This window comes from Phaethon lepturus, unplaced genomic scaffold (assembly GCF_000687285.1).
Source record: "Phaethon lepturus isolate BGI_N335 unplaced genomic scaffold, ASM68728v1 scaffold20438, whole genome shotgun sequence".
NCBI classification, from domain to species: domain Eukaryota; kingdom Metazoa; phylum Chordata; class Aves; order Phaethontiformes; family Phaethontidae; genus Phaethon; species Phaethon lepturus.
The window spans coordinates 1-61,574 of record NW_010560252.1 but is presented as its reverse complement, the minus strand read 5'-3'; the positions used below and the strand labels follow the sequence as shown (position 1 = coordinate 61,574).

At 40.6% G+C, this 61,574-nt stretch overlaps 1 protein-coding gene across 1 annotated transcript; it reads right to left on the bottom strand.

Annotated features, from left to right (window-relative positions):
- Positions 1-28,169: 28,169 nt before the first annotated feature.
- TMEM241 (transmembrane protein 241) lies at positions 28,170-59,484 on the bottom strand (the record flags this gene model as incomplete). Its single annotated transcript, XM_010293623.1, has 13 exons — positions 28,170-28,310; positions 29,398-29,491; positions 32,271-32,340; positions 33,617-33,651; positions 41,937-41,972; positions 42,958-43,003; positions 44,980-45,028; positions 46,110-46,161; positions 47,589-47,614; positions 49,015-49,092; positions 52,353-52,434; positions 56,742-56,819; positions 59,438-59,484. Coding segments are annotated over 13 exons (834 nt in total), but the record flags the coding sequence as incomplete, so codon positions are not given.
- Between the last annotated feature and the right edge of the window lie 2,090 nt (positions 59,485-61,574).

Here is a 61,574-nt window from a genome sequence, read left to right as displayed (position 1 = left end):
CCGCCAGTTTCTCCAGGAGAAGGCTGTGGGACACGCTGTCAAAGACAGGTAGACAACACCCACAGCCTTTTCCTCATCCACTAGGCAGGTCACCTGGTCATAGAAGGAGATCAGGTTGGTCAAGCAGGACCTGCCTTTCATGAACCCATGCTGGCTGGGCCTGATCCCTTGGTTGTCCTGCAGATGCCCTGTGAGCACTCTCAAGACCAACCGCTCCATTATCTTCGCCGGTATAGAGGTCAGGCTGACAGGCCTGTAGTTCCCAGGACCTCCCCTGTTAACCAGGACTGCTGATAAATGATGCAGAGTGGCTTGGCAAGCTCCTTCGCCAGCTCTCAGTACTCTCGGGTGGATCCCATCAGGCCCCCTAGACTTGTGGGTGTCCAGGTGGTTTAACTGCTTCCTCCTGGATTATGAGGAGTATATTGTGCTCTCCATCCCCATCTTCCAGCTCAGGGGGCTGAATACCCTGTGGATACCCTGTGGATTTGGCCACTGCCAATGGCTTTCCAAATGAGACTACCAGCAACAAGTAGATGTTCTTGATTTTGGTACATTGCTATGAACAGCACAGACAAGAGAGAGGAAGAAAAAAAAACCCGGACTGCAGCCTACCCTTCAAAGTTATGCAAGAAGAGAGGTACATGATGAGCTTTTCCCCCAGCAAAGATTCCAGCTATGATTGCAAAACCTCAGCTATCACACAGAGACTCTTTCATGAGGTCTCCCAGGGTCATTAGTCACTTCAAAATCAGCAGAAAGGTGGCATGGCAAGGATCCTACCATATTGCCACAACTGGCTGGTGAGCTAGTTGTCTGGGGAAAGTCAGCGTGCTGCAGCCATTACTTGCAACACTGTCTGAAATTACAGACTGGAAGGCCATGAGGGTCCATGGCTGGCTGTGTCTTGGTTCACTGGGCATGAGTAGGGGCTCAACTACCTGTGCCATGTGGCTCATGTTTCAGGACTAGTGCTCAAGTTCAAGCATGTTTCTTTTATGCTTGTCCCTCTCTCCCCCTTTCCTCTCAAACCTGAGTTTCACCACCTGGCAAGAAAACGGCTCACTCCCACCTCAAGCCGGAGCATGACCCAACATACATGAACAATGTACCAGTATATACAGACCCCTTGCGATTAACTGGGACAAGCTTAGGTACAATACAGGCCAGAGCAATTATCTGAATTATCTTTTTTAAACTACAGCATTTTTTTCTGAAAACCAATTAATCTTTACCTAAAACTCTCCAGTCATAGAAATTGACTGCAATCCTTTGTAAAATTTACCTTCTTTGTTAAACTATGGTGTTTTATTTGAAATTAAAATGTAGCCATACTTTAAAACCCAGCTGGTAGAATTTGTTAGATTAAAGCAGATACGCCTCAGCTAACTGTAGCCTCCTAAAAGCCAAGTGTCTTGTGTACACTAGTCACCTAATTTCCATCTACGGAGAGATAAGCACTTCCAGAGGGTCTTTCAGTCACATTAACACAGTAATCTGTTCATGAAGAATCATCTCTGCGAGGGCACCCCTCTCCTTCCACTAAGCATGAAGTAAACTTTGTCAACTTAGATTAAGGGACTACACTTTAGATATCTAATGTGTGAGACAAGTCCCTCCCCTCATTGAAAATTTGTTATCAAGCTTCTTTTACCATGTAGACCCTCCCCACAATATTACCAACTCATCATTAATATTACTTTCACATAGATTGCTTTCCCAGGCACTAATATATCAAAACTAATTTCTAACAGCCATTAAGCAACCAGAAATGAAATTATTTTAAGAACTCTTGAGATGAATTGCCTTACAGTCTTTATGACATTTATTTAAGGTTCATAATCTTTGTTGCCTCTTCCAATAACTTAAGAGACAAACCACTGCTGGGAACAGTATGAGTCCCTCCACCCCCTCCAGCTGACAAAAATTCGCAGAGTTCAAAAGAAATCTTGGAAGAATGGCAGAAGAAAAAATACACAAAGAGCAATCACTATAGATATTGAGATTTATTGCTGATTTGCCCATTCTGCAAAGCTCTCAACCTGCTGGAGTTCCAGAAGGGGATTATCTCCAGAAGCCCCATGGCCTCAGTCACCATGCCAGTTCAGATGACGTGACTAGAGAGCTGTGTGCAGCAGCTTGCTACTTACAGAACAGTTGGAGACAAAATCCACCTTTCCTGATCCTGAATTCATGGCAGGATCTGTGCTCTGACATTGGCTGGTACAACCTGCTGTCAGCTTCCAACAAAAAAACCTGGGGGCATGCAGTGGGGAACGCTGCTTTTCCTGAGTTCAGTTCCCTGTGCAAGAAGCTGCTACTGAGAGGTTCTCATACAGAGCCATCAGCATGAGACAGTGCAGTTTTTCCTTTACCACATCAGTCAGAAATAGTTTGTCTTGTGCTTTGAGGCAAAGGCTCCTAACCATCCCGCCAACTATGCTGCTCTCTTACCAGCACTATTAATAGCATAGTTTTTCTTTCTTAATAGAAAAACAATAGGTCTCTTTCCTTGTGTCGGTTGCACTTCTTCATCCCTGCTGCCGCATTTCATTCGTGATAGGGTCTCTAGGCTGCAAGTCAGCTCTTTTCCAGCTGATGAGATCTGGTTCCTCTTTATGTGCCTGTCCTTTCAGTGTAAACAAGCAAGGCTTCTCCAACTCCACTGATCACAAGGCTGTAAACAAAGTATACCACAAATTTAGCATCAGGCAAGTCCTTCTACTTGATACAATGCCAAACAGCACAACATTAAGAGAAAGGTATTATTTTGTCTAAACACATTTCGAACTTAGAGACAGTAATACAAGTGTTTTTTTCATTCATATTGCTAAGAAAAGACTGAAACCAGAAATGTCTTATGTAACTGATCTGATCAGAAACTACCCTTCCTATATTTTAGGGCTGGTGGTATTCACATGAAGATATACAGACAGAAATCTAGATAGAGAAGGCTGCACCTAGTTACAAGAACAGCTGCACACCCTACACTAGCAAGAATAAGAAAGGAAGGCAGGAGAGTTTGAACCTCATTAGGTTAATGATTCCCCCTTGCAATTTCTGTTTGCGTTCTGTCCTGAAAACTTGCGACTTGACAAAGTGAGGAGGAGATGTGAAGCCTAGGTTTTGGGGACTGAGGAAATAGGGAAAAAGAATTTTGTCCTGAGGAGAAACCACTGGCATAGCGAGGCCAGTAGAAATTCCCGTGTTTGCTTCTCTCTGTGCGGTGAAAGAACCTGCCCCAGCCGAAATGGCACATGTGCCCAAGTGCTTCCTTCCTGTGCTGCTTGCGGCACAGTGGTGGCACTAACGCTTCTCTCGAAGACTCGGGCTAGAAGCAGGGCTCCAGATCAGGATGAATGGTTTTACAAACAAAACCCATTCATTGAAATATCAACCCACTCAATCTGTGCAATAGTTAATAATCCCCAAATCTCTTCTGCTATCTATCATAGCTGACAGGAATATGGTAGGATATCGACTTGTCTCCTCTTTTATAACAATGCAAAGCGAAGTGTACTGACCTTTCATCTTAGCCTCATGGCTTAGTTAGCTTATGAAACAGAAAAGATCCTTAATGAACCGTATAAACAAAACAAAGTTCTGTTAAGTTCATTTGTAAGGGGGCTTTTTTTCTTTTCTCAGGGAAAAAAAGGCATGTAAAGCTGAAGGCTCTCTGGTCTTTAAGAGCATTACATTTGCTTCAATCTTAGCTTTGGTGAGCTGTTTTAAAAATCACATAATTGCCCTTGTTCTCGAGAGGAACAAACATTGTATAACAACAGTAAAAAATCTTACAATTACACAGTAAACAAACAGCCCTGGAAAGTAGGTGCTACAGACAATCTGTAGACAGTCCACTGTGGAGAGAGAATACCTTTGGGTGCAGAATTACTAACAAGGAGCAAAGGGCTGTGAGGGCTGCAAGCTTTTCAAAAAGATCTAAAACATGTGAGTCTGTTCACCTGTAATCGCTAACAACTTCTGAGCATTTCTGTCTGGAGAGGGTTAACCCCCATGTCTTGCCTGGATTTCAGCTCCAGTTATAAACATACCCTCTGTACCAATTCCTTCAGAAGCTAAGGTTGGATGCTATATTCTTCTTCTTTATCCTACGGAAAAAAACTCACTGAATATAGGAAGAACTAAACTCAACAGAGTTTTAGAAATGACTCAATTTTTTTTCATTTCTATGGATGCATTGTCTTCTACATAATTTTTAATGGAGACTTTAAAAAAGAAACCTATCATCTCTGCTGTAGCATTCTGGAAATTAGACTGGCAATTCTGTACAAAAATTAGTAAACTGTACAGCCCTGTTCTGTAAAAAGGTGCCTGCATCTAAACTGTTCTTTAATATCTTATTTCCTACATCAGAGAAGAAGAGTCCCTTTCTGAAGGATTTGAAATCTCAGGTATCCACGTGCCCATGCAATCCATACTCACCAGATTACTAGGCCAGTAGAAAGCATCACTACAACTTCAAGATGAAGCAGAGCAAAAAACATGGCTAAACAACAACCCTTGATTTACCTTCAGTTTACCATTTGGCACATCCTCTGGCTTCTGTTTATCATGGAGTGACAGCTAACTGCATTTGCCCATCACTCAGAAATTAACATATGATATTGCCCATGACAACACTGGAGCAACATTAAAAAACTCAGTGATTAATGATCTCATGAGTGCTTTGCAGCTGCTATCATCTAACAAACTATTTCCAGAGCTTTGCTGATAGCCAAGGCACTGCTGATGCACAAGCAATAACAGAACTCAAATAAATAAATACATAAAAGAAATGGTTATCCTTTTGAATTATGACAATCAAAGTGTAACAGTGGCCCAAGGGCCACAAAGCAAAGTTTCTTTTAAAGTTACAGATGTGCTCATAATTTATATTACTTTCAGTGCATATGGGGCATGTAGTATGTGTGCAACTATATGGGTCTGTGTGCTCATTAACAAAGGTACACATGATTTTTTTAGTATACATGTCAGTGAATACATACATATTATAAAAGCCTACCTCTAGCACGCACATGATAGACCTGCACAAACACATGTAAAACATGGTGAGGAACGGCAAGTTAATGGTCTGAGCGCTTTAGATACTCCTAAATTGATATTAGTTCAGCCTCTTACACACATAGGCCACATAAATGTATTCCAAGAGCTAAAAAAAATTACACATTACTTATTTTAGTATTTGGGATTTCATGCGCCTAACATACGTATAGGCATGCATATTCACACGTATGTGTATGGGGCTAGTTTAAACTGAGATTCTCCTTCCTGTAACTTCTTTATCACACCTGAAAAAAAGAATATGCGAATTCCATTCAGTGCAGAGCTGACTCTTTAGGATGGCAATCAAACTGTGAGGGGAAAAAAGGAAGCTTAAAGCTTTTCAAAAGTAAGCAGATTTTTACTTCCAACAACAAATCTGTCCTCAGAGATACATATCTCACCTCGTATTTAGTTGTTATTTGCATGGCAGAAGCATTTAGGAGCATCAGCCATGGGCTGGGATTCCCCTTCACCGGGTGCGCTGTACAAACACAGACCAAAGACATTGTCTTCGACCAAAGAAGTTTGCACCCCAGTCCTTTACATTACTGCCTAAAAAATTCAGGTTAGGTGATTCGTAATGTATGGCAACCCGTTACAAAATCCAGATACAGCTTTGGAAAAAGTTTATCATCATTATTTTCCTACTATTTTCATTTTATGTATTCACAGTACACACTCTGTTAGGGAAACCTGAATGCACTCTATTGGTTGAAAAGATGCTGTCACCAAACCGTGACTCCCATGTTTTATTTCCAATTCTGTCACTAATTTATAGCGTGACTTCGAATGGGTCATTTATTTGCCTATTGCATCCATTTTTCTAGCTGTAAAACATGCTGAGTGAATTGTGGTGAGGTTTAGTGTCCAAAATGTCCGTGTTCTCCCACAGAGGCAGAAGAAACACTCTTCTATTTGTATTGCTGTACTGCATCCATCATTGCACACCTGGTTCTCCTTACATGCAAAATATAACTGGCAGTAATAGAACTTGACATTTAAAAAGTATTTCCACATGAAGCACAGTGTGGAAATTAATTTTTACTGTTAAGTAAAAAGCTCGTGTAGGCACTTACCAAGAAATTGTTAGTACATTGGCAGTCATGACAAAGAAGAACGGTGATAAGCTGGCAGTGATAACCTGTAAAATTGAAAGGAAAAAAACAACCCCTTGTGTGATATCACAAATGAAAACTGAAATACTTTTGCTGAAGTAAATTTCTGCATGTGCAGTCACTTTTTTTTCTTTTCTTTTTTTTTCTTTGTTTTCTTAACCATTAGATTTGGTACCTAAAATAGATCATCAATGGACAGGAGGAACTCAATGACATTGCTAGTCGTGGAGCTTCCACTCCAGACCAGCTTCCCTCCCCTATGTAAGTACAGAGACTACATAAAGGCACCTCCTTTCCCCTGTGGTCAGTGACAGGCAGGCCAGAAACAGCAGAAAAAGTCCCAACAGACAGGGATACCAGAACTGCACAGCCAGCTTGGGGCAGGAACCTGACTGTGGGGTATTGCTGGAAAAGCACATGCAAAACATGCTGCTGATTAGGCTGGGAAATCAATGGGGAAAACAGTATGATGCTCACACATCGCAGTTCAGTTTTGGCTCCTACAGAACCCAGGACACAGCAGAAGCAGGACAGGGAATGAGAGCAGAGGGTTCCTTATCACACATCCCTGGAAACCTGCTAGCTTTTATTTGCTGACAGCAGACTGAGGAAAGCAGTCAGATCCCAGGCCTGAAAAGCCTTATATTTCTGAGGAGAACGAGAGCTTGAAATTTGTTTATGGATGTAGAAAAGCAAAAAAAAAAAAAAAAAAAAAAAAAAAGGAATAAGGTATGGGGTAAAGAAAAACAATGCAACTTAAGCGACTTAAATGGGTTTATATCACAAATCTATTGCACCAAGGTGTTCTGGGCAGAGAAGCCGGGAGCAAACAACTTTTGTCTTTTCACAGTGCTGATTCCAGAAACATCTAGTTCCCAACATAGAAGGCTTTGTAACAGATCCCTGCCTCAACAGCTACACAGCTACCACATCTGCAGCCTGTGCTCAGTTTTGGACATTTTGTTGCCAGATGGATAATGTAAAATGGAAAGAGTTCAGAGAACAGTGACAGAGCCATTAGATGGAGGGATTGATTTTCAGTCAACAGTTAGGATAAGCAATGCCTGTGGGAAAGGAAGACTTGGTAGTGATTTACAAATACTTGGTCAACACAAGCACTAAGGAATGAAAGGAACTATTTTGGATAATACAAAATTGCCCAAGGAAAAAGATGAAATTAAAAAAACAAAACATTTAAACAATTATCAGCTAAGATTTCCTAATCATTGTTTGTCTAGTTGACTCCCAGAGGAGACAGCAGAAACTTAATTCCGTAATCTATGACTTGTTAAAACACTACTACATATGCAGTAGGGCAGCAAATGCCATTTTAGAGTAGGCTCTGTGCACCAGACCTTGGACTGACAGTTTGTTAGTCAATACCCACTACATTTGTCATGGCTACATTTTAAAAGGCAGGGTTCTGAATCTGCCTTGAGTGTAATCGTTGCAGGATCACAAGCAACAGCAGATGAAGAAGAGATGGTTGTACAGCCCTTACCCAGCCCCACTCTAAGAGGTAGCTGGAGACAGGACAATAATCTCAAATTGGCAGCGAGACCGTGCAATGGCAGCTCTATGGGGACTATACAGTGAGTGTCTCCTCCAGCCTCTTTGGGGATTATCTCTACTTTAGGGAGACTGAATCTGAAGGATGCAGGAGATGGCTTTTTTCTTCCTAGAGATTACCATAAATAACACCTTGACTGTTCTTCATTTGCCTATAGCACAGGCACCTTGCAGAGAGAGCGAGGCAGGAGACGGACTTGATCCAGGTAGGATACTGCAAGACTGCAGGATCCACTCCGTTCCTGCACAGCAAGCAAATTGCTGGTATCAATACAATCACAGACATACCTCCTGATACGAACTATTCGTTCATCTGACTTACTTAAGTATCTGCACGCTGCCTATCACAGCAGTGTACATCATGGGCAATACTGTAAAGCTCCAAGCTAACAGAAAAAGTGAGCTCCCACTCCAGAGGAAAATCAAAGATATGTATCAGCTCTACCCCTACAGCCTTGTATGTATACGTACAAGCAAACATATGACTAAATAGATGCACCCAAAAGAGACTGACAGAGGAGAAGGAAAAGTCACAAACTCTCTGAGAGTTATTCTTCAAAACTCAAGAAGATATCGCAGATATTGCAACTGTCCATGTTCAGGTCACCCCTTGGCCTGTCTCATAGTCATCTGCAGCCAGAGAGAGCTGACACCTACTCCAAACAGTGGAAGTTAACCATTCAGGAGCTGAATCTTTCATGCACTTTACCTAAATACAGCTTCTAGTCTGGGAAACTGTCAGTTCAAATGCAGCACTCAAAAATACACCCACATCTTGCTCTAGCAGGCTGGATTCTCCCCTTACATACCTTGTAACCTGTGCTGACCTACAAGGAACTGTTTCTCATTTGCACCAGTGTGAACAATTGTTAGGTTATCTTAGGCTAATATTAATTTATTACATAAAAATATACAATATTCATTACCAAGCATGTAAACAGGAACTAATGAAGGATGGCAGCTGGGGTACCTACAAAGCATTCTTTTCTTTAAGCTGTTCTCCTGATAGAAACTGAAGTGCTGTATTTGAGAAGTGACACAAGTGTCACCCACTCCTTTCTAGAGTCCTGATTATTTGAAATTTGAGAAAAGGCCAGCAGCAGAGAAACAGGCATTTAAGAACCCTCCAAAAACAGGCCTTATCAAAAACAATACACTATTCTACTGTGATTGTCCCAAACCTCTGCAAAAATGCAGGCTGTAGCCTTTTGGACTATTACAGCAGAACACTGTTGTATTTTTGAAAAATTATATAAGAGTGTCTCAGTGCCAAAGAGAAACAAAATGTGGGTTGGAAGAGCACATGAAGTAAGCGTGTGGAAGAAAAAAAAACAAAACAAAAGGAAAACACATTGCTAAAATGACCACCTTTGATTTTTTATCTAAAAGAGGAACACATTTAAAAATGAAAAACAAGTTTTCAGGGAAGCTAACCATATAATTTGCTCCAGGGGAAGAATCTAAAGTCTAGGGACATAGTTCAGAAGGTAATTTTCTTTCAAGTACATTTCAGCATTTTCCAAAGTGTTTTAAGTGCACATTTAGTTTAAAAAAAACCACCTACACTGATGTTCTGAATGTCCTTTAAAAAAAACAAACCACAACACGCTAAGTGCAGTAATATCTTTCTTCACTTTAAAGGTCACAGTTGTCCTCCTAGCATTCAGATGCCTTAGGAAAAGGAATGAGCTTGCAAGACAAAAGAAAGCAAGTAAAAGGGCAAACTAAAGTTAATGATTTCCAAATGTATTTTGGTGCTGAATCTTTAAAACCAGGAGGTGGTAAGGAAAATTTTAATTAGCTATAACCAGCATATTTTTAAAAAAGGTCCCCAAGATTTTGACATACAGAAACAGAATACCATTCTACGAAACAGACTGGATGGTTGAACCCCAACAATTTTATAGGCAGGAATAGCTTCATGGACTCTTACTTGCTTAAAGGAACTGTGACCAGGCAGTACAGCAAAAGCTATTTTTAAAAATATTCATGCCGTGAACATTTCTGCAAAATTCTGACACAGCTTTCAGTGATTAGGAAAAAAATCCAAGCATAGCATAATTTAACAAAACATTTCCATGTGAGCTGAAATCATTCCTGAGAAATCATTTCAAACCTTTCCTTGCACACACACACAAAAAAAGGAAAAAAGATTGTTTCTTAAAATAAATCACTCTAAATTGAATGTGTCACTCCATTGTACCATGGAAACAAGACATTTAAAGGAACACTTTATTAACACCTATTTGCCTTGATCTCAACTATTTCCATAGTTCCAATCACTGAGTTATTTATGAGTAATTTTATAAATAAACAAAAATCTTGGCATTTCAGAGTGCGTTTGTTACCTCAGTCAAGAACAGTTCTAGCTCTCTACAATGTGTATCAGCACTGAATGAAATAAGTGTATCCGTGTGATGGGTACTTACCTGGGACGAGGACAGTGCGTAAGAGGAGAGTGGGCTGACCTCCTCCACCACTGGAGGACACAACTTGCAGAAATACATCAGCCAAGCCCAACTTACCCTAGACGAAACAACTTCTACGGTAATGCAGATAGTCTGCTTGAGCTAGGACTACAGATCCCACCATGAAGGAGAAGAAAGAAGATTACAACAGCATCACTTCAAGGACAGGGAGAATGCTACAGGACTGCTGGAACAACGGTTGGGCCTGAATAGTTAGATAACGAAACAGAACAGAAGGGACTTCTTTACATAGCTACTCTAGTACAGAGAGTGAACAAGAACCAGGAGAGGAAACAGAGGGCAACCCAGCGCTCTGGCTGGATTTTACCACAGAGAAGGGTCTTAAAACAGCAGCCCTTTTACAAGTTTGTACCATACGTGGGGTCAGACCCACTTAGAAAGAGTGGGACAGCAGAGAAATACAGACACATTTGTCACTTTTCAACCTGGTTCCTAAAGAGGGAAACAAAGCTTGTGAGATCCCTGCTCCAGTTTCTGAATGAGCACAGCATATTTCAAGGAGATTCAGTAACAGGAAAGACCTGCTCATTGTAAACACTGAAACAGAAACAGAAGCAGCTGAACCCACTGTACCTAAGGACAACAGACATGCAAAAGCTGTAGGGTTTGTGCATCAGAGAAATCATGGCCATCAAAGATAACTCATCAGAAGTTGGTGAGGCAGGCTATGATCCTTCCTTAAGCTTTAAGGAAGGATCATGAGGAATCACTTAGAAGGAAAAAAGTCAATGTTTCCTCGGTGGTGAAATGCTTATCTGAAAGGCTGAGCTTTGGAAACTGCTACACCACAGCCTAGCAAGCAGGGGCATGTGGGGCTCCAGAGTACTGATCCTCAAAAAGTGTGACAGTCGGAAGTTTCAAACTTCTTCTTGGTTAGAAAAGATTCTCAGATTCAGTTCCCCACAATAAAGGGTGAAAACTTCAGGCATTCCCATCATGCTGAGAGCCAAAGACAGGCCCAGATTCCATATAACATCCTGCACACTGCTTACATCATCATTTACATTTAATGAGCTGCTCTGAAGGACAACACAGTGCCCAACTTCAGGATCCAAAGAGAAGAAGGGAGTCTATTCCACATGTCCAGAGTTTGCTCCTTATCAGGCTAAATTATTGGGAGCAAAGAACAATGTCAGCATCATTGAAGTGCAAGGTAACAGACTAAGATTCATAAAACAGAAATATCCTAATCTATGGAAAAACTTGTTGCACAATAGGGATAAATCCAGCATGTAAAATGACCCTAGGAAAGAATGTGCTCTCATGCATCTGCATTTGTAAATTTGCTTTAGTGATTCATGAGTGGAGTGAGGCACTATTACCACTAGCTTTAAAGAGTTCCCAAGGAACTTTGATAGACAGACAACTACACAATTCATGACGTGAACAATCCTCTCCTTTCTCCTAATCACATTATGGTCACACAAGAAAAAATGTTCAGAAGAGAAAGCTAAATTTGTTTCATAAAAGTTGTTTTTAAGAAATTAGAAAAAAAAAAGAAATTAACTTAGCTTTATAGATAATGAAATAAAGACAGACTGTTTGGAGAATTCTTTGCTGAAGGACCTTAAGAGCAGGCAAGATCAATGCTGAGACAGCTTCCCTATTAGATCTATTTCTTGACCATGTAACATCTGGTAAGTCTGACATGTGGCTTGAAGACAGGAGGTGGCATCCTATGGGTTCCCGGTCCTTGACAAAGCAGAAATTTGGATCCTGGGAGATACAAAGATGCAGGACTCTGCATCCTTTGCTGCCTTGTCTCCTCCACCGACCAGCTGTAGTTATCCCATAGCCTCTAGTATGTCAATTCTCCATCAGTTCAAACCAGCCAGCACTGGCTAGAATGACCGGCATCATTCTTGACCAAGCTATCATTGATCTCTTCTATCCCTGAATTTACAATTACTTTAGAGAAAGATTTGCAAGCTGCAAAAGCTGGCTGTAGATTTTGAATAACTAGCATTTCTGAGGTGTTCAGGAACATGTTGTTTATATAGCCAAGAACACGGATGAGGACATTTTCAAAATTTAGATTCTGATTTAATCTTCCTATCTGGAATGGAAAGATATGGAGGATTTAGTCCAGACATGACTGTGTTTTGTTAATATTACAACTACAGTTGTACATATCATACAAAAAGTATGTTTCCTCTGATTCACTGTTAAACTGCTAGAAAGTTAAATGTCATCGTTCTTGCTGTAAGTGAACACAGAATACTTTACAAAAGTTTTCCTTAGTTTGTGTACACAGAGCCAATCCTTGTAACCTCACTTCCCCAAACTGTCAAAACCTCTGTCCTTTCAAAAACACGTATTTTTTCAGAAGTGTTTTGAAACGGCTCATCAAGTTCACTCAGTGTACAAAATAAATCATTCTATTTATCAACAGGTCATCTTCTCAAAACATCAGGAAAAAGCTTCTGATGTACGTAACCTTTGTTTTCATTGTACTGGTGGAATTAAAGCTATGTCAAGCTTTTTATAGACATAATATTTGTTTTGTCCCTCTTCTGCATGTTTTAACCAGCTGCTAAGATAATCATCAAAAATCACCAGGGAAATGGATCACTGTTAGTGCCACTGGACACAACTACATCAAGATAATCCAGTACTACCAAAAAGGCAAAAATTACAGCAGGCAAGCATCAGTAAAAACACATACTCTTTTGTTTCTTGAGGGAGGGCACTGAAATAATTTCCCAGATTTCAGAGCTACACCTTTGTCTATATGACTACTTGAGAATAAGCATACATACATATGTGCACACAAAATGTTATGTCACATATGGAGATCTAGCAAAAATGAAACAAAAGTCTTCAGAACAGGAAAAAAGGAACAGCTAATCTTTAAATACCATCTCCTGTATTCATTAATCCAGGGCTATGAACACCATTCCTCCTCGTGTACATATATTTTTCATCTCAGCTGGACTACAAAGCCATTTCTATCTAGCTCGTCTGCTTTGCTACAACCAAAGTTAAGGCAACCAAACATTGCCAGACAGGTAACTTGTCTGTTCACAAGACTGCTTTGATTCAGGGAGATCCATCAGCTACAGAAACAGATGAACAAGGCATTGACTGGGAGAGACAAATACACATGGAAGAACACCGAGGGACCTGGATCTCCCCTGTCTAAACCCTGACTAAAGTCATCCAGCGTGTACTGACTAGCCTTTTTGAAATAACCCAGACTTGAGGAGATCTTCATAGAGCAGGTGCTGACTGTCAAGTTTCACAAACTGCAGAAAGTCAGCAAAGAATAACAAGAGGCCCCAATGACCACCAGTAAGCTCACTGATTGTGGAAGACTGGTACAGTCACTGGAAACCTGCCATAAGACAGCAGCAAAAATCCCTGCTAAAGATGACAAAACATGGTACACATCCTCCCTCACAAGAAAGACAGGGTGAGACTAGACCCAAAGTAAAGTACAACTGGACTTCTTGTAAATAGGGCAGGGAAAAATTAAATACAGAGAACAAGTCGAGAAAAAAAAATATACTATTTTTCTCCCATGGTCATCAATTAAACTAAAGCACCATTAACAGCTGCAAATACTGTGCACAGGAGAGCTCCTCCATCCTGCACAGTATCTGAATGAATCCTGCACACAGAACCAGACCAAAATTAAACTAGCATTAACTGTTTAATTTGAGATCAGCTTTGGAGATGATCTACCACGGAAATAAAAGCTTCCTTGGAAGCTTTTGCGCATATTGTCTATTGCAATTAGAAGGCTTTCCATGCAATCTGGATCATTTCTAGAAGCTTGAAGGCTCCTTGTAAACCATCTTTAAAGTGCCACAGCCAATCTCTGGTTAAAAGAGAGAGCGCAAATGCGGGCAAAATTCTTCTGATCAACTCTCCTGTAAAGCCTGTTTCCCCTAGATACTGATTCAGCTGTATTAATCAAAACATTAAAATGAATTATGAGAGCTTTCAACTTTATTTTGAGGATCTGTTGTTACCAATCAAAAGGCAAGACAAAATATGCTGCTTAACCTAAAGGCTTCAGCTTGATAATACAGCCCCCTGAAGGAGCTGTACTAATAAATCCACCTACAAGGAAGGATTTTAAGCAGAGACACAGCTTTTTCCAAGGAAAAGTAATGAATCTTTAGCCTTGAACCACCAAAATGGCTGTTCCCAAAGGAAACAGCAATTCCATGAACCTGCCTGAAAAGTCGAGTAGCCCAAGCAAGGGAAAGAAGCAATCCAAAGTGAAATACATTGGAGAAAGGCGGGAAGCAAAACCAGGTTTTGCTCTCAATTCTGCTCATTAGTTTAAAGCTGACTTGAGGATGTCTACTGCATTACCCTCACAGCCTGACCAAAGTGCAGACATGCCCTAAGGGTTTTCGTTCCCTGACAGACTTAACTGGAGACTGTCAGCCTATGAAATCAGTAGACAGTGCGATGAGTTTGTGCATTACGGCATACTTAGGTGCACATTGCTCACAGGTGGACTCTGCTCAGCTCTCTGGAAGGAAGAAAACTCTTTAACCCTCCCTGACACACACCCTTGACCAAGAGGTGCATGGGTCTGGGCAACGCTGTTACTTAAATGATAAGTGATGCTGGCACCGTGGCAATGGTGGCACCATGGCAACGGTGACAGAGTCAGCAACTTCATGATCCACACAGCTTTCATCCAGCCACACAGAAGTTCTACCAGCAGCTGTAAATTTCTTTGAGATCCTTTATTTCGTATTTGTCTAAGTGCCTGCACAGATCTCCAGCTTCCCTAAAGCACATTTTTCTCAAAGGAGGTTTGGTCACTCTCTTCTGTCCTTTCCTTGTATTTTGAGCATTATTAAACAATAATGGTAAATTCCAGACATTCTTTAAGAACACCAGTAGTTCTGTGTATTGTGACTCAAAAGCAGCCAGTGCCTAAACATGCCCTAGCAGTCAAATGCCTAATGGTAATGATAAAACTTAGTTCTAGTGTAAAATGAATCTATCTGGTTTTCATAGCTTCTGACCCAGCTTAAAATCAGCTACATGTTGCATTTAAAATGTAAAACATACTAAAAAAAAAGAGGGTGAGGGTAGATCAAATGACAAACACAGTCAGCAACCTGCCCTCTAAAATGTTTTCAGAACAGAAGCAGTATAAATGCTCACCTCTAGCAAAATTATCAGGTATTTTTAAGGTGTTTTTTTTTTACCTTACCAATACCCAAACCAATAATCTCTGTATCACAGAGGAGTATTTCTATATATCAGCTTTTCAATTGCTGTAAGAAAGCAGATTTCTTGACCATCCTTAGTATGCATTTAGAGGGCAGATAATCCTCTGCACTTCTATGCCTAGGTACTCATATGCAGTCGCAGTACTTAGGGAATTAGGTATCCTACTTTCTATCGCATTTATGAGATTTTTCTCAGTGCTATTTTTCACAGAATCACAGAATCACTAAGGTTGGAACGGATCTTCAAGATCAAGTCCAACCATTAATCCAGTGCCACCATGTTCCCTAAACCATGTCCTGAAGCACCACGTCCACACATTTTTTGAACACTTCCAGAGATGGTGACTCCACCACCTCCCTGGGCAGCCTGTTCCAATGCTTGACCATCCCCTCGGTGAAGAAATTTTTCCTAATATCCAATCTAAACCTCCCCTGGTGCAACTTGAGGCCATTTCCTCTCGTCCTATCACTAGTTACCTGGGAGAAGAGACCAACACCCACATCACCACAACCCCCTTTCAGGTAGTTGTAGATAGTGATAAGGTCTGCCCTCAGCCTCCTCTTCTCCAGACTGAACAACCTCAGTTCCTTCAGCCGCTCCTCATAAGACTTGTGCTCCAGACCCCTCACCAGCTTCGTTGCCCTTCTCTGGACACGCTCCAGCAACTCAACGTCCTTCTTGTAGCGAGGGGCCCAAAACCGAACACAGTATTCAAGGTGCGGTTTTTGTACGTTCTTTTTGTTTGTAGGATATGATGACCAATACAACCAAGACATTGAGCCTGCAACTGCAAGATTGAAGCAACAGGTGGTTGTATCAGCTTCCTTAAAGTCATTCAGCATCCTGTTTTATCAGATTAATACATTGTCAAGGATTAATGTATAATCCTTTCAGATTATTATGCTACAGTAACTATTTTTAACCCTGAGCATCATGTCAATGGCAAAAGAACTGCTGAATTATTGTCTAACTTCATCATTCTTCTATTCCTCCGAAGACAAAGGTGGCCAAGCTATTGTTCTTGCGCTGTATGCATCTCATTAGCTGTTTGGCTGCAGGAGAAAATGAGCCATTAGGGGATACTGAAGCTGTGGTTACTAGGTCATTCTGGAACCCAGCTGTACGGCCAGCCCCATCCTACAATGCAGAAAGGGCTCAAAAAAACCCATCTGTCTCTTGCCTCTGAATCACTTCTAGAGAACTCCCTGCCTTCAGCTCTTTAAGGTACGTGGCATCTGTCTTACAGCTTTCAGCCATAAAGATTTTAGTGGATAGCTAAAGGATAGCCCTTCTGATTCCCGGTGATAGCTTAATTTCCTTGGTTCTGCACTGTCTCATTCATTTTTTAAACCTTACAAAAGCCACCACAAAGAAAGATACAGCAATTATTTTATGTTGCAGAGACACCTTACAATAGTTAAGTACAGAAAGTAAAGGATATGTTGGCTTCTGAATGTAATTGATTGATAGAGTTTGTGTAAGAAAAATTCTCTTAGGAGAAATAGGATATCATGGTCATATTCACAATGACCAGACATGAACAGGACAAGACTTTCTTTTCAGAAAGGTCTACATCTATCAATGTATAAACATATATCTATATACATGTTCATATATAAACACATACTGTATATAGCACAGAAATATATAAATATACATCACTGATGAGATGGGACTGAACCATACAAGCACAACAGAACTCATTTTGCTTTCCTACAAAAAGTGAAAGATATCCTGAGACTTAAAAAAAACCCAAACCAACCCCAAACTCTTTGCCCCTTGTAAAATACTATTTGAAAATTTGAAAATTATGGTAGCTATTTCTTTTTGGACATCAAGTAACCACTCCACCCCACCTTCACTCAAACACAAACATCAGAGTTTCTATTATAATAAAGAGAAAGCCAAAAAAAGAAGCATTTGCCCTCTCCTACTGGAGATAATGGCCAAAACACACATTTCCCCTTCCTGTGACTAGTAAGATAGCTGGTGAAGTGCCACCAATCTTCAGCCTATAAAGTGTAGAGTGGTTATAGTACAGAACTCAATTTTAACAGTGCCTCTGTTCATATTTAAATATTTCCCTTAAATGTGACTACTGAAAATGTGATACAGATACTGTTATTACTATCAGTGTTCCAGTTCTTGTATTAAGGAGACAAAGGGAAAACCCTGCACAATTCATATACGTTCCCCTTGACACATGCTTTGCTGATACGGAAACACTATCAATCATGATTCAAACAGCTACATGCACCAGACTGACAGCATCTGTTCAGGTCAGTTCTGCAAATGAGAGCCACAATCCATGCACCTGAAGCTTTGTCAAGCAAGGACAACACACGTCATTTAACAAGGGATACGAGAAGGCTTCTTCAGGCCAAATAACTTTGATTTTCTTTGACTTTGCCAAGAAGTGCTTTGTCCATTCTTGCTGTTACAAAATTGACTGTTGATGCACGTATATTTGACCAAAAGCTGAAAATATTTGTCTTTCCAGTCTTATACCAAACTTAAGACCCAAAGCCTCCTGTTTCCTGTAAATGCTCCATGCATTATAATGCTTAACAGTACTTTTCCTCTGTCATTTCAGCCTGTCAAGGAGTGTCTTTTCCTTATGTGCTGCCCCATTGATGCAAAGGCCTTAAACTGTTCCTGCCATTTAGTCTCTCTTCTGAAACCTCTGAGCTCAGAAGCTGACAAGGCAATATGATTCATCTTCTTGTTCTTATTTTATGAATTATTAAATATTTGTGTGATGGAGTAAGCATTGCAACAGCAACAACAACAGCAGTGAAGTGTTCTACCTATTAGGACCATGGACACCAACTGGAGTGGACCAAGGGTTTGTTTAATCAAGTATTGGTTGATGGTAGAGAATTCAGATCTTACAATCCTCCCCTAATGCAGCAAGTCTGCAGTCGATGTGCGTATCAGAGAAAAGGAGGGATCTGCTCCTTGACCTTAGCTGATACAAAACTTACATCCTGCGGCATGCAGTTTATTAATCTTTCCACTTCTGTCCTAGAAAGATTTCCACATGATGTCTGCTTCTGCTGAAATTACTAGTGACCCAGTCACTGAAACCTTTTGAGCAGAACTGAACCTGTAAAAAATATACATCTCTCTCTACTTTTACTTTGTCAATTGCCTCAGTATTTTCATCTGTTTGATGCCCTGAATTTTACTGGCCAGTAATATGGTATACTGGGTTAAAGAATTATTTCTTCTATCTGATTTGAAAAGTATTGCTTTTCAGTTTTGGGGAGTGGCCAGCTGTTGTAACACTCTGCCACTGTAAAATACCGCAATAAAATACACTTCATCCCACATTAAGCTCCGCAAGAGCTAGCCTTTTGGCATTACAAGTTATTCTTCACCTCATCTAACCCTTAGGAGATCATGAAATAGAGATTACCATAAAGAGACAGAGAAGGCTGATAACACAGATAAGACGACCATGCTTTTCAGTGTCCCACATAAGCGGTGAATTTAACAGGCAAACTGACAGTTTGCTATGTATATCTGGCGCAAAAGGAGTTGGCTCCTTGGGAAGGACCAAGCTCAGCATCTGCCTGTGTCTATCTTCCTCCCAAGTGCTAGATGCCAGTGGATGGGCCAGTATCCAGGTCAGGCAGGAACTGTTACTATAGCTACCTTGCAGTATCAGGACCTCTTGACTAAAAGCAGGAGGGGAGGCAACTCCAAACTCTTCACAGGTGGAACATGACCTCCCACAGCAGCAGCTCAGTGGTGGCTCATCTTGCAACCAGGACAAAAAAAAAGCTCGTTGAGCAGGCAGAGTGTAAAGTTCCTGGCAGTTGGGGTCCATGAAGAAAAGTCAATTTTGACTTCACTTTCCTGGAGGCAGAATACATTGGCACGGTGGTAGAAGACAATATTTTTAAGAATAGACAGCTTAGTGGCTGTGGTAATTCTTCAGCATTTAGCTACTTTATGTAGTATTCATAATTCTTACCAAAGTCCAAATTAACCAGGCTGATACTTTCAACCCCTCTCAGTTTGTTCTCTCTCAAAGTGCAAGAGAACCACAGTTCTCTTAGTTCTCATAGGCCATGACTTCTGAAACAGAACTTCAACAGTGAGGCGACTAAAGCAAAAAAATGTGGCCAAAGACAGATATGTTACAGGCTACATCAATGCATCACAAGAACTGAACGTCTTTTCAAAAGTCATCTGGACACTCGGTCCAAAGCCATGTGCCTCAGTGTTACCCTATACCAGATGATAATACCTTCACCAAGAAGACCAGAAGATTGACAGCAGAAAGTATCCCCTGAGCAACCTGGGAAGCCAACAGTGAACTTTTTTTTACACAGACATCAGGTAGGTGAACACCCACACAGCTGTGCACTCTGAAGCCACGTCCACAACTGGCTCAAATGACCCAGATGGGGACTGGCCCATTGTGCCAAGACTGATCACATTTGGAGTACCTTGCTCTAGAGGGAGGTGCTGCGTAGGATGCTGCACGCATTCTCAGTGAGTGCTCTTTCCATGCTAGATTGCCTGAAGTTCTCAGGCTGAACACTGCAGATTGAGGCCATTGTCATTTCAAGACCTGTGTGTTTTCTGAGCACATCTTCAAACCTCTTCTTGCCACCAGTATCACTGCTATAAGAGAATGGATTCTATGCATGCTGCTTTACTTGCACATGGAAAGCAGAAATGTTGCTGAAAGAGTTCAAGGATATTGTCAGAACCAATGAGGACATTTAGCTTAAGGGGAATATTTTAGCGAAAAGCAATATAGTGCATTTTTCCATTGTTAAAATCTATAGAAATACCTGAAGTGCTTATGTTCCTTGTCAACATTATCAGACATAGAACATTTTTCTGTCATGACTAACTCAGAACTCTGTAGAAGATATCACTAGTATCAAAAATAGCATAGGAAACTTTGGGATGCGTAATCAAGTATTTTTTAAAAATCTGTTAGCAAAAATAGCAAGTTTCCATCAATCTCTCTCCCGCATGACACTTATAGTTTTGGTATTTTTGTGCTGTATAAAGTCCATTTCCTATTGTATTTCCCATCTCACAACTCCTTTGGGAAAAACTAATTCATAAACAAACAATTCCCAGACCAGATAACTAAATCTCCCTGCTGACCCCTTTCTGTACAACCCAACAATAATAACAGAGACACAGTCTCTGCATTGCCATTCTCTGGTGTGTTTATGCTGTTTTAGGAATGATGTAATGGAAAGAAATCACATGCTATTATTATTATTATTATAATTATTATTATGCTAAGGACTGCAAGGAAGAATTGGTATTCTTTAAGGTTTTATTTTTCCATTCAAAACGAAAATTTGTTCCAGGGCTTTCTAACCGTTCACTGTTACAAAAGGTCAAACTATGCCATCAGAAACCTTAAAAAATGTGATACTTGAAAAAATGGTTTTTAAAACATTAACACAGCTCATCCATTTTGAGGAATGCCTTTTATGAGCAATGTCACAAGGTTACACACTTAGCCCTGTGAGCCTCAGCAATCCCTGCATGTTCCATGCATGGGAAGATAGTGACAGAAGTGGCTATAGCTGAGTATAGTCTTTGGCCTTCCATTCCCTCAGAAAGGGTGGGGAAGCCTCTGCAAGAAGACACGTTTTCTGCCCCCTTAGGACAACCAGCCATAGCAACACGCATGGAGAGAAAGCTGGACTCTGCCCTCTTCCTCTCTATGCTAGCTGTGGATAGGACAAGAACAGCTCACAGTCACCTCCTGAGATAGTCTGAAGCATATGTGATTTCCCTGAGCACCACACATTTCAGGGACAGGACATACGCCATTCAGTCTGCCTCCCCAGAGCCCCATGTCTGTTTGCTGACTTTTGTTGAAAGTCAAAATCTAATCCTTAAACAGGCGTACAGAGTGGGATTGAGAAATGCACACACTTGAGGTTTTGCAAATACTGGTTCTGAGTTGGGGAGGGAGAGAAAGACAGGGAGATCCAGTTTCAGACAGCAACAGCACGCTAACCTGAGAAGCTTCTGAAGAAAGCAACCTGGAATGTGACACCAAGTGCCTATCAAAGAGGTCTATGATCAGGCTCAAGATTTGTGAAGCAGTCTGGAGACATTCCACCCGTGAAGGATTTTAAGAATCAAAAAGGCAGCTAGCGAACCAGATTCTGAAAAGAACAGGGAATCAGTAAGGGAGAAGAATGTGGCTATTTTCACTCATTTTTGGAAGCCTAGTGTTAGCTAGCTTTGAAACCTTCTACAGTAGTATGTTATATAGTGCACGGTTCTCCCATATAATTTTGGCATTTATATCATTACGTTAGCAACGGAAACGATTTCCAAAACAATTCTCATTCTTTTGTCTTCTCTTTGTCATGCTTATGATTCATATCCCAGCCTCAGCTCTCCACACTTAAGTAATTCCAGGAAACCAAATAAAAACACGGGAGACTAGGAATCTATTATGCAGAAGAACCAATGAACCTGCATCCTCTGCAATTCAAAATTCTGTTAGATTTGACAAAATCTACTTTTAACTTGTCATTTTCTACTGTCAAGTATCTAGAGACGGTGTGTCAAGGGTAGGGGTAAAAAAGTACCTTCCAAAGACATACTCCAAGCTCATGGTTCTGCAATTAGCTTTATGTTCAAGAGAATGACAATACCAAATGTACATGATGCACTTCAAGCAGATATCATGATGGATAAAAGGAAACAAACTAATTCAGAGCATCTCTTAGGGCTCAATCTATCAATTAATGTCTGCTGAGACTGGATTGTGTGACTACGTCATGCCCAAAAGCTGTGTAGCTGCCATTTTCAATGGATACACAACTGCCGCCCTATACAACACCTCTTAATGTACATATAAAAATTTTCCATTACCTGGAGATTCAAAATCTTCAACAAGTCTCAGCTATTCTTACAAGACAGCTTTCTTAAATTGCATTAGTGCCCCAGGAAGCCTGTGCCATTTAGCTTAGTGGTCATGTAGAACACAAAGGAGTTGTTATGGAGACTGATGTCTTCCCAACAATTATACGGTGTAATTAGTGTTGGATGCTACAACGTAACTATCAAGCTGTCTCCATGGAAACTACCTGAAACCTATACTTTTAAGGTTTCAGCAGCTGGTCTTTTTTATAGAATCATAGAATCTTTGGCTTGGAAGAGACCTTTAAAGGCCACCTAGTCCACCTCCACTGCAATCAGCAGGGACATCTTCAACTAGACCAGGTTGTTCAGACACCTCTCCAACCTGACCTGGAATGTTGCCAGGGATGGGGCATCTACCACTGCTCTGGGCAACCTGGGCAAGTGTTTTACCACCCTCATGGTGAAAAATTTCTTCCTTCTATCTAGTCTAAATCTGCCCTCTTTTAGTTTAAAACCATTACCCCTTGTCCTATCACAACAGGATCTGCTAAAGAGTCTATCTTTCATATAAGTCCCCTTTAAGTACTGGAAGGCTGCCATAAGGTCTCCCTGGAGCCTTTTCCAGGCTGAACAACCACAACTCTCAGTCTGGCCTCACAGGAGAGGTGTTCCATCCCTCTGATCAGTTGGTTCCATCCCTTGGATCATTTTTGTGGCCCTCCTCTGGACCCCCTCCAACAGGTCCATGTCTTTCCCGTGCTGAGGGCTCCAGAGCTGGACGCAGTACTGCAGATAGAGTACTTACAGACCCTTAAGATGCAGTTAAGAACACACTGAATGCCTTATCTGCTCACCAAGCTCAGCTGCGAAACGCACTTTCTTTCCCAAGGTATTTGCATAGTCCCCATGGTGACTCACAGGAATCGAATATGTGTGTCAAGAATAAATGTGTAGTTCATTTAGAGGACCAACCACAAATCAATAAGTATTTCTGCCATTTTTAATTTTCTTTATGCCTATGTGTATACATATCCACATGCATAAGAGTAGACAAGGTGCGCAGATGGAAGAATCTCACTTCTACTTTCATGAACCCCTTCCTGGCATACTTGAAAGCTTTAGGGTCATGGAAACTCCCTCTCTCAGATTAGAGATGCACTTCAAACCACACCGGTGCCACAGAGAGCACCTACCAGCAGAATCCGGTCAGGTCTAGGACACAATTCGCCCTCTCTCCCAGGGCTTCGTCTTGGGCTTGTAGCTGCACAGTTTTTCCAGCCTGAGCGAGTGGAGATCTTGAGACTGCCTTGCACGCAGTGCAGGATCTTTGCCGAAAGAAAACGCACTGTGTTTATGGAACTCCAGTGGGAGTTTATGACATTTTTGCATAAAGCTTTATGAGGTCCAAGCCAAGAAAGCAATGTGATTTGCAGCCAAGAATCTCACTGTCACTTTTGCCTAAGCGCAGCAGCATACAAAGAAAGGACTACTTCAGTCTTTCAGTGCCAGATAGCCAAACACATTCTTGTTCTGGTTATGATATACGTATAAAATTTTTTAACAGATTTTTTAATCCAGAATCCTCTCCCATTAGAACACAGATGAACAAGGACAGCCATTCGTTTCAGAAAGTACCAACGGCAGGATTCTTTTAGAGTGGCACTTATTTCTGCAAGTAAATAGCCCTCAGCAGAAGGAAGGAACTGACATTCTGGACCAGAATATTTTATAGCACTTGCATGCTAAGCAGCAGTGAGAGAGGAATTAAGAAATATACAAATAGGAGTGCATGCTTTAGCAGAGGCTTTAAGAGTGCAAAAGTGTGGAAAAGCATGAATTTGTTTTATTTCTCTTGGTTGGTTTGCCCCTGGAATGAAAGCAGATAAAATTATCATGTGAACTGCTATCCGTGAAGAGAGGTGCAGTGAGCATAACCAGGCTAGGAGCCCCAGAAGGCTTGCAGTTGCGGCCTCTCCATTTTATGAGAGGCAAGAAAAAGAGAATTTCTGCTTTAATAAAAAACATCGGTACTTTTTCAATCTTTATCATCCATTTTTTTGCGCTGACATGAAGATGGATCTAGTCTATCCATTCTTTTCAAGACACCATGGAGACCAAAGAAGCAGATACACAGGCACAAAATATAAAACCAAAAACTACAGGAGGCATACTGAATAGCTGTTATATATTTTGGGGGAGGACTAAAACTGCTGGGGTATAAGTACAGTGGGCTACAGTTAGGTACATAAGACCCACAGATAAGATACTCTTTCAGACACTCCTGCAAAATTACTTTCGCAATGCCTGGCAGCCAGCATTAAACATAGGGTGACCTGGGGCAAACACTTATAAAGTTAATAAACAAGGAACCAAAGCAGCTGTCAGGGAATGCTTTTATGTATCAGTGAGCCTCTAACACTGTTCTGATACAGGAGAGATTACATAATGGTGCATGGGACGGCCATATAGAAAAGAGTTGCATACTCCTGACCAGATTAATCTAAATTTTCTTCCAACCAATGCGTAAGAAAACCAGTGTAAAACTCAATGCAACTTGATTTCAGTTATCCAAATTCATTTCTTCAGATGAGTGAGGAAGAAAGAGAGAATCCAAAATCCACTGACCTTCCCATTTATTCTTCCTCTTTATTGTTATATAGCTGTCTCAATAGGTTCCTACTGGAAACAAGCTGAATTCCCTACTACAAGTTTATTGGGATAACACAAAACATTATATGGGAATATGACTTTATAAGTAACCATTTTCCCCTTCTATTCATGCTTTAAATTATTTCTACTGCTTAACTTTTAGAGACCCTAACAGGTTTCCTCATCAGATATAGATTGGCAGCCTTAATCTAAACAAACTCACTGACAGCACTGTTAGAACTCATTAGCGTTCTCACCAGATGCTTCTGTCTGTATACATGAGTATCTCCAGTTTTTCCTTCCAGTACGTGACCCATGATACTAGCATAGCTTTCAAATTAAAACAAGAAAACTTAGTACGGCTTCAAATTCTTTCTCTTCTGGGGATTAAATCTGTGCAAGGCTATGACAAAGCATTGCATATTTCTTGGGCTTCTTAAAAGTATTTTTTTTGGTTTACAGATCACTTCAGTGATTTTTTTTTTTTTTTAGCATTCTCATGAATCTATACAGATATGACTAACATGCACACTATTTGCTTTCACAGCAAAAGTGCAGAGAGCATTTGTCACTATAAATTTCATACAGGACTATAAACACAGATGAAACCTGTGCTTCATCTGTCTGCACGAAGCAATGCTTTGACACGAAAGCTGTCAGAAATCATTATGGGGAAGAATTTAAAAACCTCATACAATGATTAAGTTGCCGCAGCCAAAGTAAGTATCATAAAAACAAGTTACGACCCAGCTCCAGTTCTTAAGTGAATGAAAAATTAGAGGTAAGGGAGGCCAAATATGTGGGCTTCACAAAGAATGTCTCCTTGAATCTGCAAAGCAGGCCCGATCAGATCTCATGGTTAGTTTATTGGTCTATCGGCACTTAGCAAGAAATGAAGTGGTGGCAACGATCTCAGCCCCAGCTCGTCAGTCGCATAGGTACAAAGCACTGAAAGAAAATAGATTTTCTGATTCTCTGTACCTCCCTAGAGGCCTGCGCTGCTGTCTGAGGACTACAGCATTTTCCTTTCTTGGCTCATTTGCAAGATAAACATATTCTGGCCTCAAATGCTGCTCCTTTCCAACTGCTGGTGAAAACTCCAGTCAGTCTGAGAGATTAAGAGGATGATCTAGGGCACTACTCAATCCAAGAAAAATGCTCACGTGGGAACGCAAAGCCATTGCTGTGAGCAGAGGGTTTTTTTTTTTCACTAGATGTCATTCTGCAAATCCAGATTCAAATACTTTCTATCTTTATTCTTTATCCACATTAACTTCCTTCCTTTTTTTCAAAAGGGAGTCACACACTTGGATTTAAACAGATTTTTACAGTACTAGTTAAATACTACTTTTATGAACCTATGATGACTTAAGATGCGATTGAGACAGCACTCATACCCAGGCAATGTTGGGCTGGATAAGTATGTAGTTTTAACACTTCCAAACACCTGCAGGAAGCAGCATTAGTGATCTGACAGATAGGACTCAAGAATTCTTAACTCCCCTGTATGTAAATTTATGGCTCCTTAGAGTTACAAGATACCTTGTGGGAATTTTGTAGGATCTATTAGATCAACCCTTATCCTTGTAGGCAAGCTCCAGTTCAGCTCTTGCTTTCTGCCTACCTGTCTGTCTCTGCAGTCTCTTTTGATCCCTGTTCTAAAACTGATGTATAGTGTTACGCAATTTTTCAAGCATTCACTGACTTCTACCCCAAAATCATCTGCATTTCAGTACTTGGTGTAGCAGTTCCTCCGTACTCTTCATGCTGCCTCAGACGGGTATGACTGTGCCCTAAAATCATTCTTATGGCAAGCTTTAAAACACTAGTGAAAGATATTAACAAAACTGATAGTTGTGATAAAATTATTAGTGCTACAGACAGATCTCATGTCCTTATTACTTATTCTCCTCTTTGAACTCAAGACAAGACATAAAGGTTGAGTGCTGGGTTGGAAGCTACAACAGGAAAAGGACTAATTTGCTGTTACAACAACCTTCATAAGCAAGATAATTAAACCAGGCACATTAACAAACACATACTTTTAAGGCTGAAGAACAGTTTAAGTGATCACAGTGACAGAGGGACAAATCTTTAGTTGCTATAAAGGCACGTAATTTCATTGACAACAGTGGCTAGAACAAACTTTGTCTAATTTATGTCTAGAGTTGGCCAAAACCCCACAAATCTAGAAACCCTTGAACTTTGGGAAAGCTTTGATCCAGTCCAGACTTTGTGGCCTCTGATCCACTTCAGCTGGGAAGGACCCAAATCTGCTTAAAATATATTTCACAACACATCTTTGCATGCATTTTTTTCAGATAGGTCATAAATACCACATGTACAACCATTTCTCCTCATTCACAATACCTACTAGCAGAGCCAGCTATTCCCACCTCCAATCCAATCCAGAATGTTAAAAAAGAAAAAAAAAAAAACCAAAAAAAACGACACAGGAGCAAGCTTTAGATCAGTTAACTTGCTACCAAGGAGCAAGAAGAAAGCTAAGGTACTAAAATCTCCACAGTCAGAATGTTTGGAAGAAATTCAAACTGGTGAGAAACTCTATGTGACTTGTACAGTGTGGAACAGCTTGCAAAGCCATATCACTCCCTTCTTGTTATCCCCAGGAAAACCAAAGACTCATTTGACTACAGTTTCTAAACAAGTGTATTACGCAAGCCTGCTTTTTCTGGTAAGGTAACAGCCTCATTCACTGTAGTAGGAAAGCTGTGATCACAAACCACATAGGAAGGTTGTGGTTTTCAGATGACCTAGCTGAGAGTGATGAAACTAAGTAAAATCTAACCAGGGAAAAGGAGTCTGACAAGCTCTTCTGACTGCGTTTACCACTGATAATTTAACAAATGAGCTGTTAATAACTGAAATCAAGTACAGCCAGACCCTAAATCCACAGATCATAGGACAATTCCTGCAGAAATGGACCTCAGGAAGTCAGACTGGGTTGCTCAGGGCTTTGTCCAGTTGGGTCTTGAAAACCTTCACAGAGACTGCACAGCCTCCTTGGGCAAGCTGTGCCCTTGCCTGACTTGTCCTTGGGGTGAAAAAGTTTCTCCTTATACCAAATCTGAACCTCTCTTGTTTCAACTTATGCTTGTTATCTTTCACCACCACCACCCCCACTCACCGCTGTGAGGGGCCTGGATATGTCTTGATAATTTCTCCACAGCTACTGGGCAGCTGCTGTTTGTTAGGTGCTCCCAAAGCTGTCTCTCTTCCAGGCTGAACAAGCCTGGTCCGGCAGCCGCAAGTGCTCCAGCTCCCTGACTTTCTTGGCAGCCATCTGCCGAACTTGCTCCAGTTTATCAATGTCTTCCCTGTATTGCAGTGCCTAAAACAAGACTCCCTATTCCAGATGTGGTCTAACAACTGCTGAGTAGAGGGCCATGATCACTTCCATGAATCTACTGCCTGTGCTACTGTTAGTACAACCCAGGATACTTTTGGCCTTCTTAGCTGTCAGGGCACACTGCTGGCTCATGTTCAGCTTGCTGTCTACCAAAATTTCCAGGTCCTTTCCATAGAGCTGCTTCCCAGCCGTCTAGTCCCCAGCCTGTATTATTGCCAGGGGCTCTTCCTTTCCACGTGCAGGGCTTCACATCTGTCCTTGCTGAATTTTGTAAGATTTCTGTTGGCCCATTCCTCCAGCCTGCCCAGGTCCTTCTGGAAGGCAACCCTGACCTTCAGCATTATTGATTGGTCCTCCCAGTTCAGTGTCCTTTGCAAACATGAGCACACTCTTATCACCTCTGATTCTTCCATAAAGATGGGTCCCAGGACAAAGCCCTGTGACACTCCAGCTGTCACAAGCCTCCAGTCAGAGCAGGAATCATTAATTCTCTACCTTCTGAGCCTGATCATCCAGCCATTTTTAACCCATCTAATTGTCTGCCTATCCAGACCGTAACAGTCTCATTTGGATAGAAGAACATTGTGGGAGACATTGTCAAATGCCTTGACATTAGTCAAGGCAAATGACATCCACCATTCCCCCCTGCAACAATAGCAGTGGGAGTTCTCGTACTGAACTTCAGGGAACTAGTTTTAACTCTTGGCTCTGGGAAGACACACTGGAAACAATGGCTGCTTCACACACTCTCAGAGCGAGTATTCTTCTCCAAAACACCTTTTGAAAGTATAGATTTGTATTACTGGGATTCAGTAGGCCAAATCCTTAGACACAATAATCAGCCCAGCTCCATTAAACTCAGTCTATATACAATATTTCATCTCAGCTAATGATCCTGGCTTATTACGCACCTGATATTTGTTGCCTCAACTCTATGTGCAGGTTGCACAGACAGCCCTTAGGAGCATCAAATAGGAAGAGCAAGGGAAACCAGAGAGATGCAGAAATTCCTCAGTTCTCCTGGGAGAAGCACAGATCCACTGTGTTCCTGTGACAGTCTTTCTCTTACCTTTGCAAGGAAACTCCATGCTGCATATTGCCCTGAGGTTGTGCTGCTTTTTAGCTTCACTGTGTGCAACATCAGAAAGAATCCCAACAGTCCACTGCAAGGGATGGGGAAAGCTTGTTAATAGAATCTCTTAATTTCAACTAGACAACCTCTGACAGGCATCTTGGTGTTCCTAATGCAGAACTGAACAGTCACCCTTCAAGCACTGTTAATCCCATTTGGAGAAAGAAAGCTGGTGGAAAAAGAGCTTACATTATGTCCAGTACACCTCAGGTTTTGCTCAGTCAGTGACTAGAGTCTGAGTAAAGCAAGTCTGACGCTCTTATGGCTGGTCTCTAATGCACTTGCATAATCAGAAAAGCAAAGATTATTGGAAACATGAGGTGAAATATTAACTACAGGCATTGAAATAGCTCTGAATAAAGGCAATGCTAATTTCAACAGGAGCCACACATGTTTGGCAACTAACTTGCTTCAACCTCCACAGAACCTTACACTGAAAAAAGAACCACCGGAAAGTTTTTGCTTGAAGCTTTCAAGCTGTTTAAAGTTCATGAAGCCTAAATTCCAATTAGGAAGTCAAATACATCTCTACTGTATAACAAATAGACAGATGACTCAGTAGTGCTGGGAACAGAATACTCCAAAGCTCTCTGTTAACGATTAAAAGAATTTTGATTCTCAAGTCATATAGGACAGTAGTTCCCCGTGCTCCCGTAGCCAAGACTACTCCTGAGGAAACTCTGTTCCACATCTCACTGGACCTCACAGAGCTTATAGGCTTTGGCTCTGGATTTGGTTTCACTTGTGACATACTTACAACCCACTGGTTGTGAAGCAGTAAAAATAGTGTAAACTAGCAAGCAGGGAATAGAAAAGGACTTCAAAATATGTAAGGTACAACTTACTGTGTGGCTTACTTACAACTTACTGGTTGAGAGGCATAAGAGATTACAAAGTACTGTGGGAAGCTGCATGGGGAAGGAGATAGGACCCACACAGCACATCGGAGGTGAGGCAAAAGTGCCTTGGTATTCAAAGAAGGTATGCTGATCTGGATACTGATGCAATGCAGTTGGTGGCTGCTCTGCAATAGCAAGAAGGGTGGAAGATGGTGGCTCCCTAGGTCAAAAGTTCCACGCTGGGCCACAGCACCTCAGCCAAGTGCTGTTCCCTGCTCAGTACATGTGGCAAAGTTATGTTTCAGCCACATGTCAGCACAGGTGGTTTTGATACACCAAACAGTAAGATAACTGTCCAGGACTAGGAGGTACTAGGGTTTCTTACACTGAGCCATGACACAAGACCCCAAAGGACTATTGGTAGTCTCTGGAGCTAAGAAAGCTATTTTGATGATAAAAGATATGCTCAAACTTAGCTCCCTGCTGCAGAGGATGAAGTGCTGAACAGCAGAGCATTCCACTCTGAGAAAACAGTGAGTTCAGTGAAGTAGCATTGCCCAAACTTTTGAAAATCCATCAGCTGGCTTAAGTTTGTTCCACATCTTCTGCCCTGGTGAGAAGGCCTTTTAGTCAGAGTGATTTGAAGCTGCTTAGTGTAAGTCAGAGATAAAAAGTGAAACAGCTAATTATAATACCTGAAATGCTGATGTCCTAATTAACACTGATTTATTTCATTACATAAATGGAGCCCTTTGCACCTTACTACTAATGCTTCAGACATTCTGTACAAGGAGTAGATTTAGCTGCATCAGTTACCCTTACTTTACATCATATAGGCTTTCCTCAAAATCTTTTATGTCTACAAAGACACTAGATTACAAGATGTAGGACAGCAACTGAGATGCTTGTTTCTCCATCTAACTATTCTTTCCACTTGCTGTAATGTACAGTGCTATCTACTACTACACATGTACTGAAGCTGGGGCAATGGAAGCAGAAGTAGGAGGCTACAACGCTGGTAAAATCCTAAAGAAGTGAAAGAGAAGAATATCTGGGTTAGACAGATATCTATTAGTGCCTGCAGTTAGACCTTGCCTTCAAGAAGAAGAAATAGATTTCACCTACCTGCCATGGAACAACTTATTCATTCATTGCAAGTTACTTGTAATGTGGGTAGTCCACCCTTGAAAAAAGCCACTTGCATACCAAAAAACTATGTACATAGGGAAATTATTTAACAATAATTTTTAATATCCCCTTTTAATGGAAAATCTGCACACAATTAAGAAAATCCCTAACAATCAGGAAATACTTTTGCCATCAGTTAGCATGAAAATGTTTTTTCCCCTCTAAAAAGAAAATACTTCCATTTGGCAAAAGACTGGAGGGGAAAGAGAGCAATGTATTTTTTTGAGATAATTAAGACCTATGGAAAACATACTTACATTGTCCTGTGAGAATTACACTATTGGGCGGTGAACTTTTGCTACTCAAAATAAAGGAACACTTGTTAAAGCTTTCCCCTTTTACCCAAAAAAGCATTCTGCCAAATAACAAGATGTACAGGCAAATAAATCCATGTACACCCATATACTGCTGAAGACTAATACTTTGTAATCACTGCAAACAGCAAGTTTTACAAGGGCTAATCCAACTTGAGAAGCATTTGAGAGATGCTATTTATCAAAGCTTTGCTACATAAGGTAAAAATTATTTTACTGGTGACTGGAAACTCTCCTGATCAGAATGTACTCACTCAAATAAACACATATACTTCAGCACATTTGAATCTCAGGCCTTCAAATGCATATCCACAGATACATATTCTCTGCAGTTTTACTGGCTTACGCAAGTAGAAACTAGTATAACTAAGGTTTTGCATGCTCCAAGGTTTTTAACTGAGAGTCAAGGTTGGAAGTCAATGGGATCTCTTATTTTGAAAACATTCAACTTGTGTTATAGAGAGGTTACCTGGCACAGCAGCTGCTATGAAACCTGTAGAAGTACAGGAATGGAAAGTCCAAGGCACTGAAGAGATCACCTGAGGGATAAAGCAATACATTCATTGAAACACAGGGGGAAAAAAATTACCCACTGTTACAAGCAGAGGAACAGCAATTACATGAACAGTACTAGTTTAACATTCCCTTGAGCCTTTACAGCTGGCTGACTTTTCACTTATGGTGCTTTCCACATTTCTAGTGTGTTTAATGATTTCTCTCTGACCTTGCTTCTAGCCAGTTCCTACCTTTGGCTGAAAAAGGGGAAAGGGATATGTAACAGTATCCTTTGCTAGTATACAGAAGATTCTGCTTAAACAACAGTTGCCAGTGGATAGACATGCAGCATATCCACTTCTTTTATTACAGAGCTCGTGATACTTCCTACTGAAGCAACAGGAAACACAGACATATGTTGGCTGCTTCCCCCTCCGGCATTTGAACTCTGTCACATAGAGCAAGTTGAGAAGTTTAAAAAAGTTCTCCTAGATCCAACAGAGCTCTTGAATACTTGCATTTCCAGGAACCACGGCCCCAGTTGTTCTTGGTAGCAACAACCCCCAGGAGTTGTCTGGCCTTCGGGCTCTACAAATTTGGAGGAAGCTCCATCTTTCGCTTTTTGAAATGCATGACTGTTTTGCTTAAAATGTCTGTCTATCCTAGTGGGGGAATGCTATATATACAATATGCACCACTAGGCAAAAAGGGGAATTTATGTTTATTTAAATGCTTCTTCCTTTGTTTTTCTGACTGAGCAAATGTCTAGTGAAAGCAACAGACGATCATCTTTATCCTTCTAACTATTCAAACACCAGTATGACAGGAGTATTAGCCACCATCAAATATTAAATTTCTCCATTTTTAGCCTTTGATCTTTTGCTACTTCAAGCCCTGCCATGCACTGAAGCAATGGAATACATCTTACAAAAGCAACAAATGAAATCTCTGCAGAGCATTGAGGGCAATGCAGAGAAAGAAACTCAGTTCTATATGCACTGCTGGGACACTGCTCTGAAGAGGATATATTCACATAGGGAATCCTTGTTCTTTAGCATGCACCACCTCAAAAGCTGTTCTTTGTTGTCTGTCCCATGCTGCTTCTTTGCAAAGGGCAGCTAAGAAAGGTATTAGTAAATATAATGCAAATTACACAATGCTATATACCCTCCTCTTCTCTTCCTACAGTATATCATATTACTGATCATATTCCTGTTGAATTCCAGGACTGAAATCCTACAGGGTTTGGCATCTAAAAATATGCATGGAAAGGAAAGGCAATACGGAAACCTAAAAAAGGATCAACTCAATCCACTTTACCTGCTGGATGGGATGCAGAAGCCAAAAGCACCACACTAAAAAATAAAAACAGATTAATTTTATGCTACAGAATTTATGACATGGCCTGAACATTATAAATTGACAGCTTTGTGTTTGGTTTTTTTTCATGGTGAAACTTACTCCAGTTAAATAGAGTAACTGAGGCATAAGTATCAATTTAAAAAAAAAAAAGTTGGTTGGGAAGGAATCTCGAGGGTCACCTAATACAACGTGTCACCTGAAGCAAGACTATGACCAATATTTGACCATGACCTCTGTGGCTGTGTCTCAAAAAGCCCAGTGTGGTGGATTGACCCTGGCTGGACACCAGGTGCCCACCAAAGCACTATCACTTCCCCTCCTCAGCCAGACAGGGGAAGCGAAAATAAAACGAAAGGCTTGCAGGTCGAGATAAGGACAGACAGTGATCATTCAGCAATTGCCACCACGCGCAAAACAGACTTGACTTAGGGAAATTAGTTTAATTTATTACCAATCAAATCAGAGTAGGATAATGAGAAATATAACCAAATCTTAAAAACACCTTCCCCTCCACCTTTCCCTTCTTCCCGCGCATAGCTTCACTGCTGATTTTCTCTACCTACCCCCCTCCAAGCAGCACAGGGGAACGGGGAATGGGGGTTGTGGTCAATTTGTCACACGTTGTTTCTGCCACTCCTTCCTTCTCAGGGGGAGGACTCCTCACACTCTTCCCCTGCTCCAGTGTGGGGTCCCTCCCACTGGAGACAGTCCTCCGTGAACTTCTCCAATGTGAGTCCTTCCCAGTTCTTCATGAACTGCTCCAGTCTGGGCCCCCCCATGGGGTGCTGTCCTTCAGGAACAGACTGCTCCAGCCTGGGTCCCCCATGGGGTCATAAGTCCTGCCAGCAATCCTGCTCCAGCCTGGGCTCCTCTCCCCACGGGGCCACAGGTCCTGCCAGGAGCCTGCTCCAGTGTGGGCTTCCCATGGGGTCACGGCTTCCCATGGGGTCACAGCCTCCTTCGGGCACATCCACCTGCTCCAGCATGAGGTCCTCCCCAGGCTGCAGGTGGAGATCTGCTCCAGCATGGAGCTCCATGGGCTGCTGGGGCACAGCTGGCCTCACCAGGGTCTTCACCAGGGGCTGTAGGGGAATCTCTGCTCTGGCACCTGGAGCACCTCCTGCCCCTCCTTCTTCACTGACCTGGGGGTCTGCTGGGCTGTTCCTCTCACATAGTCTCACTCCTCTCTTGCTGTTGCGCAGATTTTTTTTCCCCCTTCTTACATATGTTGTCCCAGAGGCACTACCACTGTTGCTGCTGGGCTCAGCCTTGGCCAGCAGCAGGTCTGTCTTGGAGACAGCTGGCACTGGCTCTATCAGATACAGGGGAAGCTTCTAGCAGCTTCTCACAGAAGCCACCACTGTAGCCCTCCTGCTACCAAAACCCTGCCACACAGACCCAATACACCAGGTCTCAAAAACTTCCTGGCATGGAGCTTCCACACCTCTCCGGGTAACTTGTCCCAGGGGCACTCTACCCTCCTAGCGAAGAAGTTTTTCCTCATGTCCGATCTTTAAAACACCAAAGTTGCAATTTACGGTTGTTGTTCCGTATTATACCATCTGCCATTTCTTAGAACAGTTTGTTTCTGTCATCTTTGCAACTCCCTTTCAAGAAGATGTAGGGAGTTGTTAGATTGCACCTTGGTCTCCACTTTGACAGTCTCAGCAAGACTAGCTCCTTCAAACTCTCCTTTGCGGAAGGCCATGTGCTCCAAGTGCCTAATGATGCCAGTAGCCCTCTGCTAGATCTTCAATTTCTCAGCATCTTTCTTGAACTGGGAGGACCAAAACTGAATAGAGTATTTCAGCTGCAGCCTCAGCAATGGTCTTAACAACTTCTCTCGATCTGACTGCCATGCTCCTTCTAACGTAGCCCAATATGTGGTTTGCATTAATATACCATGAGCATGCACTACTGCCTCATCTAGCTGTCAACTTCACTGTTACCCCCAAGTCCTTTTCAACAGACGTGCTGTTCAGCCAGCTGGTGACACCACTGAGACAGAATCTATAGAGAACTGTACTTGTGTCTAGATTTGAGTGTCTCTCTGTCCGAGGATTAATTTCAGCTGTGTGCGTACTTATGTCTGCCTTACAGGGGTGTGCATATATTGCATATGAGAGTCAAATATAGAGCTTTACGCATATGATTGTGCATGCACTGCACATTCATGCCCAAAATGTCAGTTAGAGAAAGGACAAATGCTGCAATTAAACAAGTTTTAAAAAAAAACACAGGAAAATAAAACCAAGTACCAGCCCAGATGATGCACACTTTTCAGAAAGATAAAAGTGAACAAGAAAATCAGCTGTGACCAGTTCTTTAGCTGGAGTATCACTGAAGATTTCTGAGGTCCTACAAAGATGTCATCCTCTGAGTTTGCAGTATAGGCTGTACAAGAGTCTTTTTCAGTGCTACTGATTCTTCCGGTAAATTTTGATTTTTTTCCAAATTTTTTCATTCCATGTTGTTTCCAAGGTTAGAAGGCTACAACAACATATTCTGGGGCACTCTAAGATGGGAGAGGCATGCATGTCTCCAAAGCAGACCTACAGCTTCCTCCAATTACCAACAACATCCACGACAAACACAAAGGAGAATGAGTGTCTGGAGAGGTTGCTTCTCAATAAGCAGCAAGCACTGCACTTACAAAGGTAAAAAGACATTCATTAATGTTATGAATGTTAAAGCCAGGCAATTTTCCCTGGCTAATTACCAGGGATTCTTACAGTTCACTAGGCCCAGTAATGACGGCAAAGAGCCAACCCAGCCAGCAGAGGAACGGAAGCCTGCACTATAAAGAGTTAAGGCAGAGAAAGAGCTGGAAGTGCTTCCCAATACACAAGGTCATGGCTAGAAAACTGAACTCGCGGCAAATGAGCTACCTCCAGTACCTGCAGCAGTACAGTATCACCAGCGTGGTGCTTACACCAGGCCAACTCCCTTTTCCAGTGATAACACAGCTACCATTGCCAAGCGTGCTTGCTCTCAGCTGGTCCCATTTCTCTACGTGACCAGGCTGCTGCGCTTGGTGGCCTGCCCTTGGCATCCTTTGGTGAACCCCAGTGTTGCTCGCAGAGGCTCCAGTAGCAAAAGGAACTGCAAGGGGCATGGAAATCCCAGGACCAAGGAAGCCTCACGGGGAAGCTTGTCACTGAAATCAGCCGCAGAAGACAATGGGCTGAAGGAGGAAACAGTTCATGAGTGACGGGCAGGCAGGTATTTTGGGCTTAATGTTTTATACAATGTCTTTGAAAGGCGTCAGCTGGTACAGTATGTTCACATTGTTGACATTTATATATGGTTTTAAAAGATGTGGTTGTCACAAAGATGATAAACAAGGCAAAGCAGTTCACTTACAGTAGGTAATAACCCCCTGCTCCTCCTCCCCACACACGTGCGCTCTCCCCGCCCGGGAGCCAAGACCAATTCACAATAAACGGGCACAATTCCTCAGTTTCCTGGCAAAGAGTGAAAAGTAATGAAGGCCTATTGCTTTTGACTGAATAACAGAGAAAACAGGAGACTGGCACGGCAAGTGAAACTGTACCAACAGTGATGAGAATTATGACTAAGCCATGTTTCTCCACTTCTGCTTTTTGCATTATTAATTTTTAAACAAAAAAACAGTAAGATTGGGAAATGCCCAGAAAGAAACTTCCTTCTGCAACCAAGAAGAACTGATAACCCTACCAGATATCCCAGGCCTTGATCCAAAGAAAACATGGGAGGAAACACAAAACCTTCTTTGTGAAGTGTGGGGCAGGTTAAGGCAAATAGGTTAGATGGCATTAAAGCTATACTATAACTCTGCTCTGAACAGAACATCAGCAAAGAAGACACAATGATGTTGTAAAACCAGATTAGGGATTCAGAGGCTTCTAGCCTGGACATCAGGCTGCAGCAAAACCAAAACCCCTCTGCTGCTCTCTTTTCCCCCTGTACTCAGTACTGAGGCTCAGTCACCCGTGGTCTTCTTTCTGGCTAAGAGGCTTTGTCACCAAGAACAGCAATTTATGCCTGCAAAGCTGCCCTACCCTATTGCTGAAAATCTACTGCAGCTTTTTTAATTCACCGAAGTGACAGATTAGCAGCTCTTCCAGAAGCCAGATGTAGTTTAGCTGCATAGAGTAGAGCCTTTACCTCACACCCTTGTCAGTGCCATTTACTCACCATTTGAAACTTTCCCGGTCTCAGTCTTTGTTTTCTCCTCAACAGTGATTGCCAGGCTATCTGGCATGCCTTTGTGAACAAATACCAGACAGTGACAGATATTGGGATGCACTGAAACTTTCTTCCAGGTTCTCCACAAGAAGTAGCATATCTCTACCTGCCTCATTGTAGGAGAAAGCCCAAGATGAGCCAGGATCCACTTCTAAGACACATTATGTATCCCTCAGCATGCCAGGTAGACATTACCACCCTCACGCTACCCCTTGCCAGCTAGCTAGGGGAGAGAAATCTGGCTCCCTCCTTGATAAAAATTGGGGACTGGAAAGCAATAAAAGAAAAATGCAAGATTACTGGAAAAACCACTAGGAAGTAGAACACTAATGCAGAAGTCAGAGTGCAGGGAAATACAATACTGCAGTAAAAAAAGGTGGTGGGAACAAGACTGGAGGATTAGAGGAAGGTTCCTGGAAGTACATTTCCCCTCTTCTCTTCCTCCCCCTCCCTGCCCCACATGTTTAAACACAAGGGAGATGGATGAACAGGATGGGGTTGGGCACCGAGAAGCAACATCACCCCTCCCTTCTCTGCATAGCACAGCTCTGCTTTCCCTCCTACACTTGTTCCTGGTCTGGCTCCCTTTTTAAAAGCCATTGAATAATCATGCTGTAAGTGATGAAGTGAGAAGAACACCACACTTTCAACATCAGCAAATATTTTTTCAGATCTGTTTGGTTCTGGAAAGTTCCTGTTCACGTACATTTGCTTAAGATGTTCTCCCCTCCCAAATTGTTCCAGATTTCAAAACAAGAAAGAGTGTATGGCATGTAGGGACAGCATATGTTAGGAGACTTTGCTAATTTCAGTTGCACCTCTGCAAGTGTCCAAGAGCGCCAATACAGTTAATGTTTCTTTTAAATCTAAATACATATTTTTTAAAGCTAATGTATTAGTACATTCTGACATTCAGTAGCTTGGGGCAGAACTTTCAATCTGCTCTATCCAGGCAGTCTATACACTCAGAGTACAACTGTGCTTTTGTACTGAATAGAAACACCTTGAACAGCCTCTACTGTAACAAACTGCAGTATTTTTCTTTATTTTCCTATATATTACAGAAAATTTCTTCACCAAATGGGTTATCAAGCACTGGAACAGGCTGCCCAGGGAACTGGTTGAGTCACCAGCCCTTGAGGTATTTAAAAGACACGTAGATGTGGCGCTTAGGGACATGGTTCAGTGGTGGACTTGGTGGTCTTAGGTTTATGGTTGGACTCAATCATCTTAAGGGTCTTTTCCAACCTAAATGATTCTGTGATTCTAAACACTATCAGGCTGTGCCCACACAGCTGCTTTCTTCTCCTTGTACAGCTGCATGTCAGGTGTCTGATCTAGGTTAGAAATAAGAAGCTATAAAGGCCTATTGATAATAGTGCTAAGAGGAGGAAATTGCACTGCTACCACACTAGCAAGTTCCTTCATAAATCATAAAATCATAGAATCATGCTCGTACAAACAAGACCACTGGTACACATTAGACTGTCTTGTTCTGGAGGTGGAACTGGGATCCTGTCATGGCTGAAACAACCCTTGAGAAGTCTTGAGTAGAGGAAGAAGCATATACGTGCTAAATCACAAAATCTAGTGCTGGACACTCTCTGACAGAGATAAACACACATTTACGGTAATTCTGACTCAGAACTGCCCGTGAGGAGTTAGCACTTGTTCAGAGAACGTTCAGAGTAAAATGAACACCTACTCAGTGTGATTTAAAAATACTTTTGACTGTTTTCTACAGAAATCAAGCTTGTGCAATAGAGCTGTGTGTACACATACATACATAGCTCTATATAGTTCTCAAACACGCTGACCAGCTTCATCCAAATTTGGGAAGTGGCAGTCATCTCCAAGATAACTACATGTGCAGAGGTCTCACAATGAGACAAACCCTGCCAGTGCTTTCTGCAGCAGAAAGATTTCAGCACCATTAGACACTGGAGGACCTTCATGCCACCTGGCAGTGACATGTCATGGAGGTCACAAACAAGGAGGGAGCTTCCACCAAATTTCACACCCTTTCAAACATCATCTGCTATTATGACAAAACAAAACTCTAAAAGAAATCAGACGTCGCTCATCCCATTGCCCCTGGTACTGTTTGTTTTCCCTAGACAAGATGAGGTCTCAATGCTATGGACATAGAAATATATACACACATACATAGACATATAGATATCCACAGACCCAAGCCAAACAAATAAGCATCCAGTCTTCTACTTTCTCTAAGTCACCTATTTTCTAGCAATTGCTTTGCACCATCATCTTGCAGCCTACACTGACCTTTAAGCCCTTAATGGTGAAAATCTTTGCAAGTTTTGGTAACATATTTTTGCTTTGAAGCAGATGCTAAAAAAAGCTGTCCTCCAATTTGCACAATTCCATTGTTGGGGTTTGTTTTGTTTTGGTTTGGTTTTTAAGAAGAGCAGTTTTAAAATACATACCACTGCACCTCACAGTTCCTTAGCAAGAAGCGTCTCCCTTTCAAAAGCCACTAATTCATTAATCATACTTTCCACGTAATGTGGAACTCCTGCTCTCTGCTGGACACAACTTCACAGACTTCAAAGGATACCATCAACTAACACAGCAGGAACCCAGCCCTGATTTTTCAATCAAAGCTGCAAAATTAAGACCTTCAGCCAAAATCTGAATTTAAAGGTTCATGTCCAGATGCAGTTTTTAACTAAAATGACAACTGAGAGCCATAGCCAGGCAGGTGCCAAATGAAAAATCAATTGATTTTACTGCTTTTTTCATGATTGTCTCTTCAACACAGACAAATAGCTACAGCTCATTCAAGACTTCAGGGGTTGCTTCTGCACACAGCAGCATATTTGCAAGTTCCATGACGAATTCTTCAAAACAATTGCAATAAACACAACTACCTTCTTTGAGTAAAATTGGTTTGCTTTGCACTTCATAGTAGATGGAAAACAACAACTGACTTAAACAAGAGCCTACTTCAAGCAATTTTCAGGTATTGTCAAAGCATGGGACCCTGGTCAATAGACATTGGAATCACACAAATGCAAAATCAGAGGCCTGCATTACTTATTTATGGAAACAGGAGATTTGATTGAACTAAGATAGAGATAGATACACAGCATTATCATGTTGATGATGCTCACAAGATAAATGGGAATTGAAGTAACTGTTGTGTTCCTATCAAGGATCTTTAATGTGGTAAGACAAGAGCACACATCCATCTAATCAAATGGACAAGCACAACTTCACTTTTGTTATGCTTATTCCTAACTTCTGCTCTCTCTTTCATTCCTTTTGACAATCCTTTCTTAGAACTTAGTACCTGTACTCCATAGTGTTCCCATACAACTGTAGCTACCATTCCAAGAAAAGAGGTCAATGTATACAAGATGTGATTATGGATGGATAATATGCCTCACTTCAAATAAAGCCTCACAAAAATCTAGTGGAACACCAAATGTTCTGTCTTATATAGCTCTTTGAGGAAAGGACTGACTTTTTACATTTTTTAAATAAAAAAACTGCAGGGGAGTTGGTCAGTGACTCGGGCTCTTTTGCTAACTACAAAATAACAAGCCACTTTCATTATCTCCAAATCAGAAAAACAACTGAAAGTCTGAATTACTCAATCCCACTAACAGCACTCTGAACAATCAGTTACTGCTCATGTTCTTTGCACATCATACTTTTGTAATCACTGCCTCCCCTTCTGGCAATTTTGTACAAGTTTTATTTTCTGAAGTGGGGTATTGCCACGGAGTTGCTCTGTAAATATTATTTCTGGAAATGATAGATCACTTGTGCACACGATGATTAAAAAATTCGTAATTAACACCTCAGTACCTCCCCAGGTGTATATTGGCATGTCCACCTACAACCAGAGCCAAAAAATTCAGCTGCTAAGCTATTCAGCTTAGCACTGTTCTTTCAGTGAATGTCCTACTAAGTAAATACATTTAAGTAGCGGTAGCTATGAGTTTCCTAAACAAGCCACGGTTGAAAATTAAAACATATACTACATAAAGTGAGCTATGGTATATCAAAGGCTTATCCACTTTACCTGAATATGTAGTTGATGTACTGTTGGTCCAGATCACTGGGAGAGGGAAAGAAAAAAAGGTGTTGGTTTTAGTAATGCACTTCATTTGCTATAAGAGATCAGTATAATAAGTAGTATTATAACACTGTAATATTATATTAATATTATATATGGCACAATGTTATAATTGGGTAATACTAACATTTTAATATAATTATATAAATTATAATCACAATCTATTAATATGGTAATATTATCAATATATTAACCAGCATATTCATTTACACAACATTTGCACATTATTTCTCTCATTACTATGTCAGTGGGAGTCTCATTTAAAGTGAAGATAAAGTGAGACTGACTAAAATTTAGACCCTTTAAACAGAGACAAAAAATGGTTTTGGAATAAATGAGCTTATCCATATTCTATACAGGCATGTATTATGTACATACACATAATACGCACTGGCAACATATCCACCTCCACCTATACAAACAGATTATAGACACTGTGAATATGTAATGCCACCTGCTTTCAAAACAGCTGTTTTCTGGCTGAAGTTCTAACACCACACGGGATTACTGCAAGGTTTCAAGGTTTTTAAGGTACTCGTCCATTCCAGTCCTGTAGCAAGTCACCAGCTGCTAAACACTATCGAGACTGTGTCGCAAAGGGAGATACTGGCAGATTCAAACCAAGCAGCTTTCAAAGCTAACACAAGCTAACATTTCCTCTTAATGCCTGTGCCAGTAACTAAGGGTTCTTTTTCCAGGACTGAGTCATCATCCTTTGATAATACACTGTTTAAAACTAATTCAGTGTTCGAGTTAGCAGTATAACCATCAATAACCACATGCTATTGTTATCAACAATAAATAAGGCTCCTCTTGCAAGAGAAGTCATTAATGATTAACCACTGAGTGGCCCAGCTCACACTGACATTGCAGAGATCCCTACAGTTTACCTGACTGCTACACAGATGTGTCTCTAACCCTCTTAGAGAGCAATCTTTCTTTTTAAAAGAATATGAAAACACATTACCTTAAAGAGCTAGGTTTCCATAACTTCTGAAATACTTTGTAAGCCCCTGTAATTGAAATGACACATGTAATTGCCATAACATGCAATCGTTCCGACAAACAACAGCTTGTTTGGCTGTGGTACCCACAGATGTGGAACCCCTCTGAATTACAGTTTAGCAACATGGCACAAAGGATGCCTAAACCATGAGTAAAATGAACCTATCACTTCAAATTAATGGTTTTCAAAGTGTTATCATCTCAGAGTGCTGTCATGCTATGTGTTTCTGCTACTCCTTCTGAAGAAGAGACAATTCCTAGCTCACGGCTAGGAGGAGCAGGCATGTGTGTGTGTGTACACGTGTTTAAATACATACAGAAGAGTGTTGCAGAATGGGTTCTTCAGCCCACCCCATTTTTTGGGTAACTTCTATGATGTATTCTTCTATGTAGACCCCTACAGCTGTTGCCTCTGAGCAATCTTTCCTGCTTAGAGTTCTCTCTGGAAGGTTCTTTACATTTTTGATGTGCCCACCTCTTGGTTAGCCCCCATTTCTATTTTGGGAGAAGCCTTAAGCACTCAAGAAAGGAACAACATAGATTCAAGCTCTTCAGGGCTTTGTTGGGGTTTTTTTGATTCACAAAGAAAACCAGAACATGAAAAGCAAATTCAGTAGAATACTCTGTAATAGATGCCCTCAATTCTGCCTCTGTTCGACAAGCTGAAGGGTAGAACACATGTCCTTTCTGTAATGCTCTGTCTTGATTAACTGCCTGATAAGTTAGTTCATCTGTTTGCCCTTTCTTGTAGCATCTTTCTTCTGTATTAGTTGATAGGAACTCTAATTACACAAAAAAAAAAAAACCCCAAGAGTCTTATAGACAACTTTCTCTCAAAAACAAGAGAAATGGAAAGAAGCTACATTTTGAGCATAAACATTATGTTGGCACTTCCTACACATTTCAAGCCCACAGAAGGAGCCTCCCGAAGACTCTCTAAGCAGCTTTCCACCTCTGTGGCGTAGCAGTGCTTTACAAATGAGACCTCTCGGTTTTGAGAAAGCAGTAACATTACTCGTTACAGCAAACAAGTATTTGAAGTGAAAAATCCTTAGCTTTTTGTTTTATCTAAATAAGCAAATGTTTACCATATAACATTTCCTAAAGGAAAAGAAAATATATTATTTATTTGTATGTTAGCAACATTTTCCAATGGGATCTCTAGACTTCCCCTTCCCTAGACAGAAATAAATATAAACACATAACCTCTGCCCTGAAAATTTTGTAGTATGAATAGGCAACATAAAGAAGGAATCATCCCTAATTTGCAGACAAGACTTAGCATATGAGTCACTTGCTAAGTCTATAGGACAGCTAAGAACCCAATACAAGTTCCTGATTACCCAGCCTTGTGCTCCAAAAGACACAAATCTCCTAGTTAAAAATTACTATCCTTGTTTTCTTCAGATTTTCTGGCTCTGACTGTTTCTAGCTTTTCAGGGAAGAATTATGATTTATCCAAATCAATGTTTAGTCTGAAAGAGACACAAGAACACCTGACAGGTCATGCAACTCATTGTTAAAATTTTTTTCAAATGCATAAAACCCCCCAACATTTCAACATTCTTCCTCTGGGAGCATATTCCATGATAGTTTAGAATATTTTTGTCAGTTTTTAAATAAAATCAGTATGTGCAATAAAGCTCCAACTACAAATTATTGCTTGGGTTTTTTCATGTTTCTTCTCCCCTCAGAAAGAAGTGTCTCTTTGTAGCCAACCATCAAAATGTCCCAGAAAAGCTAGGTGCCGATTAAAATTGTATGTGCATTTTCTCATCCACTGTTAACTGACTGCAATATCTGGTTTATTCTGTTGCTGTTTTCAACACATAAAAGGAATGTACTTTCTTATCTTTACTGAGCTTCTTCATTCTTTCCAAGTGTTTCTTACATGAAGAACCTTAAATATCAGTAACTTCATAATAAAATTGATTTGTTTCTCTAACACATTTACTCTTCCTTTTTCCAAAAGGAAATTACTTACCCACACAGATCAGGTGAATTAGAGCCCATAAGTAACCGTTTGGATCAAACTGCAATAAAGAACATCTACATAAATAAATGCAGGTTCATGTAAACATACATATCACTATTTCTCTGCAGTTAGCTTCACAAAGTAAGTACAGTGAGTGGGAGCTATGCTACAAAGAAGGAAAAGATGACTAAAGAAGACTAGAAAGACCAAAGTTTTTCCTGTCCTGCTTAGAGATCTGGCATATGCCAGTTACCCAGGCTCTCAGGTAATCTTGGCAAACTGTATTTCTTTCACATACACACACCATTTTAAACAATCAGAGAACATAGACCCCAGTCTGTTTAATCTTGTATTGGCAGTTGGGGGGACAGAACAAGAGGATCAGAGGAACACCACTAAGGTTTTTGTCTTGTCTCCGTTCCCCTCTCAGCCCCTGCAGCAGCTAAGTAGTCTCTCACTAACAGAGCAGTACCCAAAAGAGTGCTTTAAACAGACATCTGCCTCTGAGCAAGGTAGGTTCTCTTCACAATCAATGGTGAAAAATAAACATTTTTGAGAGGAATTCACCTGGCATATTTTTGATGTCTGCTTTCAGGGGAGATGAATTATACACCAGAAGTTACTGCTCTGCACCAAGGACTATGAAGGGAGCTGGTGCAGGTGCAACACTTCTGATGACTACATTTGATCAGATGCATCCAGACAAGTCCCCAGATTCATCTCATCTGACTTCAGATATTAACTAAAGGATCTAAACCAAGGATTCCCAAAGAGAAAAGCACCTCCAAGGAACAGATCCTTGCTGGACTGAGCACTCTCTGGAGGTACCTCCTTTCTTTCTCCAGTAGCTACAGAAAGCGTGTAGAGTGATTAGATGCTCTAAGTCCTATCAGGAGTTAAACCGTGGTTTCCCCAGCCACCACCTTCACCAAAGAGCTGCATGTCTGCACAGCTCAGAGGTTTTACCACAATGCAAACACATTAAAACCAGCAAGACTACAACACAGCAGAAGGCAACATTTACAATTCCTTCACAGGTATCCCACCCTAGGTTACAAGTAAAAGCTGCATCCCTCATATGCTAACAAGATGTCAAATATCACGGTGTAACTAGAGCTGCTTTACGAAGCAGAGCTCACCTGTGTGTCACATAAAGGTAGGCACACTGCTGCTACCAGGAGGAACAGCACACTGTGGAGAAGAGAAAAAAACCAAACAAGACCAAAAGCTCATAACCTGGCTTTGTACTCTCAGCAAAATACAAGTAATTCCACTCAATTTTACTCTGACATTTCATTTGTTTAATTTTTATTCTAGATTTAAAAAGTAATCTCTGCCATCAAAATTACATTTTACATCATGCATTCTTCATAACTCATGCATAGCAAAGTTGTATGAGCAGAGAAGCAGCACAAAACATCTCAGCAGTGATGAAAACAAGTTTTTTGGTAGGGGATATTATTCTTCACTTGCTATCTGGCTTCCCTAGGCTGCTTCAGAAAGCCAAAATCAACAAATTTCTGGCTGCAAATGGCTACCAAAAAGTTCCTTTATTAAGGTGAATTGCCTATTACAACAATTCCAGCAGAGCTGACTCCATTAAAAATTATGGTGCAACTCCAGAATACAGAGAAAAGTGGGAGTGAAGGGTATTACGCTAGAAATGGTTTAAGGACAGCACAAGTACTCCCCTAGTCCACTGACTTGAACTAAATAAATTCTTAACCTGTGGCTGAGCTAGTATTTCTACAGGCTACATTGAGTACACTGATGTGGAATTTCTGTGGACTGCCACTATTAATAATAACAAACATTTGTTTTTGCAGCTTATTTTCCTGCTCTCTAGGGGCACAGGAAAAGACAGAATAAAGATGATAAAAACTCCAGTATCCTTGACAATAATCCAGTGGTGAAAACAAGGCCACAGTAAATCAGATAATGGAAACAACAGGAAGAAATTAGGAAGATGGAGCCTCTAAGTACAGTAAATAATAACCCAACATTACCCACTCTAAGTACAGCAAAAAGATTACAGAATGTGGAGGACAGCAAATATATGTTCTTCAAGGGAATGGGGGGGAAGAATGAAACTTTTAACACATGACTGGCTGGCCCAGTTTGTCCCTTTCTATCTGCTTTTTGAAGCCTAAAAACTAGGGCCAACACGGGTTGGTAGGTTGAGTAGCTTAATACGAATGATTCCAGCAGAACTGGGTATCACTCATCTTTTGTTTCTTAGGAAAGGCATTTTAAACTATTTTCTATCACATTAATTACCTTTCTCTTACTGTTTCAGATCACCCACTGGAACTTCAAACCTGATTTCTCTCTCCTTTCCAAAAACACACTCAGAAGCACCGCTTTGTTATTCAGGAAGACTGGCCTTCTGTTTTTTTTATTTTTATAAGGAAAAAAAAACATATCTGTTTTTAAAAAATCTGTTTAAAAAAATACATTTTTAAAATACTTAATTACTCCTATGTTGCAATTTAGGCTCACTGCCCACGGGAATGTGCCTTACTTTCTTCATTGTTTTGGTGTGCCATTATCTGAAGCAAATACAGAAACTAGAGCCAAAACAAGTCTGAATCTGAATCTGAGCAGTTTTAGAAGCTTACCTACAGACTTTCAGATGAGAGGTCTGCTGTAAAAAAGAAAGTATGATTAAAAAAATTAAGATTTAAAAATAAAAACGGTGAAATAGTGCTTTCTCCTTCCAAAAACAGGAAAGGGATGACAGCTGATCTTACTGCACCAAACACATTAAAAATCCAGTGAGCAAAATTCAACAGCCCATTATGTTTGAGCACTGCTTAGCAAATTTAATTTGAAAAAAAGAACCAGGACTATAGATTAGCCTACTTCAACTTGATTTATATTTTCAGATTACTTACCAGCAGGTAAACCTAAAACCAGACATGAACTTTATACCTGGTTCTCAAATTTAATTTGAACTATATCAAAACTATGTGTTGTATGTACTCAAATATTTGGTATTATCAATTAATTAGGTACTACCCCAGCCTAATCAGTCTTGGTCCTTGGTCTAAACTCATGAGAGTTTCCCAATCCTTTGGTCCAGAAGCTTCCCAGCAAGATCTGTGTTTGCATTATCCTTGGCCACAGCGCTTTTGTTTTCCAAGAGAGGAGACATAAACATGTGAGCTAGAAGGAAAATATGAAACACTCTGACCGGGACGCTAGAGGACAATGCTACAGAGACATGCCACGGTATGCACTGTTATGTCCCTTAGGCATAACCTTAGTAACCTCTTTAGTTTGTTAGAAGTAGCAAACATGGGCCATTTATTTGTCTTCTGTATACACAACAGAGGTAATCAATAGAAGATCCCTTCCACAGCAAGCCAAGGGCCACTGTAGAAATGACTTTGTGATGAATGATTTCCCAGTGTTACCTCATACAGCAGCTCTCTGGTCAGTTAGAAAAGCATTTCGTAGCCTAAAAAGAAGGCTCCCCAACGCAGTTTGTGAGAAACAAACGCAGCACTTTAGTAAAGGGAGCAGGAATTACTCTCCTGACTTTAACAGGTCTTGTGACAGATTCTCAAGCATTCAAAACAAATCCAAAAATGCACTGTTTTTCCTGCATTTCATGTGGAGATGCAATCTATCTATAATTGTACAATACAGCAAATACTAGATATATTATACTGGCTAGATGTAAGGACCCAGACCTCCTCCCCCTCAGCTCAAACAAAAAGATTCTTACATGGGGCATGAAAGAGAGGCAGTATTAATTTTCAAAAGGAAAAAACAAGCAGGACCAATCCAGTCTTAGAAATGCAGATCAAACTATCAATACACATTTGCAGTGCTTCAATAACTAAACCGGAAAAGAAAACATCAATACAGATACTTGCCAACAGCAAAGCTGTCTCTGGGTTTCATTAATGACTGGCTATCACAGGAAGACTAGAAAAGCACATGGCACTAATGTCCCTATTAAAAGAAATTAGGTGTTTTGTTATAGGGCAATTGTATCACAGGAGGTACCTTGAATGTATCAGTAATTGGATCAATTACCTCTTTCTGCACGAACTTCTGGAACCCACAGGTTATAACTTCTGCTGCGTTGTGCACGGTGAGAAACACCGGGATTGGCTGTCATTGGGAGAGAACAAAAATGTTCAAATCAACCCAGAACAGTCACACACATAGGAAAAGACACTCCTCTTACAGACAGCTGTCCCACATGTTCGTGGTTTTGGGTTTCATTTTGTTTCTTAAGATGTAAACCCATGCCACATCTCCTAAAAGGGACTCAGACCCATTCCAATCACTGTTAGGTGGCACAGGCATCTTTAAATGCAGACCCTGCTTGCTGCTCCTCCCACTTTCAAGTGCTCAGTCAGTTTGTATGTACACAATGACCTTGGTCAGATTTGCTCCAGGTTTCTGCCTCTACCTTTGCCTCTCTGTTCAAATACCTGCAGCCTCCACAGTAAACAGTTCTCATTAGTTTTCCCATCTCTGTCTACTGGTACTAAGAATACAGTGTAACTCCTAGCAACAGAATTATTGGGCAAGATGTTTTTAGGTGATAGCTCTCAGTTACTGCTAGGAAGAACTGCCTGAAATTAGGGTAGAAATGTAATAGTTCATACACAAGTGATGTTGAAATTATACCCATTGAGGTATCTGGACACCATCCCAACATGAAATCATTAAAAAACAAACCCCAATGATAACAATAGTGAATCAAACAGCCAGTGCCCCAGGCAAACCCAACCAGAATTAGCGGTTCCTAATACTTCCTCCAAATCAGATCCATGGTCTCTAAGTTGAAACAGAAGCAATTCTCTGCTCTGATTAAGATAATCTAAAGACTAAGGCAGTTTTAGGAAGCAGTATTTCCCTCTTGTGTATAGTATTTAAATGACACAAGTAAAGAATGAGTTAATTTCTCAGTGGTGTCTATGCCTTTTAAGTATCAGATGATATAAGCAGCAAATGTCTCTTAAATTCGACTTTGTATTCAGAAATCTGTATTTTCTAGATTTTTCTTTTCATTCCCATAAAGCTGGATAAGCATCGCTAATTAAACATTTTAAGTCATAATGACAGCTTGGGTGGATCCATAAACACAATAATTACACCAAGATAAATATTAACACCTCTAAATTAGCAAGGAATGAAAATCATACAAACACAACCGGCATGAAGTTGTCAGTCCCAGCTTCACCGATTTTGAAAACTGATGCTCAACCCTGTGCTGGACAACTGAGAAGTATCTAACATAAGCATCCTGAGCCTGACACAGTAATAGAAAATACAAGAAATAACCATACACAAGGAAAGTTGACAGCAGAATTTACATTCTTCCTTTTGTGAAGCAAATTTATTGGGTTTTTCTTTCCTCCCCCCTGCTTTTGGCTCTTCCAAATGTGTTTTGGAGCCAACAATGGCTCCAGTTTGCCTAGCCCAGTTAACCTTCTCCATATGTCTATTGTCTTTGATGTGAGTATTTCTTAAATTTGTGAGTGGGCTTAAAGCTTACAAAAAGAAAGGTTTACTGGTTGGGCAGGCAGGGTGAATAGACTCTATACAAACCTCCCCTCACAGCTCTGCATACTTTTGTTAATGCATCACAGTCCAGACCTAAGCAGCCCTCCTCCAGTTCCATCCCTGAACTCCTGGGCAGGGGAGACTGCCAGCACCTCTAGGGAGAGGCACAAACAGAGATTAAGATTGTAGCCCTGCCAGTATAACAGGAGTGTTTGAAAGTGGGTCTCGCTGGCTTTGATCAAAAAAGTGCACGTAATTTCTGCTTTAGGAATAAAGCCACTTAATTCAAATACCCTGCTGAGGTGAGCCAGTTCAGGTACAAGTTTGGGAGAGTCCATTTTCCTTCTCACTGTCATAAAATTGTTGTACGTGAAGTTATTGTAAGTAAAGCTTCTATGTAGAATTGAATTTAGCCCCAGTACAAGGCACCACCATAGTAACTATGGCCTAAGACTACTTGTCTTTTCTCCTAAAATGGCCACAGAATTAGGCCTCTAAATCCCCATTCATGTCCAACAAAAAGCTATTCAGAAATGGAAGATGTCCCTTAAGAAAGGTTCGAGATGCAAATCAAAACCATTCACAACCCCTCTGCCACTCCAGTGCATCTTGCTCTTGAATGACCACAGCAGGGACAGAAGGGAAACAAGGTAATTTATGGGATGACTAGGACAAAATAAAAATAAGAAGAAATAGCAGAGAGGATGTGATATATATGAAGATACCTCCTCTGCCTCCCAGGTGAGCAGAGAGAAAAGATGCTGCTGCCAAGGCTTTATTGCTGTTTCGAGACAGGGCTCTGCTTAGGGATCTTTGTTCAGTTTACATCGGGGAAGCCCAATGGAACTTGCTTTGACAAGGAATCAAGAGGAAGTACATACAGTCACCTCAAGACAGAGCTAATCTGGAGGACATGGGGCTTCTGAGCACATGCCTGTGCTTTCCAAAGGTCACTTGGATTCAACATGAGGCCCCCAGCCTTGTTTGTCAGGACAGAGACTTGTCCTTTTCTGACCTACCACTTCACTGGGATGTTCAAGGGATCACTACAAGCAGAATCTTGACAAAAATTCCCTTTTGGTTCTTCCTGGGTTTTAGGAGCTGGCAGGAATGAGATGGCTCTGGAATTAGATTAAAATGCATTGACGGAATGCAGAAGGGAACTAGTGCAGAATCTGGCCTTGCAGACTGTATAACAGCAGTAAAACATTGATTGTTTTTTAAATTCATGTCACCATTTGTTTGGGGTTTTTTTGTTGTTTTGTTTTTCTTTTTAAGAAAGACTATATCATTTAAGTAAAAAGCATTCAACTTTCATTAAAGTAGATTTGATATCCCCTAAACATTTGGTAGGTTATTGTGATTCAAATGGATCATAAAACTGATTAATCTAACCCTTCCCATAATCTCTTTCCAACTTTCAATTTATTTTTTCAAATCCTGTAAAGCATCAAAAGCCTCTCACTGAAATGATCTTCAACCTTTTCCTGGAAGGATTTCCCACAGATCCCACAGCATCATTCCCCCTTTTGCAAAGTTACAGCTAGTAACTTCTTCAGCTTCTTCCCTACTTGCACAATTCAGACCACTGAGGATCTGTTCTGAAAAACATTGAGTACTCTGGAGAGATGCTGAGTGCTTTGGACTGTCACAGAAGTGCTTTTTGACACACCTCTACACTTCATAGGATTGGACTGCTGCTCTAGCCCCATTAACAATGTATGTATTATTTAAACCCTCCTCCCTTCTTTCCCCCCAAAATCAGGAACGTTATTAAACACCTTGTATGAAGGGAATGATCTTGGCTCATAAAGTAGAGGTAATAAAGAACTGACTTCTACTTGTGCGTTTCTTACCAATCTAGACAGTGCCCTAGAGCCAGCATAAATAACGCCAACAAACAGTACTGAAGCAGGAAGCCATGACAAGATTTCAGACCTGTGAAAACAATTAAAATCCCATTACTTCACCACATTCTGTTTACATACAGCCAGCAACAGTTGCTTACAAGGAATATAATAATGCATATATATGTACATATATTTTAAATGTGTGCATATTAAATTCATTGTCTGATTGTTTAGTATTCTTCCCATATGGTAAAGAAGCCTGAGACAGAAGTTAATCACTTCATCTAATCCCAGATAGAAGCTATCTGCAGATATATTTTCTTTTTTTCACTCCTTCCCTGGCTCCTCTCCCTGCAAAATTGTTTGTTTCATAGCAATTACTCCTATTGGTTTTAAGAGAGAGAAATTTCAACTAATTTCCTTGATGCGCTGTAAAAGGAAGAAAAACTGACAAATGAAGGCATAAAATGGCGCACTTGCACAGACAACACACATTTTCACCATGTACAAATACACTTGCCCACCCACACATTCATTTCTCAGCCAGATTTACAAAGAGATTCTTCCTAAAGATCAGATTGTCTCTGTGGGAGCCTGTCTCTTGAGATTTCCTAATGAGGCTCCTTTGACTAAGCCAAACTCCTAGAGGCAGTTTGACAACTAATGGAGGAATGAAGTCATCACAGATTGATCTGGGGGTTTTTTTAAGCCATGATTATTGCAGTAGGGTCAGGCTTCAGTTCTGAGAAGGGGCTTCAGAATTTGCACTTTTCCTTCTTTGATCTTGGTACTTCAGGGGAAAAAGGGATCAGGTAATTTTAAGATTTTGAGCAAGGGAGGAAAGGAGTAGCAGTGATCTAAAGGCCTGATCCAAAGGCTTCCCAGGACTGAAGACACTGCTACCCCCCTTCACTCTTCCCAAGCTTTGAACTAAAGTCAAGAAAATGTTAGTGAATAATGCTGGTTCTCAAAATGAAATCGAACTGCTTGTACTTCTTTAATTTGGATTACACTTCCAACTAGCATGTAAGAGTTAAAATGTAATTATAGGTGCCACTACACTACCACACTTCATGAGACACAAGAAAAATAGACCACTAAACGATGAAATCAGCGCAGTCTGAATGAAGATAAAACACGCCCGAAGATTCATGTAAACACAGACAAGGAAAAAAACCTAAACATCAAGTTTCCTGGTTTTTTTCGTATGTAATTTTCTAAGATACTGATCAAAAACCCAGGGTAACGAAAATAAGAGTAATCTTTAGATCCTTCCACTGGCATAAATATTTGCTCTGGTTTTTGGGGTAGTCACCATCATTTTTCATAAAAACACTGTTCCTTTTAAGGTTATTGACTTCAACTGGAATTTCACCAAGACCAGGATCTAAAACTGTCATAACTCATTACCAACAAGTTCACATCAGACACCAACAAAAATACCCTCACTCTATTGGAACAGCAACAAATGGAAGAGGCAGGGAAGAAAAGAAAGGAGGGCTGGGAAGATGAAAGAAACACACGATTAAAACTGAATTTTCATTTAGAACATAACCCTCTTTCATGTTCCCCACCACTAAATTCTAGGAATCCCAAATATATCTTCATCTCCAACGCAGTACTGTGAAGTGCAATGGAAAAGGACTTTAGGTCTTTTCCCATGATGTAAGGGTAGAATTTTATGCTGCCAAGTGGGAATTTCAGGACTGAAAAAGAATGCATGGATGTTTGATGTAATGTGTCAGCACCAACAATCTGTCCTGTATGTAAACCAATTAGTAGCTTCTTGTGTTGACAATACAGGAAAGCTGAGTGACATAAAAGAACTGATGAGCTTGTGGTTGTAGGGCTAAATCCAAAGTCCACTAAAGTCAACAGGTAGCTTCCCCGTAACCACACTTTGGAGCTTTGGTTTAAGCAAGGCTCTGAGCTGCTGCTTAGCTTTGGGGAAAACTCAGCACTACAAGAAACGCCAACCAGAACACACAGGACTTGCGTCCCTACAAGGCTTAGGCAGAAGCTGGGTGGCAGATCACAGCGCTGGAATCATTATGCCGATGCTACACATATTCCTCTGCGCTCCACAGAGCCCTTGCTTTGGACACAAGTTTTGCAGTTACCATTCACCCTTTAGAAGCAATGATGATGGTGACAGAATCCCTCACAGCTGGGAGTACTGCAGGGAAGCAGATGAAAAGCAGAATATCCACAAAACCTAAAAGAAACTACTCTAAGTAATATGTTTTTGTTTGGTCTTTATTGTCAAGATAGATTGTATTCCTGACTTCAGACAAAGGGTGATGATCTCTATGTAATACTCTGCTGGGACACTTTGGGATAACCTGAACTGTCTCAGAAAGCATATGAGATCAGTCCACGTGACAGAAATATTGAGACTTTGTGGGAATAAACAAACAAACGTGTAGGAGTTCATTATTTGAAACATGACAAGATTGAGTACTGGATATGGTATTCTTAAGTATCCTACACATACAAAAAACACCCGAGAAAGAGTCAGAGACCAATATTCTGTAAGCGGGGGCGGAAATGACCACACCTTTGGAGAGGCAAGGAGCTTGAGAGGAAGCGGCAGACAGAAGCTTTGAGACATTATGTTTGTTTGTTGGGGAGGTTTTTTGTTTGGTTGCTTCTTGGGGGGTTTTGATTTTGTTTTTAAATGGAGATATATGCTACAAGTCCAGTTCAGCAAAGCATTAAAACATGTGCCTAATTGTTCTGAAGAAAGAGAGATTTAAAATCATGCTTAAGTACTTGGCTGAACTATAGCCAAAACATGTCAATTAATTCTGGTCATTTCATTCAGTCTTTTCTAGAACATGCATTCTGTATTAGCTAAACTAATGAAGAGGTTTCGCAAGACGTATTTCAATCACTTTTCCTACAGTGTGCTGACATCTAGTGGTCTGAAGTCTCCATTGTCAAACCACGAATTAATTTTTCACCGAAACTTTTCTTATATAAAAACATCCTCTTCAACACCATGAAATGGTTCTTGCCCAATATTTTCTTTAATGTCTTCCAAGTTTTGAAAAAATGAAAATATCTTTTCCAAGCTGGAAAAAAAGATTCAACTTCTTTAATTTCACGATTCAAAGCAAAAGTAATCATCTAGTGATGAAAAGCTTAACTAAAAAGGGTATTACTGATGCCTGTATTCTTTTGTCCTTTAGACTGTTCTGTGAAGACAAAATCTGCATAAGCAATACACATTTGATAATAATATATATATCAGTAACTGCCACTAAAGCAAGGTTTGGACCCTAATTCTGCCTCTACTGATAACATTGACAGCTTTTACACCAATATCCTCATTTTATCTACACTGTAGATAAAAGATAGGAAGTTAAATTCTGTTTCCATTTACAGCTTGACTTTGATGTAGTCATTTGCATGGACATGAAAACAGAACTTAGCCTAGTGCTCCTGATATATACACAGGATTTCATTCCAAATAAGGAGACTCAGTTTTGCAAGCCAACTGTTTGAATCCCAAACAGAAAATTCATCAGTTGCCACTTGCTAATACAGAATCACTGAAAAAAGTTACAATGGAAGGAAACTCTGGCAGTTATCTAGTCCAATCCACCCCGCTTCAGAGTGAAGTCACATTACTCAGGTCACTGTCCAGTAAAGTTTTGAATACCTCCAGAGATGGAGATTCAACAGTTGCTGTGGGCCTACATGTTCTAAATTACATTTTGCCAAATAAAAAAAAGATACGCCACCTTCCATACCACAGAATGGACCCACTTGAGCACAGTACAATACCTTGCACGACACTGAGTTGCCATCACACTCAAGAAGATGACCTTTGTCGACAAAGCACCTTTTAATCTGGAGTTTGATTATTGCAATGGCTGTACTGGAATGGCCGCTTTGATTGTGCAGTTATAAATGCTAGAGTTAGGCAAAGGTGAGTGATTCCCATTCATGAAACACACTTAGAGAAAAAGGCAGGTCACATTTGTGGACTTCACTGCACTGAGGTTTTGGGGAAGGGTGTGTCAATGCTCTTAACTAACATTACCAAGGTTTCTCTTATAATACTATAAAATAATACCGGGAAGAGATGCAGATAGACAATTGGGTAAGTTATTCTTATAGTTTTCACTAATGGCTATGCTTTTTCGGTTGTCTTACCAAGGCTAAATTTAATCTACTTTATATTAGCAATCAGTTGAAGTGTGTGTCATTGAACATTCATTAGACTAAAACACAAGATCTCTTCTACATCTATGAAGCAGAACACATACAAACACACACACACAGAGACTTGTATTTTAGCAAGTTAGTAACTTCCACAACCAACTTAACTATGTCATAACCCAGCCACAGAAGATAAGTATTTAGCAGATACTGAAAACCCCACAGTACCTTGAACACAAGTTTATCTCCACCCAGCCCAGCTTCCAGGAGACATGAAGCAGAAGTCCGCCCACTAATGTCTGCCACCTGAAGTAGAAACAAAACAGCACCTCTGAATTGTTTGTCCTTTTCAACCACTTGGAGCATGGCCTTAGAATCCACGAATTTCTCACAGCACACGCATGACTAGTTATCTACTGTTTCTCTAGGTTTCTAGGGATGCCACTATTCCTCTCTGAATTTTTCATTTTTGTGGGCCTTCATTTCCTCCAAATTTTCTAATGCTGTTTCTTCCACCTTTTGTTTCAACTGTTTTGTAAATTACCATCTACCACAATTACCTTAGTCATGTTACTGAATCTCCATTTTATCATCTCCTCCCACACAAGGTTTACAATAATAATAGTGATGTAACAGCCATGATGATCTGAAAATGGAAGTGAGGCAAGGTTTGTGACAAGAGATGAATATCTTTTCATACATAAACTGTTATTGTTAGAACAAATAAACATGATTTCAGGATTCAAAGACTCGCTTCAGCTAAAGTAATAAGCCCCAATGATGATGTGGTACTCCTAGTAGTTTCAAACATTAGGTCTATGACTTCCCATGGTTATTCATGCTGGGCTTAGATTACAAACTCCCTCAAACTCAGACCTTCCCTCCCCGCTACCTACATCTTGTGTAGCAAGCACAAAGTGAAGTGTCATCAACAATAACATCATTACACTACATGGGCTTCTGATTCAGAGCCTCTAGAGAAAACACATTTACAGACAGATAACCTTGCATATAAACCACAATACTGCAGTTTTCTCGTTGAAAAGCTATACAACAATTACATACATTCTGCACAGACTTAACTATCTAATGACTTATCTTACCATAAAGACGTTCTTTAGTGTATTATGGAAATAGTATGTGAGGCCTTTGAAATGCTTGCAGATAACTTAAAATTAGTAGTGATGCACACTGATTTTTTTTTTTTTTTAAGCTTTAAAATAAGTTATTAACTTCCTTCTTCCTTAAGCTAGTGGTTTTCAGAGAGGTGTTTCATGTTTCTTGGGTGAAAATCCTTGGACATCTAGCACAGTTCAGACAGAGATACTGTACTTCAGTGTTAAATCACATAAACACCTTTAAGAGGTATAGAAGTGATTTTATTTATTATTCCTATTTATTGCAAAGCATTTAAGCAATTATTTAAAATCTCTCTCACATATGCAGATAAAAAAATATTCACTCTATGTAGTATTACATCCAGTTGGACAGTGTCAGAGAAGAACGAGCTCATTATCCGCATGGGTTTGATGAATATTCAATGCTACTATCACAGCTCTCTTCACCTTTTTTAGGTGAAGAACCTATCAGAGCTTAAGAGCAAAGTATCCCTGATGTTTGCTGCAGGCTTGACGGTGCTCTATTCCAAGCCAGTGATGAATTCCCACCAACTTTACTGTGAAGAATTTCCTCTAGTCTCAGGTAAGGACAGAAGTTGAAGTTAGTAAGAGTTCCAGATCCTTAGCACTATGCAATATAGTGCTTAGATTACATAGGGAACAAAACCAATGACAACAAACAGCAACAGCATGAACTGAAAATAACACTATTTTCCTCCTTTACTCATCTGCCATAGCTCTAAATGAAAGTGTATCTGAGCCACTTAATAATTTTCAAGGAAAGGTGGCCTTTAAAAGCCAGAACTTATGGAAAAAATATTAAGATGATGAGATGCATTTCCAAATAATAGAAAAAGGAAGTAACTGTGGTTGCACAGATACCATAAGGCAGTTGCTTGCCGTTGAAATATGCTTTTTTTACTGTTGATTTACCACACTTGTATTTTACATACATTACTCAAAACCCCTTCCCCATATGATAAAAGCCTTGTCCAAGAGACAGTCTGTGTGTGTCTGCATGTGCACGTGTGTGTGAAAACTGAAGAAAGCATTCGTTGCGTATTTAATAGAGCTGACTACAGTCAACAAAATGGAGATTTCCAAGGCAATTATTCCTAGAGTTGATCGCAGTCCCAGGGCTGCAAGTCAGACAAAAAGACAAGCCATGCCAAGCAGCAGTGAAGGAGTTAAAGATATGCAGTATCTGCAGATTTTAGCATTATCTCAAAAGAACAAATGGGGCAGTGGGGGTATTCTTGACTCCAAGAGGCCAGATTTTCACTAAATGTCTCACAAATTATTAACAGCATTGATGGTACATATGGTTACTTGACAAAACATTAAATTTCTCATTGCAATCATTAAGATATGATAGTGACTTGTGATGCAGAGTTACAACAAAGGCTAAGCATTAAAATAAGCAACATGGTATTTCTGTATTCCTAAAGATGGGTTTAAGGTTGGTTTTCATTAAGCATAGCAAATGAATACACCACAACTGCACATTATCAGAGTGCCATTTCCAAAGGAGACAGGCTGTACTATAATCGCTACTTTTCTATGCTGAAGCGTGAGACTTTCAGAAAAATGAGGAATTATGGAGTCTATACATCTACCACCATGACGTTTAAAAATTAACCAAGACACATTCACGAATGCTTTACTAAGGCTTCATGAAGTACGTTCTGTAGACAGCAAAAGCCAGTAATGACGAGAGGTACTAAAGTTAGCTTCAGCATGGACCAGCAAGACATTTACCGATTAAAGTAATTTTTCAAACAACTGTATTCTTAAAATGGTACTTACCCTTGAAAAAGGGTAGGGTAGGTAAATTTCAGGACAGACAGGACGTACTGGAAAACAAATACCAAATTAATGGACATCAAACACATACAGCTTACAACAGTAACAAACAATCAGGAGAGCAACAAAACAGAAAAAGATTCTACCACAATTAAAAAAAAATAAAAATCAGTAATTTCTCTTCCCATGCCACAGCTGCTGGATGCTGCCCCAGTCAGTGTGGAAAGTAGCAGACACTAAAGTACACGAGGCATGGAGTGGACCCACTGAAAGGTGGAGAGAAGGCTGGCTTCTGAATTACGCTCTTACTTTCTGAGTGCACTCCATGCATCGCATTGAATGGGAAAAGGATTAACAGGACCAAAAAGACACAAGAACTTGTCAATTAGAATCATATCATACCACAGAGGCAACCTTTGGCAGAATCAAGACCAATAGTCTTAACATAATTGTTTCCTCATGATTAGTTCATCTTACAGACCTAACACTCTGTTAGTACTCGATGTACCATTTTGTGTAAAATATTAAGCAGCACATAAAGCCCTTTGGAGATGTGATATATTGTGGGGGGAAAGCAAATCCTCTGCATTGTTGCTTTAGCATGCTTTGTCAGGGTCTGCATGTATGGATGCTAGTGTCTTTTCCCACTATATATGTATATATCCAAATATGAGGCAGAAATACATATGCATTTCGATATGTATATCAGGATCTAACAACTTCCCGTAATGACGTACATAAATACTATTTCTGTAGTGGAGATGAAGCTTCCTCGGAGGAAAGGAAAGGTACCTGCCAATCCTTCCAGGAGCCAACAAAAGCTGTCAATGGCAAAAGAAGCTGAAAGCTTTCAACAGAGAGGAAACTGGGCTGAGCACTTTGCAAGGTCCAGTTTTTAGGTGTGAGGGGCATTGCCAAGAAGGTGGCATCAATATACAAAGACAAGGTATGTTGATTCACAAAGGGCCACATTACACATACACTTATCAGAACTGCCACGTCGGTTTTAAATAACGACGATATACCTGCACATGTCTGTACCCCCCACTTGCATGTACATACCACCTGCAACAACTGCAAGTTCTATATTCTGGTTATTTTTATTACATTAAAACCTACATTCAGGTTTGCAAATGGAGGCCCTATGCCAAAGTCCTTCCAACTTTCTCTCAAGTACAATTAAGCCAAGCACTTTTTCCAATGCATGATGCAATCTGGCAGCTCTTCTAGCCCCTTCCTGTTTAATTAATCACTGCTCCTAGCAGTCTGTCAAATCAAGTGTATTATCTCTCCCTACAAACTTTGCTTCATGTCTGGACTTCAGTCTACTTCTGGGCATCCTTAATGGCAAGCGTACCTTGGAACAGAAACCAGTGGCCAATGCTGAGAAGAGATTTCATTTTCACCTCTGAGACGCTGCTTTTCTCTAACTCTCCCTCAGGAAACCCTGACTGCTTCAAAACTATCTTTTCTTTCAGAAATCTGCACCAGAAACAGAGACACTCTCTAATAAATAGGACAGCAAGGAATAGTTCCTCTACCTCCTCCTCCCAGAGTGAGCAAACGACTTCAAACTATGTTCAAACTATAGAATTTTACTCACAGCATGGCCGCCTTCAGCCTACTTCTCTTTCTGCTTACAGCTTTCAGCAACACCAACAGGCAATTAAGTTGCACAGTGGAAAACAGACTTCTTGTCCTTAATTTGCAGGTTAATTAAACTGTCAAACGGTCCATGGAAGTTAATAAGTGTTTCACCACTGCTATGAATACTTCAGATTTTGCCCTTGGATACTTGGTATTATTACTATTGCAGTCAACGGATCTTTCGGGAATAACTGTGCATTCAGCCGTTGCTAGATACCAAATAATAAAATATACTCAGCATCACTGATGCTTTTTTAAATTTTCCTGGCCCTATAACTGACATCTTATTCGAGTAATACCATGTCACCCCTTTACTCTCCTAAATATGCCAGTATTGAACATAAGTGTCACGGAAAAGTAACGATGTCACACATCGAGAAAAAGGAGACCGGTAGAAAACAGATATATCCTCAATCACGGGTGCACGCTGGGACGGGGGCGGTGGGCCTTTGGGCTGAAAGGTCGGGGGGATTTCACTCGTGTGGCAGCCCTC